This window comes from Carassius carassius, chromosome 11, assembly GCF_963082965.1.
Source record: "Carassius carassius chromosome 11, fCarCar2.1, whole genome shotgun sequence".
NCBI classification, from domain to species: domain Eukaryota; kingdom Metazoa; phylum Chordata; class Actinopteri; order Cypriniformes; family Cyprinidae; genus Carassius; species Carassius carassius.
In genome coordinates this window covers 18,403,971-18,476,059 of record NC_081765.1, presented here as the reverse complement: position 1 = coordinate 18,476,059, position 72,089 = coordinate 18,403,971, and the positions used below count along the sequence as shown (strand labels likewise).

The window sequence follows — 72,089 nt, the reverse complement described above, 5'->3', positions numbered from 1 at the left end:
CGTGCCACTTCCACTTGTGGACAATCCACATGGGGCTCCACCAGCACCCACTCTTCTGGGCCCGCTCTTCGGGGCGGTACTCGCGCCCACACAACAGCCTCACTTTTTGCGGGGACAGACAAAGCAAAACGACACATCACTCTTCCTACCCCTTCCTGTTCCCTGCGGACTTGGCTCATTTGCACCCTTCGACAGTCAGCTACCACACACTCCCACTTGGGCCTCTCTGCAGGTGGTATCTTCGATACGGGCCTAGCCCGAAATAGCTCTTCCCAGCAATCAGCGAGGACATTCATGCCCAACAGGGCTCGATGTGCACCCAGACAATGGTCTTGCACGATAATCACACCTTTCTGGGGGACCATCACTCCGTGAACCTCTAGGTCCGTCAATCGGTAGCCAATATATGGGATGTCGAGGCCGTTTGCGCCCTTCAGAGTAAGCCAGGGGGCCTCCGCCCCTGGTGCCCCTTGTTTCCCAAACACTTCTTCGGATAAACTCTCAGCAAACAACGTCACTTGGGAGCCTGTGTCTACCAGGCATTGAATCTCCTTGCCGCACACTCTCACCTTCGCCACGGGGCTACGCCCAATCATCTGGCTCCTAGAGCCATATCCTCTTCCAGGGTCTTCTCGAGGGGTCCCGGCCACACGACCCACAGTGGCCGGCCGACCTAAAAACCCCCTTCTGACGCCCTGCGGGGCCCACACTGACGGCTATAGTGACCTGGTTTGCCACAGCGGTTGCAGATGGGTCGCCCTTGCTCGTCCCATTCGAAACGGGGCCGGTTAAAGTGGTTCGGGCGCCTGAACGGCTCTCGGCCTCCCTCTGAGTACACTCGGTCTCGGGGCGCCGGCCGTGGTTCCTCCCGCGCCCGTCCTTGGCGCAATTCTCCTACGAGGGCTTTAGACAGTTCAGACATCTGATCACGGACATCTTTCAAAAGTTCAGCCTTCAGTGCTTGCTTCCAGTCAGGGCCTCCGGGTTGTGCTGGTGCTACTTCACTGACAACCGCACACACTGGGGAACCACTCACCTCAGTCTCATCACCTTCCAGGGCCAGTGCCTCTTTCTTCAGATCTTCAAACGTAAGACCCGGGTCCCTTCGAAACTGGATACGTAGGCTCTGTCTCACCGGACCCTCCTTCAACCCCAGAAGAAACTGGTCCCGCAATAGAGTCTCTCCATCTCCCAACCCGTGGTCCCGACGGGTCTGTAGTCGGGCGAATTGCTCTCGCAACCTCAGGGCGAAAGCTCTAATCGGTTGGCGGGGGCCCTGCTTACAATTGAAGAACTGGGAGCGAAGGGCAGCTACGGGGGTGTGGTCACCATACTGTTCAGTGAGGAACTGGAACACGGTTTGGGCGTTGGCTCTAACGGCTTCGGGGGCGGCATGCACCTCTCGCCGCGCTTCTCCATCCAGGGAGTTTAACACAAACTGAAGCCGCTGGGCTGCACTAAGGCCCTGTAGGTCGGCCAAGTACTCTAGTTGAGCCTTCCATTCAGACAATCGTACCTCGGATTCTGTCCCCCCACATTTTTGAATCCAGGGGCTCCCCATAAAAACGGGCATGGCACGGGGTTGGGCTGAAAGCCCCGCGTTGTCGGTCATTGGACGACCTTGGTTACTCAACTCGAGGTGGAAATCCTGCCGACTGCGCCAAATCTGTCACACCCAGGGGCTGGCTATGCTTTAACTAAGCCACACCCCTTCTCAACTTCCACCTCGAGGAGGTCCCCAAACCCGACCCAATGGCCAAACAACACGAGAACAAGTAAGTGATAAAACAATCTTTATTTAAATATTTAAAAATAGCTTAGGGAATAGGGAAAGGGCAATTAAAACTAAACTCTGACTCGGCCCTCCAGATGGGCTATGGCCGGGAAGAGGTCAGGGAGCAAGGGGGCCACGGGGATCCGGGGCGTGGGGCTCGGGCCCCGGCCTGAGTCTTAGGTATCCGTAGCGCCCTCCTTCTTCCTCCTCTTCGCTGAATACAGCTCACGGTAAGTACTGGTTCACACAGTTCGTTCTCGAGGTGCCCACTCTCTTTCTCTTCCTCCACAGGCAACGGCTCTTCGCTGATTACAGCTCACAGTAAGTACTGATTCACCCAGTTCGTTCCTTGGGTGCTCACGCTCTTTCTCTTTCTCCACAGGCAACGGCTGGGACACACAGGCACAGTTAGTTCAGCTTGGTTTTGCTCTCACCTCTTCGCTGATTACAGCTCACAGTAAGTACTGGTTCACACAGTTCGTTCCTTGGGTGCTCACTCGCTTTCTCTTTCTCCACAGGCAGCGGTCGCTTTCTCTTTCTCCACAGGCAGCGGCGTAAGTACAGGTTTCCTCAGTCTCTCCTCGTGTTACCCACTCTCTCTCCTTTTCTCTCCACAGGTATCAACTTGGGCACAATAGCACAGTTAGTTTGCTTCGAATGGCTCTCACCTCTGGGCTGGACACAGCGTACTGTAAGTACAGGGTTCGCTCTATTCCTCCTCGTGTTATTCACTCTCTCTCTCCTTTTCTCTCCACAGGTATCAACTTGGGCACAATAGCACAGTTAGTTTGCTTTGAATGGCTCTCACCTCTGGGCTGGACACAGCGTACTGTAAGTACAGGGTTCGCTCTATTCCTCCTCGTGTTATTCACCTCTCTCTCCTTTTCTCTCCACAGGTATCAACTTGGGCACAATAGCACAGTTAGTTTGCTTTGAATGGCCCTCACCTCTGGGCTGGACACAGCGTACTGTAAGTACAGGGTTCGCTCTATTCCTCCTCGTGTTATTCACTCTCTCTCTCCTTTTCTCTCCACAGGTATCAACTGGGGCACAATAACACAGTTAGTTTGCTTTGAAAGGCTCTCACCTCTGGGCTGGACACAGCGTACTGTAAGTACAGGGTTCGCTCTATTCCTCCTCGTGTTATTCACTTCTCTCTCCTTTTCTCTCCACAGGTATCAACTTGGGCACAATAGCACAGTTAGTTTGCTTTGAATGGCTCTCACCTCTGGGCTGGACACAGCGTACTGTAAGTACAGGGTTCGCTCTATTCCTCCTCGTGTTATTCCCTCTCTCTCCTTTTCTCTCCACAGATATCAACTTGGGCACAATAGCACCGTTAGTTTGCTTTGAATGGCTCTCACCTCTGGGCTGAACACAGCGCACTGTAAGTACAGGTTTCCTCTGTTTCTCCTTGTGTTACTCACTCTCTTTCCTTTCCTCTCCACAGGTATCAACTTAGACACAAAACACAGTTACTCTGCTTTGGATGGCTTTCACCTCTGGGCTGGACACAGCGTACCGTGCTGTCTCCGGAGATCTGAAGCACGCTCACAACATATACTGTACTGAACTAGGCCAGGACCAGCGATCTCCTTGTCCTCCCACGCCGAAGTGCGTGAAGGCGGGGGTTTATCTGACAGGACACACGGCAATACACAGCAGCCCACAGCAATATACAACACCACGTCAAAATTATAGGTTTTCACAGCACGAAGACTCACCCACCACACTCAGTGTACGGAAAGGACACCCGTCTTCCTTCACTTCGCTTGGTTCGGATCTGGCGATGGAATATGCGGCCTAGCTAGTGATGTCGTCGTTGCGACTACTTCAATAAGTATTCCTTCGGCTCTCCCACCACACTATATTAGGGGTAGGGCCACCCTCCTCCTCCTGGAGAGATCTACACAACGCCAGGTCAATATACAGGGCACTTTCGACTGGCTCTTAGTACTCACATCAATGCCACTTCCAATCCCCTTTTTCACGTCGTCTCAGTTCGCCGTATAATCTGTTCACTTCTCAACCTTTAAGGTTCGCGATGTCTTCACAATCATACAATTCCAGCCTGAGGGAGAGAGAGAGTTAGACAGCTACCAGCAGCGTACCAAGACGGGCACAACCCAGTGCTTCACACACACCAAAGAGAGCTTCCCAGACTGTGAAATAACTTGGCCTTAAGTACTGCCTTGTCCAGCGTATCCTCCAATCACCAACCGCTGTCCCTAACTAGGCACAGGTGCATCGAATTCCCTGATTTTCCTTCTTACGGCGCTACCGGAAGTTCCGGTGTTCTGTTTTTCCGGTCCGGGCGGAAACACTTCCGGGCGGAACCAAACTTCCCGAATTTTGGTTCCGCCCCTAAAGATCGTCACCTTGTGACAAAATCATGTCTGGTTCCCACTGTACTGTTGTGATTTCTTCAGGTCAGCCATATTTTGCTGGTGAGAGTTTGAGCTGGTGTCCACTCCGGCACGCTGCTTACTATTGTCTTGGTGAGAAAAAGTTCACAGATTTCATAATCTACCGGAATCATCCACTCTGAAGCAGGTTACATGAGAACTAGCTGCTGTTTTGCTGCTCACAGTTTAAGGTTTGAAGGTATTTGTTGGGTAAATGTTTTCTTTTGCCCAGCTATGAAACATGTTTAAGGACTGTCTGGATTTTTTACTTTATATTGATAGGCTTCTTCAGCTTTGAGGTGTTAGCAGTGTCTTCTTGTGTGGGTAAGAGACTGACTTATGTTAATGTTTATTGTCTTAATCATTGTACGTGGCTATTTAACACTAAGTCGTTAAGACATTAATGCATCTAAACAATCGATTTGGCCAACAGGGAATCCTGGAATACTTTAGCTGTGCTCCAAATCCCAGTAAGCTTACTTGCTGTTTGCTGCCTACGTAGGCAGCTGTATAACCTTCATGTAGTCTCACAAGTTACCAATTTGTTAATTCTACATGGACAACAATTTAATGAACCACCCAAAGAGAGCTTTAAACAGGACAGTTGAGAGAGTTTGTAGTTAGCATGTTGCTAAGCTATCAGCATAATACTCTAACTATAAAATGCATACCACATACAGATAATGTTTATTTACTTATTTCTTATAGATACTTTTAGGTATTGACTAAAATATAAGTATTTATAACAAATAACATTTGTCTGGTTAATTATATTGAATTACTGTCACACTCTGGAATAGCTTAAACCACACCAGAATCAGCTGTTATTTTCTTTTAAAGCATGTGACCCACAAATTTTTGTTATGATTTATTGTGTGGTTGACAGAAGAATATGCAGTCCTCAACAAACTGCAAGCACCATATGGTCAAAAGTGATACTGACTGCCTCCAGATGTGGAAGAGTCTCAATATATTGGATCTGGTTTACATCTGCATTTAGTCTTGTTTTGAATGGATAGGCAGAATCATGTGTGGAAATGGCCTTAGAGTCCTGTTCGGAAATGCCTTTGTCACAGGGATTTGCTGGGTATAGTGTGTGTGTGTGTGGACACAGAAAAGACAATGCATAGATGACACACACATCTGTGTGTTTACGACATCTTCTCAGGAGTTCACAGAGATTAATGAACCTGAAATAACTCCTGTTAGCAGGTGAGAGAGAGGGAATGTGTTTCTAGGTGTGAAGTTGAGAAGAAAAAGAATAGAAAGACAGACGAAGAGATAGAAGAGAGCAATCGTCATTGATTAAATTAATCGGTAGAGCTGAGCTTATTCTCCACTCCTTGTCTCTGTGAGTAGTCTCTGGGAGTTTAACTTTTCTCCCACAAATTTAGTTAAATTTGACAAGAACATCCCTTTTAAGAGAAATTAAATTGGCTATATACATACACTACTGCTCAAAAGTTTAGGGTCGGTAAGGGTTTTTAATGAAAGAATTTACACCAAGAATCACCAGTTACATCAAAAATACAGTAAAAATGTTAATAAAAATAGTAATGATCTAAAATATTACAACAATTTAAATGAAATCTTTTGCATTTTCACATGAATTCCTGATGGCAAAGTTGAATTTTCAGCAGCATTTACTCAAGTCTTCAGTGACTCATGATCCTCTAGAAATTATTCTAATATGTTGATTTGCTGCTCAAGAAACATTTCTTATTATTATTAATGTTAAAAACAGTTGTGCTGCTAATTATGTTTTAGTAAAAACCATGTTGCATTATTTCAAGATTCTTTGATGAATTAAAGAAAAGCATTTATTTGAAATAGAATTGTTTTGTAACAATATACAAGTTTTTACTACCACTAATGTCACAATATTTGAATGCATCTTTTCAAAATAAAAGTATCAATATCTGAAAAAAAAATAGTACTTACCTCAGACATATAGTTACATCTGAAAATATTCTTAAAGCTTAGGTGCTAAATGATATTCAAACTCTCTGGGAAAATCAGCATACAGATTGCTCGCTTACAGTTGTCTCTACATGTTAAGGTGGGATAGGAGAACGTTTGGTTACACTTTATTTTGATAGTCCACTTTAGACATTCTACAAACTGTAAATAACTTTGCAGCTACAGTACATGTCAATTAACTCTCATTAGAACATTTGTAGACTGTTAGGTTAGGGTTAGTAGAATAAGTTGTCATACTTGCAAAGTGACTTATAGTTAGCAGAAAGTCTGTTGAGCAGCAATCAAAATAAAGTGTAAGTTGATATTACACAGTCTACTATAATGACTACTAGTTAACATGTAGTTGCAAAGTTGTTTCAAAATAAAGTGTTACCAATCAAAATTATTCAGTTCAGCCTTATATCATCAATCACTCATCACACACAGGTTTTAGAAGAGTTGGCCAAGCAGAATGGAGTTCCCACAAGGAAATTGCACTTTCAAATCCTCTCCCCCAGTTCAATTTTTATTCTTTCTTCACCCTCTCTCCATCTCTAAAACCTGACCTGGAGCAGAGTGCAGGGATGAAACAAACTCAAATCACTGGCTGGCTTTCACTGTGTCAATGAAATACTCATGTGCTGGAAGAAAGAAAGATAGAAAACAGACTTGATTGACACTTTGGAGTTAATCCCCATATCAACGACTCCTGGAGAGAAGGGATACACTTAGAGCACTGGGGATCAACGACGGGAGTGAAAGAGAGTGAAATCAGGGAAGGAAAGGAGAGAAGACGGGGGAAGGTATCAGAATACATTATGGACACGCACACAGGGATAGACTCATCTGTCCATCTTTATTCACTCTCTCTCCATGTATACCTCTGTCCAGGCTCCAGGGGGCATGGACGCTGCTGTCCTTGCCAGAGGTGCCCCTCGCTGGGCAGAGGATGCAGCAGCAGTGGGGTTGGAGGTCTGGTGGTGTTGCTGGTGTCCTGCTGAACAAAAGGTCTCTATGAGTGAAACACACAACAGCATTTTAATGAGCAACAGTCTGTTAATATTTTAACACTCAGTTAGGTCTCATCCAGCCTCAGGGAACCAGGGAGAGGAAAGAAAGGTGCTTGTAGAGATGGTTAAGGGAAATAAATTGAGCTCTGAGCAGCATGAGATTAGTTTTTGAGGTTTAATCACAGTGCGTGTCCTACGGGATTCAGTTTCTGAGATTGAGCTAATGTGTTTGTCTCATATGTTTCAGTAAATATTGCTAAATTCATTGCGGGATGCTCAGAAATGGAAAATAATTTGAACACATCTACAAAATTAAATTTAGTGTTTGCATGTGAATGAAAGAAAATTAACTGGAATTACATTAAAACTAGACTGGAATTACAAGTAAAACTAGTCGAAAAGAAAGAAGAAGAAAGGTGAAATCCTTGTTTCTGTCTCTAAATGTATTAGTGGAGGAAGTCATTTACTCATCAACCACTCCATGGTAGAGTGAACGTCCACAACCATAATGAATTATTTTTATTTATTTATTCATTTTGCAAAAATTAGTGGCCAAAGTCATAACTGGCATGGACTGAAAAGACTGCGTTTCTGAACATTAGTCAACAAAACAAATTTCAAACATTTGAGATTTATTTGAGAAGATAATGAGCAACATGCTCTCTGTCATGTGTGACTGGTACAGTAAATAATGAAATGTAAATCTGTGGCATAAATGACTTAAATGACAACGTACCAGCATTAGCTGTAAAGTTCTTTCAAAAGTCAAATATTTATCTTGGTCCTGTCTGTAATCCATCCCTTTGGTATTTGTTGTCTTCAGGTTAATGTTGAGACTCTTCTTCTGTCCTCACAGGTCACAACACCGTTAACCAGCAGCTGCTGCAGAAAGGCCTCATGGGAATGCTTTTCCTATACCTGTGCTTCAGGTGTGTGTGTGTGTGTGTGTGTGTGTGTGTTTGTTAACCTTTGACAGAACTGGAGTTCAAATGGGTTAACACTGACTCTTTCACCATGTTTGCAAATAGCTAAAGTGAAGGAGAAGAAAGGAAAGAAAGAGAAAAAAAACAGAAGAAACCAAGGGGACAGACCCTTTGGGCAGACGCTTTTTCCCGTCGTTCAAAGGATCCGCCGGATCAGCCGGAGACTTCAAGTGAAACCTGATAATGTTAGTGGTCAGGGAAACATTTACAGGTGGCACACACATTGCTCTCTATTGTACCCCCTCCCCCCCTTTCTCTGGGACAAAATCTCAAACGCTTTTCTTTCCCTTGGGAAGACTTTGTTCTGAAGTGCTCTGGGCTCAAGCGTGTCTTATAAGCATTTTTATACAGTTTCCTCTCTGTGATGCTCTCAGGTAGTTTCTGAGAAGGCCGATAAACAGACAAACTATTTAACTGGCGAAAGACAAGAGATTTTTAGAATGATCGCAAGTCAAAGCATATGTTCTCCTCTCTCTTTCTCTTCCTCTCGCTAATGAGTGTATTTCTCAGCTCCTCGGCAGATTAGGCGAGCAAAGAAAGAGCGAAGGAAAGAAAAGATCCAATTGAGAGATGGCGAGGTCCGCTGAGCTCAATGGAAGAGAAAAGCGGGCGAGAAAAAGGGGGCGAGAGGTAGAATAGCATGATCTGCAGGGGGCAGACCCTCACTCCAGGACCTTCCTCTCTTTCGGTCGTCTCTTTTTTCCCCCTGTCCTCCTCCGCTCTGCCTTTGGGATTCAAATGCCATCTCATTAGTTTTTATTGGATTGAAATGTTTCTGAGGTCTGTGCTCACGTAGAGTTTGGTGGTGGGATTCGAGAGGCTAAGAGTACGCCGATTAAGTTGTATCCTTTTGCCTTTCTTTCACTCTGCTTTTCATGAGCTCATTCCCATCCCTCCTTCTGCGCCTGCTAATTGTACTGTCGACTCCACGCTTCAATTTGCGGTGAAACTGCTTAGAAGTTAAAATAAAGGAGCCCTTTTCTCTCTCTACACACTTCAGTTCTCTGTTAGTGCTTTTCTGAGTGCAAACTGATGTGTTTGACTCTCATGAGAACGGGGACACGTTTAAAATATTTATTTATGTCCAGCTTATGAATACAATACAAAATTCAGTACATAAACAGTAGATTTGCAGTAGATTGTAATGTTATCACCAAAAAGAGAAACAACATATTCTAACAGCAAGTACCAATAAAATGAGGTTAAAAAATTTAAATTTACATTAGAAAAATTGGATATTTGTTTATTGTAGTCTCATTTGTTTGACTTCCCCAAAATGGTTCTTGTTTTCAATCAGACACAAATATTATATTCATGTAGTTTTTATTATTTTTAGCCAGTTGGTATTCACAAACCTTTATTTTTTTATGTAGTAATGTCCTTCTCTTAAGGTTCTTTGCTAACAGGGTCTGTCTCAGTCTCCTGCTATTGTGTTGTTTCCTGTGCTGGCTCCTGTTATCAGTGGAGATCTGCCTCTGTAGCTTTCTACAGCCTGGGAAAAAAACAAAAAGAGCTACTACACACTACACACACTCACACCTACTCACAAGCACAGTTTTCCAGGCTTACCCCAGTTCAATATATATCAAATTCAATTTTGTATATGTATATTTGTCTAAGACTCATTATAATATGGGTTCTTGGACCTTTAGGAAAATATCTCTTATAAAACTTTAGTTGTTTTTTTTATTACACTCACAGTTTAATTAGTGTAATAAGGTGTTTTTTTTTTTTTTTTTTTTTTTACCCTTTCCTCCTTCAAAAAAAATTAGGAAAAATTAGACATTAAAAAATAATAGCAGATGTTAAAGACATTGTAAATAAATAATTAAAATAATATTGATTGTGCTTTAAATCTATATAAATACACACATATAAAAAACCAGCCCCTCAGACAGAAAAGCGCCTTTAGTTGAAGAAATACCCATATGAAATAATAATATGGTATTGTGAATACTATATTGATCTCTTTGATGTCTTTCCAATATAACTGTCAATATGTGAGCTCATTGTAGGCACGGGCAAGACGTGGATAAAGGCCTTTTTCTTAAAAAGATAACAAACTCACACACAAAGAAAACACCCCTCCCCTGCAAAACTGCCCCTCGACCTGCCCTCTCACCCCCAAATCTATCCTCATTGTCACTAATCCCATCCCAAGATGTTATCAGCTGTGTGTATGTGTGTGTGTGTGTGTGTTATCTGCTGCACTGGTTATCTTAGAATAGGTCAAAACAGCGGAGTGCTGCTACCGGTAACTTTCACCTCAGGTTAAACTCTAGCGTGCTTGTAAACGTGCAGACACACGCGTTTAAACACCCCGGCAAAGTGTTCAGACTCTTTCAAAAAATTACGGCCGATCTCTGCGGCATTCATCCCACCACCATTATAACGTTACCTCTCACTTGTTCACTAAGATTAAACCCTGAGAACTGATTACACTTTTTTGTTCTGTCGTCCACTCACCCTTCTTCTCTTTTCTCTTTTTCTCTGGCTAATAAGGATGACATGACCTAATCTAGGATCAGCACTCTTACCACACTATTTTCTTGACCCCCTCACTCTTCCTTTAGTCTTTCGCCTCCTTTTTTCTCCATCCCCCATCACCTCTTAATCAGCTCACTTTCCCTTGTTCCCTTTCTTTCTTTCTTCTACTCACCCATCCACTTTTCTATACAGTTCGTCTCTAACAATCCCCTCACCATTCAAACACTATAATTGATCAAATGCTAGGCTAACATGTGAATTAGCTAATTGGCCTTTGCTTTTCTGTTTTTTTCTCGTTCTTTGTTACGCCTCAGTCACCCTGTGTCCGCATTAGTTTGAGAAACTGAGCACTCATGAAAGCATGCTAACACTGTGTTTCGATTTTCTGTAATAAATTAACGTATGTCTGGGAGCGACGGTATATCCTGACTCTTGTTATTCATCTCTCATTTTGTTATCTTTCTCCTGTGTAGCGTGTGATTGAAAGCTTGAGCTTTCCTCTCTCTCATGTGAACGAGGGATGACAGAGAACTACATGAGCCTTGGCGGCGGGAGGAAGGAAAATTAGACAAATACGGTGGATAAATACACAGAGCAGGTGTTGAATGAAAACAGTCATTAATATAATGCCATATGCTTGATTTGGCTTATAAATATGTGATTACGCTGCTTCAGTATCTTACATATGTGTCAGATAGAAGCCATATAGTTCAAATCATATACAAACACGAGTTTGGCAATGTGCGTGTGAGTTTAAACAATTTAAAACAATGAAACAAATGCGATGACGTTCATTCAGATCATAGTTTTTCTGAACTGTCAGTTCTAAAAGAATATCTGGGGAAAAAAAATGCCTTTTTCTTCTTGATTTATCTTTGGCACTCCTTTTGACGTTATAACATATTTATGTAAATTCTGAAAATGTCAAACTCTCAGAACATTCAATGTTTATGTCTACATTTGTTTCAGAGTATAAACTTTACACACCCAGAAACAGTTCCTGAGATCTTCTGACAAAAGAGAGATTTCTTAATCTTCAGTTCTAATAGAGCGATATCAGATCAAATGCACATGTGACAGATGAACATATTGTATTGGTTGTAAATATTTGCGAGGTCGTGTCACATGTATGAGAGAATGTGCGCTTTAATAGCGAAATCAGATTCCACACACACAGTTTTCCTGAGGGCTGATATAAGGGCAGGTAGAGTGATATACTTCACTTTGTTGTCATGAAACATAACCCTTCCCCCAGGCCTCACAGATAAACCTCACACACAAGTGTTGTTTTAGGATTACCAGATATATTTTTGCTGTAAAAACAATTATTGGTAACACAATCATTATTAAGTCATCGCCAAACATTATGTACTGCAACTAGATGATTAGTATTTAAGTAGCCTCTTTCCACCTGTTTTGTCAAACAAGAACTTTTATATATTTCACGAAGTATTTCTCATTACTGTGACTTAATATACTACCATTCAAAAGTCAGTAAGACTTTTTAAAGTATTTGAAAGGTCACTTATGCTTACCAAGACCTTATTTATTTGGTCAAAAATGCAGTAAGAACAGCAATATTATGAAATATTGTTCAAATTTAAAGTAACTTTTTAAAACCTTTTTCAAAATATAATTTATTCCTGTAATGTCAACGCTGAATTTAGCAGATACTCCAGTCTTCAGTGTCCCAAGATTTGTAGTTTTGTCTTCAACAGAAAGTACAAATAAACAGCATATCTTAGAATGTTCCACTAATATACTCATTTATCCAGTTATACATACCTATATTTTTCAGAATTGGAAATGGGGCAGCATATGAAGTAGAATTTTTAAATACAAAGCTTCATTGTAAAAAATGTCCAACTATAAAAAAAAAAAAAAAAAAAAAAAAAACCTTCAGTCGCTGCCCTAACTTTTTAGTATGGACTATAATCAGATTGGTTGTACAAGTAGTTTCAACTTAAATTATATTAAACTGACTTAAAAAAAAAAGTTGAATCCCAAATAACTTAAAAATAAATGACAAAAAGTTGATTGTTATGAAGCATATTGTTTTGATGAGTTAAAGGTAATGGAAAAAAACATGTTGCCATGACTTACTGATCAATTTTTTTTTTTTACACTGATTCCAGAAGTGGCTTGAAAATGTTCATTATAATAGACTATATGCACAAAGTGTTCTTTAGAACTTCCACATATAAGTAATCTCGTAAACTTCCGGTGAAATGTTATTTGATATTGTGGTATATATTGGTGGAGACTCATGAGATCCTCACAGAATCATCTACTGCCTTGATATTTTCAAAAACCGAGAAACAAAATAATTGCAACACCATAAATGATGAAAACGGCATTAACATACAGTTCCATGCTATTTAACAACACATAATTTTATATGATAAGAGTACAAGGAGAGTACCACATAATTGTACATTTAAATGCTTACAACTAAACAGTATTGTAACTATTTTAGCTAACTTCAGCTAGCTAATAAAGCTATTTCGTAAACGACATCATAATGGTATTCTTGGTAATCAATAACTTACTTTCATAGTAATAACTGAATGTGTACACAGGGTTGACAACTTTGGTTGCCTAGCTGGAGTGAGATTAGTTACAGTTGTGCAGTAAAATTTACATTAAAGATTCACTTTCCATTCATCAAGATGACGAAAAAATGTGCCAAAAATGTGTCTCCTGCTGGAAAACAAAGACTTTTTAAGATGAAAATGACATGAAATTACCGTTATAACCAGTAGATGGCAGCAGAGGATCACTCATTAGCTCAGTTGCCATTTAAGTTGCATAATTGCAAAATCCTGAAACATTATACGTAGCATACAGTATGACCCTCTTAGACAAACACAACTCTTCTTCAAGTTCCGAATGGATTATGTAGAGAAAATGCTCTCCCCTTATAGCACAGCTGATTATGACATTTGGCTGAAAAAACCTAGGAAACCAGGAAGTAATCATGCATGTAGTCCATTGATTCATTTCTACATTCTGCCAGATAATTATTTCAGGCACACACTCACCCATAGTGGCATGATGGGATTGCAGATGTAGAGAGATGAGCCGAATTTCACATATATAGGCAGTGTGTGGAGTAGATTAGTTCTGGCATATGCATTTTTAAAAGAGCATGCATTGACTGATGCAGCCCACTGTATTTGTTAGTTTAACACTGGTTTAGCAAACTGTGCCACTGATGTTACTGAAATATGTGACTCCAAGGGGCACCGTTCAGTCATTTGTGTTTTATTTATTAAAAAAAGACAAAAAGAATACTAATTGGCTTTAGTGATGTCTCTGGAAAGGTGTTATACAAGAGTGTATGCTTTATAGCGGCAGAAAACTTTGACATATGGTTTGTCAAATAATATATCACAATAGCATAATATGATTTCGATTGAGATATTTAGATATGATGATGTGTTTGGGGTTCCCTGGGGTTTTCCTAATGGCTCTAAATGAACTGTGGGCCGTGTGTATGTCCTTTTTATGTTGAGAGTTTTGTCTCATTCCAGTCATTCCTGTGATTAGCAATGCTAGCCAGGAGCCATGTCGCTACAATGCGTTTCTCATGCGCAGAAAAGTGGCCTATTGCTTTGCCCCTCTATTTCTTCTCTTTTTTTTCTTTCATGCCCTTCTTTGCTTGGCAGGAGGGTCAGAAGAAAGGAGATTCACACTTTCATTCTCTCGTTTTTTTCCTTTCCTCCCCCTCGTTCCTGAGCATTCCTGTCGGTGGGACAACATTCCAGGGCTTTGTTTAGGGTCAGGATGGGCTCAGAGATGTTTAATGATGGGGTTAGCCCTACAACATCTCTCCTTTCTTTTATGAGAGGCGGGGAGAGGGAATCTCAAGTGTGCAATCATATGTTGTTATAACTTAAAGACACAGTTTCTGAAAAGGGATTGTATTACACACAAACACTAGGACATATCAGCAGACTTTAACTGAGGCATCGGTAAAAAAGGCAAAAAGTCTCACACATCAACACACACTCTATTGCCAGAGGGATGCAGGTGTGAAAAACAATAAAGCACAGTAAGAAACAGGGAGGTCTGAGCAGTTTGAGGAACGCTCAGGGTTCAAAACAAGTTACACTTTATCAACAGCATTTTGTCATAGAGTTTTGTCATATTTAGACTAAATATTTAATATTTAAACCTAAACTAAATTCCTCACTAACACTTTAATGTATGAGGCATTTCCAAATAACTCTGGTAAAGTCAATAAATCTGATAACTTTCACATTATATATTTTTTTCACATGATACATGCAAGGATACAATAAGCTTCAGATTTCAGCTTTTAAAGCCCCCTGTATACTCTTTAGTTGCATTGTTGCAAAGTGCGTATATTGATATAGTAACAAATGCTGTTAGACGTTAACCTGTACTGATACCAGGATTATTTCTTTTAAAGGAATGACTTCACCTAAAAGTTAAAACGCATTACAGCAGCAGTCAGTAACTCAAGAATGCAAGATTTTATCAGTAAATTTATAATGTTAGAAAAGATTTGTATTTCAAATAAATGTTCTTTTTTATTCATCAAAGAATCCTGAAAACAAAACAGATGTTGGTTTACACAAAAAATATTAGGCAACACAACCATTTTCAACACTGATGATAGTTAGACATGTTTTGTGAACACTGGCATATTTGAATGATTTCTGAAGGACCATGTGACAGTAAAGATTAAAGTAATGGCTGCTGAAAATTCATAAATTGCAATAATATTTCACAATATTACTGTTTAACTGTGTTTTTGGTTAAATAAATGACTTTGTGACTTTGTGGGCATAAGAGACTTCTTTCAAAAACATTAAGAAATATTTGGTGTGCCATCAATTTGAGACTTGCCCTTTAAATTGTAATTACTATGGTAGTACACACTGCACACAATTATTATACAAAATAGGTGACATTTACAACCAACAACATCTAAACCCCATGTCTGGATCTGCTCTGTTTCTGTTGTGTTCATTACAGCATTAGTTTGGTTCTTATGGCTGACCTTCTTGAAAAAGCCTCGAACACACACACACACACACACACACCAAAAATCAGACTTAGCCTGACCTTAATGTGAAGAGAGTCATTCTTTACAGGTTTTCAGACACACAGTAATAAATTACACACTTAAACACATAGCTCTCGTAGCTTTGCTGTTTGTACTAAGCAGAGAATGTATTTTAGTACACTAAAAGCCCATTGAGTGAGTGAGAAAATGCCTATGTGTTTTTTTCTTTCTGCAATTCCTCAAAGGCACGCAGACTTTCACACAATACCTAACTTCCTGTCGTTGTGGCATTAATGCAGGAGCCCAACACTGCACCAGCAGGGCCCACAATAACAATCAGGCATGCTAAAGACCGCTCTTCTCAGTTCACACACACCACCTGTGTGTGTGTGCGTGTGTGTGACCCTAAAAGCTCTCATTGTAGGTGCAGAAGATTTCTGTGTTTGTCCACTGTACTCATGAAACATGAAAGTTTATCAGCAAGAAATGCTTGAAATTCTCCCAGGTTGTTCATTGCAGACCGGATCACAGATTGCAAACAGTCAGATAATGATACCAAATTGAGAAGTGCCTGAAGTAGATCAATGGATGGTTGCGACCCTCAAATATGGATGAGACGAGATTCAAAGAGAAATATTTAACACAATCAGTAATCAATAAGCACAGAGTTAATGGTATCTGTGTGAACGCTTATGTGGCTCTTTTGCTGATTTTGTTGACTGGACCCGAACTTTGAGGGGAAAATATTGATTGTCTCTGTCTTAAAAGTATTGATGGTTAAGATCAAAGTCTTTACATTTAAAAAGTGAGAGGTGTTTATCAGATATTTATAAGCTTTTTTTTTTTTTATCTATGATGCTTGATAAACTGGTCTATAAGACATTTGTCATCAGACATTTCTCGTGTGATCTTAGTGAATCTCATTGTTTTAGAGCCCTAATGCACTCTGTTCAGCTTGTACTTTACTCTCTTTTTCACACACACACACACACACACACACACACACACACACACACACACACACACACACACACAGACACACACACACAATCTTGCAATACAAAAAAGGCCCTTAAACTTTAAATCTTTATTATAACTACTGAGACCTGTTGTACCGGACCTAAATTATTGTGTAGGGCTGATCTAATAACTCAGCTCTACAGGGAGGTTATTTAATGGTATACTTTGCTGGTCAGCATGAACTTTTCTCCAGTTCTTATTCGCTCATTGTGCAGATTTTAGTGAGACACAAATCTACTGGATGACTGTCCACTGCCCCAAGTGGTTTATGGGATGCAGGTGGGATAATCATGCTTAACACCTACAAACACACACACACACACACACACACACACAGAGAGAGAGAGAGAGAGAGAGAGAGAGAGAGAGAGAGAGAGAGAGAGAGTCTAAATATTCACAAACATTACTAGATAAAAAAAAAGATTTGGATGTATAATTATTTTCTTTATGTGTATATTTTATCTATTTAACTTCTAAGAGAAGTTAATGATAGTTTTGTTTAGTGATAAAATGCTACCCTGCTGGCTGTGTGTTTACTTACCTTAATCTTGAAATCACATTGAGATTGTGCCTCATTCATGAAGTATGAGCAGCATGTCATTTAGTGTAAACTGTTTGTAAAACCATTCTTATGTAAAAAATTACATTCAATTAACATAAACAGAAATGCTGCTCATGTTTCATAGATGAGGCCCACTGAGTTTAAGTGTGGCTCTGGCTTTGGAGAAAAACAAAAAACTAAACATTGGTTAATTTGTGTGACTGACTGGTTGAGTTTAATTAGACAGGTTAGGATTAGCTTTTTGACAAATGAAGGATAACAGTTTAAACATTTAATTATAAACAAAAAAGTCAAAAACACTGTGGGGGTATCATGGCACAGTGCTGGATTAGATGGTGTATTTTTTATATATAAAAAACATTTTAGTCAATGATAGTATGCAAAAAGATTAAAATGTGTAGGAATTTGTGATAATTTTTTTTTTCCCAGAGGTTGAAATTTTGCCCATTTGTAAAAATGATTATCCATTATTAACATTTGAAAACTGTCCTTGTGTAAATCTGACAAGTTTCCAACATTATTTCATTACGTGGTAATACAGGCAACTGTGCAGTCCATACTTTAGCTCCATGTTTTTGGTCATATGATGGATGAATGAAAGCACTTTTATGTAGATGGTAATATCTTTCTACCTCCTGTCCTGTCGGTCGGACAATGATTAGAGAATGGCTTCGTTTGTTCGCTCATAAAGAAAGAAAAAAAGGAACTAAAGGGGAGTGAAGGAGTCCCAAGAAGATGAGGTCAGAGGTCAAAGTTGTTGGGGGGTCAGAGGTAGAAGTTTGCTTCTGTGGCAAGATGAGCTGCACTGAGGTGATTTGACCTTCTGTGACCTTGCTGTCACACTGGACGTTTACTAGAGACGGCACTGGCTATAATGGACTCCAGTCTGAACAAATATGTGTGTGTATGTGTGTGTTGCACTTTCTACTTTCATATTACAGCTAAGAGAGAGACTCAACAGGGTGACTGAAAGAGTAGAAGTGGACCTGACAAGGCAGGATATTAACAAAAACACATTTATGATTTTGGACATGTAGGCCTACATAAACAATTTGCACATATATACATAAACACACACACACACACACATAGACACATCAAATATAAATCGATTTCACCCACCTGTCTGGTTTTTGGAAAGAGAGCGGTAGGGTCTTGTATATGTCAGCCGTGCTGTCATGCAGACTTTGCTGTCCTCTAGTGGAAAAGCAGCATCACACTGTCCTAGTCTTGATTTGTAACCTGGCCTGTTAGCTAGCTAGATTTAAGAGAGAAATACATTTTTGATTGCTTTTAAAAATGTGGAGTGTTTTTAGAGCAGATTGTTATTCGTCATATATGCTTGTTTATATGAAAGCTAACATACAGTAAATGTGTGAGTTTGTGGTGAACAGGATTTTCTCACAACAGACCTCCTAGACTTGTCTGTACTCACTGAGGGCTCCATTTCCTGCCATTGAAACAACAGCCCTGTTCATTTCTGCTGCCAAAAACTCACCACTTATGATTCACTATATTATATATCGTCCTTCGGATGAGACGTTAAACCGAGGTCCTGACTCTCGGTGGTCATTAAAAATCCCAGGATGTCTTTCGAAAAGAGTAGAGGTGTGACCTTGGCATCCTGGCTAAATTCGCCCATCGCCCATTGGCCTCTGACCATCATGGCCTACTAACAATCCCCATATCTGCTGATTGGCTTCATCACTCTGTCTCCTCTCCACCAGTAAGCTGGTGTGTGGTGGGCGTTCTGGCGCACTATGGCTGCTGTCGCATCATCCAGGTGGATGCTGCACACTGGTGGTGGATGAGGAGATACCCCTTGACAATATAAGCGCTTTGAGTGCCTAGAAAAGCGCTATATAAATGTAATGAATTATTATTATTATTATTATTATTATTATTATTATATTAGTGACATCTCATAGATTCGTTTTATTTATTTATTTATAGACTCTGGCCTATATACTTTTTTCATACACAAACTCACATACACTACTATTCAAGGTCATTAAACAACTGAAAACTTAATTGCAGTATTTACAAGCAGTATTTACAAGCAAATTCTGAGTAAAACAAGTGTGTGTGTGTGTTTGTGTGTGTTGTAATGTAAAACATCCAGATTTTTCATTTTTATATATTTAAAAAATGTATTTCTGTAATTTATTTCTGTGATGCAAATCTGAATTGTCTGCCGCCATAACTCCAGTCTTCAGTGCCACATGATCCTTCAGAATTCATTCTTTGCTGATTAGTCGCTCAAGAAACATTTCTTCTTCTTCTTCTTTTTGTAATTACAGTATGTTAAGAACGGTTGTCCTGCTTAATATTTTTGTGGAAACGGTTATAGCATTTCTCAGGATGTTTTAATGAAAATAAAGTACAAATGAACAGCATTAATTTAAAATAGATATCTTTTATAACAATGTTAAAGTCTTACCTGTCACTTTTAACCAATGTAATGCATCCTTGCTGAATAAGTGTCAATAAAAAAAAATTCAATTTTTTTTTTTTGTTTTTCAAACAAGATTTCGGTTTAGGATTTGCTTAAGCAACTGAACTTTGTGCCTAGCTTTAGGCTTGTACAATTACCTCATATAAATTCTCATGATTTTACCATACTGTATGAATTATTAAGACCTGAGCCCTTTATTTTCTATCCCATTCTTCTCTTCTCTGTTCCCTCCTCCACTCAATCTCTCTTTCTCTTTGTCTGATCAAAGAGCCCCAGTTCTGTCAATGTGAGGTGCAGTTTGGGATTAACACACCTCTAGTTCAGGGTTTAATCTAGACTCAGACATGGGAACTCAGTGCACTGGCCATATGTCCCAGTGGGGACACAAAAAGAGGTCTAACCACACCACCGGGCCTCGGCCTTAGACCTAAACACTTTTCAAAATATTCACGATGAAAGGTGCTCCCCGAAACCTCTCTCTTTTTATTTGCTTCCAGCTTTGTCTCAAAAGTTGCTTGTTTATCGAGGGGCTTAAAGATCCTGTTCACCTGTCCTCACTGTTAAAGAGAAAGAAAAAATCCTTTAGTCCCTTTTCTCTTCCTCCGTCTCATTTATCCGTTCGCTCTTTCAAAGATGAAGTGACAGAGTAAACATCGATCACGCAGCAGTGGAGTTTGAGTGTGGCTATTCACCATGTGTGTTTCATAAACAGTGGATTAACCCACTCACACACAGCACCTCGCTCACAGGGTGACGCCCCTGCGGCCGTAATACAATCTGACATTGTTTGTGAACTCCAGCACATTCCTGCCTCTAATTGTCTTTCTGTCTAACTGTCCCCCACCTCCTGCACACTGAAACATTAGCTCATGTCCACGCTTTCATTCTTTGAAGAAGGAAAGTTTGGCAATATGATTAACACAGCTCTTTACAGGGATTTGGAAAATGGGACAAAAGGATAAACTAAAATCTGATACTTTCAGAATGAGTGAAATTAGACAAGCATCGTCCATACTTAATGGGGTATTATGATGCTATTTTAAAAATCATTATTTTGTGTATTTGGTGTAACAGAAAATGTTGACATGCTTTAATGTAAAAAAAAACAAACAAAAAAAAACATTATTTTTCAAATACTGTACATTATTGTCCTCTATACCCCGCCTCTCTCAAATGCATCATTTTCTACAAAGTCCCTCCTTCCGACAAGCACAGTCTGCTCTGATTGGCCAGATGGCCCAGTGCATTGTGATTGGCCGATCACCACAAGCACTTGTTGGAAATTTGTGCTCTGCATTTAATCCATCCAAAGTGCACACACACAGCAGTGAACACACACACACACCGTGAACACACACCCAGAGCAGTGGGCAGCCATTTATGCATGCCTTCTTTCTTAGCGTGATCATTTGGGCGGCATTACGCAAATATTTCTACATAGTGACATAGACATGTGAGGGCGTGTTTGAACAAGCTGTTTTAGGAGGGCCTGGCAGAGTCTTAACTTTGATAAAGAGTATCTCTTTTGATTTGAGACTTTAGTCTTTGCAACTTTACAGATCTTCCTCATGCACCATGGCTTGTAACACTCCAAAGAGAAAGGAAAAACTGAAATCGCATCATATGACCCCTTTAAGTCAGAGGGTTGAAAATAAATCAAATCTATCTAAATCTAGATAAATCTATATTTTTGATAATAAAACATGAATAGAAATAAAAATAGAAAAATAATTGAGGCCTGGCTGTGGGCTTAGTAAGCAGCCTTTTTTTTCCTTTAAGCATAGGCTGTCAGCCTTTATATAAAAAAAAAAGTTGCCGTTTATTTTAAGTGAGTGAAGTGACATTTAGCCAAGTATGGTTACCCATACTCAGAATTAACCCATCCAAAGTGCACACACACAGAGAAGTGGGCAGCCATTTATGCTGCGGCGCCCAGGGAGCCCGGGGAGCAGTTGGGGGTTCAATGCCTTGCTCAAGTGCACCTCAGACATGGTATTGAAGGTGGAGAGAGAACTGTACATGCACTCCCCTCACCTACAATTCCTGCCGGCCCGAGACTCGAACTCACAACCCTTCGATTCGAGTCTGACTCTCTAACCATTAGGCCAAGACTTTTGGTATGATATGTGCAATGCATATTGTACTGATCAGTACTATAGTACCGGACTATGTTTATTGTACCTTATTACCTGCTTAGGCTGCTTTAAATCTCCACAAAATACCTTACTGCAATACTTGCGTGAGTGAATCTCACAAAGCCTGTTTTGATCATGTTTCACCCTGAATTTATACAATGAGGAGTCACATTTTCCATGATACTTTAAGATAGAATGGCTATTATATAACCAGCTATCATGTAACTTCAGAAGATGGAAAAATATCCCAGTCTGGGACTGATCATGCACTGAACTGATCTTTTCAGTGAGATCTTAATAGAGTGTGTGGCTCAGTTTATTGTGGATTGATTTATAAACCTCAAAATAATAAAACAAAATATGGTGACGCTTTAGATTACAGCCGCAATCAACAGGTTAAGTAATCGGAATTTACAGCGTTCCTGCTTGGAACAATAGTGTACCTATACAGTACCTCTGTGTAGTAATAAGGGAACAATCTGCAAAATTTAGGCAATAAAGAGGATATCACCTGGAAAATGACAAATTATACTATAAGTGTATTGAAACTCAGGGGTACCTATTCTAATGTTTTGTGGTATGTATGACCTACTATGCTAAACAACTATTTTACGTTTGCAAGCAATTTACACAGTTTGTTCTTGACTTTCAGTGTTTATTACAGGCTTTCAGTGTGTGTTTGGTGGCATGATAGTTTGGCCGTACTGGTAGTTTATTCATCAGTGGTTAAAAAACATGAACAAAATAAACAAAATCTCAAATTTGTTCTTAAACGTAAGTTATTAAATTTCTCAAAAGCATTTTGGTTTAACTGTAAAAGCTGTATAAGTGTGCAGTTAGCTTTTTTAATGAACTTTTCATGTAGGCTTACGGTTTATAATTTTATTTTTTCTAGATTTCTATTTTAAATAATTCAAATAAATTTTCACCTTTTATTATCTGTTGCCTGTGTTCTTAATTTTGTCATACTGTGTGTTTTTTAAAACTAAATAATAATAAAAAACATTTTGGGTTAATTTAAACAAACAATAACGGAATTAAATTAAACAGCCCGCCATGTTGGGTTAGGAAAAAAATTAGTGGGAAGTCGTGGACTCCCAATCGAAAGGTTGTGAGTTCGAGTCCCGGTCCGGCAGGAATTGTGGGTGGGGGGAGTGCATGTACAGTTCTCTCTCCACTTTCAATACCATGACTGAGGTGCCCTTGAGCAAGGCATTGAATCCCCAACTGCTCCCCGGGCGCCGCAGCATAAATGGCTGCCCACTGCTCCGGGTGTGTGCTCACAGTGTGTGTGTGTGTGTTCACTGCTCTGTGTGTGTGCATTTCGGATGGGTTAAATGCAGAGCACAAATTCTGAGTATGGGTCACCATACTTGGCTGAATGTCACTTCACTTTCAAAATGAGCTTGTGTGTTAAACAACAATCGTTTTTATGAGCAATTTGTTGTAGCTACTTACCCTGTTCTGGGCTTGTATTATTTTAATTTTGTTTGATGACCACATGAAATCCATTTATTTATACATTTATTTTTGCTATTGTGGTGAAGTGAGTGACTCGTTGCCACGTCACCCTCATTACATATATGGCCAATAGGGTTCTGCCCCTTGGGGTATATAGACTCTTTGGATGCTCCCTGGGATACGTCATTGAAAGCCCGCCCCTTTGTCATTCATTCCAAGAGACCGTGGAGGTATGTGTGTTAGCCGTGTAGCCGGTTGTTTTGATGTTAGTATTAAGTGATGTTTCATTGTGCCTTCATCTGTATCTGTTTAGTGTGACACTCGGCCATCGAGGCTGTGCACGTTCTCGTGGCGACACTCACATTGTGGTAAGTTCTAATGTTAGTTTTTAACTTTGTGTAGTTTGTTTGTTTGAGCGACCTGCAATGCGTTTTAGTGTGGCGTGCCTTCGGTCTCCCATTGGTGTGACGTCTCCTCATAGCTGCGTCGGAGTATCAGCTGTTTATTGACTCACTAACATCAAATGACTGTCATATGATTTCCGTGTGCCTGTGATTGTTTGTGTGCGCGCGCCGAAATTGAATCAGGGTGAGTACATTTACGATCGTTTCTTTTAATCTGCAACTGTTTTTAATTAGATAGTTAATGAATATTTGTGTTTAGGAGTTCTCTTTTGCCCGTGTTAAAGCCAGGCTGAGCAGCTACTCTAGCAACTTGCTGTCAGCAATCCATGCTTCATTGAGCCACGTTTGCTGCTTTGTGGAAGCTGAATATCACTGCTGGACTCCACTTTATCTATTGCTCAGGCAATATGTTGTTTATGTTGTATGAATGTGGCTGGTTTTGTTACCAGTCCTTAGCCGCATGATCATCACTGTTAAATACCTGTGATTTATTACATGGAATGATAATTAGCCTACCAAACTGGTCCCATCATTTGTGTAGGTTGGACTGATTGTGTGATTTTTGTGTTGTGACCGTTTGAATGGTTTATATTTATTTTCTTTGTCTTTATTATAGATGACTATTTATCTTATAACTTGATTTTTGTGTTCATTATTTGTCTCATTGTGATTTGGTTTATCTCTAATCATTTCTATATTTATTTCTTTTCTGTATTCTGCAGGAGCTGGGTTTTCCTGGAGGCAGGCTGGTGGTTTTAGCTGCAGGCCTTCACCCTAAGTAGGGGTATAAGTGTGGTGTGACTTTTTTATCACTATTTTGTAGTGGAGTGATTCTTCAAAGTGTGTTTGATTGCCATATGCAGCTATAGCTAGCCTGCTTCTCTGTGGTCTCAGCCCCTGCAGTGATCATATTCTTTTTGTTTTGGTTGCCTTTTTGATTACGAAATGACACAATTGATTGTGTTATTTGTTTAATTGCTTTCTTTAATAAAAATTGCCTGTTTCAATGTGAACTCACGTCTCTTGCCTCTCCTGAGTAAACGGACTTGTGTCCTATTTATTAGATTATTTCCCCGGTAATTCGGGGTGGCGTAGTCACTACTAGACGGCCACGTATTGCTACAAGTGGCGCAGTCGGCAGGATCGCACAGAATATCTGGCAGAGACGTGAGTTGTATATTTTGTTCTAATAATTTAATTTTCTTTTTTTGTGTGTTTGGTGTTTCTTTTTCTTTTCCTTCAGGGAACAAAGCAGCAGACGTGTGCTCAGACGATTGCAGTTTTTGGCTTGACCTCCATTTGTTGTGGGTGCTGAGTTCTGCTAAATTAAGTAGGTACGTGCTATTAGAATGGAGGGAGAATTACAAGAACTAAGAGAGCTTGTAGCTCAGCTTAGAGCTGACAATGAGAAATTGCGACAAGAGAGGGCCTCTGAATTGCAGGGTGTCAATGTGGCGGGACCTAGCACCTCTGCCACAGTTACTGCCCCTATACTTCCAGCGGCGACTGGTAATATTCCAGTTACTGATAGGCTGGTATTTGTACCTAGAGATAGAAGGTGTCCAAAATTTAGTGGGAGGGCTGGGGTAAATATTGATGAATGGGTGGAGGAAGCTAAAGCTTGTATGAGAACCCGTCATTTATCCCCTGCGGATCAGGCCTTCTTTCTCTTTGACCACTTGGAGGGGGAGGCGCGAGAAGAGATCCGATATCGGTCAGAGACAGAGCGAGCGGACCCTGAGAAAATTATTAAGGCATTGCGTGAATTGTATGGATGTTCAGTGTCGTATGTAGCCTTGCAGGAAGCTTTCTTCTCCCGAAGACAACAGGAGGGGGAAACACTCTTGGAGTTTTCCCTCGCCTTGATGAGTCTGCTGGAGAAGGTTAAGCAACAGTCACCGAACGTAATGGCAAATGCTGAAATGTTGTTACGTGATCAGTTCGTTGAATATGTCAATAACAGTATGTTGAGACGTGAGCTTAAACAGCTGGTGCGCCGACAGCCCAATTCTACTTTATTAGAGGTGAGGAGTGAAGCCCTACGATGGGAGCAGGAAGGGATGCCGGGGGGTGTGAGGGCCCGAAGTTTATCCGTTCCAGTGGCACATGGAATTCAGTATGGCGTTCACGGAGATTCATGGGTGGTAGCTCGTAGTTCACCCCAGACGTCTGAGTTGGGTGAGTTAAGGGAAATGCTGAAAGCACAGCAAGAGCAGTTAAATCGCCTCACTCAAAGTTTCGCTCGACTGTCAGGCCCAGAGATGCGTAATCGAGTCCCTCGTAGTGGACCTATAATCTGTAGAAGGTGTCTAAAACCAGGCCATTTTGCCCGAGAGTGTAATGAGGAGCGGGTTCTTCAACGTGCTCCTCATTCCACTGTACCTATTGCTGGAGATAGGCAGTTATCTACTTCCGTGCAGTCGGAAAACTAGTGCCCATCGAGCTGCGGAGTCACAGCTCGATTGGGGACATTACCGGCTCAGTTTTACCGACGGGTTCTGTTGCGGCGTCTAGTTTAATGTCGTCCTGTCCTCATCTTGTTGTTTCCATAGGTGGAGTATCGGTGCCGTGCTTGGTTGACACCGGCTCAATGGTCTCCACCATTACGGAAAGCTTTTTTCAGCGACAATTTGCAACATGGGGACAGGAGCGACTTAAGTCATGTCAGTGGTTACAGCTTCGCGCCGCTAACGGGTTTGCCATTCCTTATATTGGTTACATAGAGCTGGATATTGAGCTCTGTGGCCAAGTCGTTTCCAATTGTGGGGTTCTTGTTGTTAAAGATCCTCCTGGTGGCTTGTGTGATCGGATTCCAGGGATCCTTGGAATGAATGTTTTAAAACGATGCTACCAGGATCTCTTTAGTCAACATGGCCCCGCTCTCTTTAACTTGCCTGATGTGTCTAAAGCTCCGCAACTCGTATCTCAAGCATTACAATATTGTAGTGTTAATGTATCTGGCACAAACCATATAGGTAAGGTCCGTGTACGGGGCCGTAGGCCTTGCCGTATCCCAGGGGGCATGCTTAAATTTGTTCCGGCAACTTGCTCTGATGAATTCTCTGCGGGAACCGTACTCTTTGAGCCTCCTGAATCCGGTTTGCCCGCTGGGTTATTGGCTTCTCCTGCAGTAGTTCGGGTGAGCCAAGGGACAGCTTATATACCTGTTGTTAACGTTGGTGTGACTGATGTAGTGCTCTATCCACGGTCAATTATGGGCACGTTGAGCAGTGTTTATGTGATCAGTTTACCCACAGGTGTTACAGAGGTCCAGCCGGTTGTTGCTCTTGTGGGGTCGCAAAGCGCAGAAGTAGCACCTACTGTGCAGGAGCAGGTGGAGGCCATGGACTTGTCGATTTTGTCAGAGGGAGAGCAGAGTCAGGTGAAGTCTTTACTCCGTAGATTTCAGGCAGTGTTCTCTACTCAGGAGACGGATTTAGGTTGTACAAATTTAATTTCACATGATATCCCCTTGGTGGATGAGACTCCAATTCGGCAGCGTTTCCGGCGCATACCCCCATCGGAGTACGAGGTGGTAAAGGCCCACATAAATCAGTTGCTTGAGGCTGATATCATTCGAGAGAGCTGTAGTCCATATGCCTCACCAATCGTACTGGTTAAAAAGAAAGATGGTGGACTGCGCATGTGTGTTGACTACCGTCAGCTTAACGCCAGGACTAGGAAAGACGCGTTCCCTTTGCCCCGAATAGACGAGTCCCTTGATTCTCTGAGTGGTGCAAAATGTTTTTCGACCCTCGATTTGGCCAGTGGGTATAATCAGGTTCCAGTCACAGAGAAAGATCGGTTTAAGACAGCTTTTTGTACACCCTTTGGACTCTTTGAGTGGAACCGTATGCCATTTGGCTTGTGTAATGCCCCTGGCACCTTTCAGAGGTTAATGGAGCGTCTGTTCGGGGACCAACAGTGTCAATCCTTGCTCTTATACTTGGATGATGTGGTAGTATTTTCCACCTCTGTAGCACAACATCTGGAGCGGTTGGAGGTGGTGTTGAGTAGGTTAGAACGTGAAGGACTTAAGGTCAAGCTAGGTAAGTGTGCGTTTTTCCAAAGAGAGGTGAAGTATTTGGGCCACGTTATATCAGCTGAAGGGGTATCAACAGACCCTGCGAAGATTGATGCGGTAGCTGATTGGCGAATTCCATCTAATGTGGCAGAGTTGCACTCGTTTCTGGGTTTCGCCAGTTACTATCGCCGTTTTGTGGAGGGGTTTGCCAAATTGGCAGCACCCCTACATAAGCTGGTTGCAGTGTGTACTGGTTTGGGATCCAGAAAAAGAGGGGATCAGGGGTTTGCTGGTGCTTGGACTGAACAGTGTCAGCTAAGCTTTGAAGGGTTAAAGAACAGGTTGTCTACTTCCCCCGTGTTGGCATATGCAGACTTCTCCCGGCCCTTTATCTTGGAGGTGGATGCAAGCCATAGTGGGCTTGGTGCCGTCCTCTCCCAAGAGCAGGGGGGTAAGGTACGCCCTATTGCTTATGCCAGCCGCGGCCTGAGGCCCACTGAGCGCAACATGACTAACTATAGTTCCATGAAGTTGGAATTTGTGGCGCTCAAGTGGGCAATGACCGAGAAGTTTAGGGAGTACCTATTGGGTCAGAAGTGCCTTGTCTATACTGACAACAATCCCCTTAGCCACCTGACATCTGCTAAACTGGGAGCTACCGAACAACGTTGGGCGGCCCAGTTGGCCGCGTTTGACTTTGAGGTTCGGTATCGTTCTGGCAGGAGCAACCGAAATGCTGACGCTCTTTCTAGACAGAATTTGGGTTGTCAGGAGATTCGGGAGAGTTTCTTACCGGGGACCATAATTCCAGCTGTGGTAAGGCAGGTGGCAGAGGCCGAACCGGTAGTACAGGTGAATCAAGCAGTAATTGCAGCATTGCCCAGTTTTTCTCTTGAGGATTTGAGTTTGTTACAAGAGGCGGATCCGGATATTCAGAAGGTTTTGGCATTTTGGGAACAGGGTTCTTTTCCCAGCTCTGCGGTGCGCCAGCAGCTCCCAAAGTCTGTTCTAACATTGCTTCAGCAGTGGGACCGTCTTTTAAAAAAGGATGGGGTCCTTTATCGACGTGTGTCACGCCCTGATGGGGGTGAGGAGGTGCTACAGTTGATTTTGCCGGCAGCTTTAAAGCATGAGGTTTTGACTGAGTTGCATCAACATCATGGACACCAGGGTGTTGAACGCACTACTGAATTAGTGCGTCAGCGGTGTTACTGGCCGGGGATGTCGGCAGAAGTGGCACAGTGGTGTCGGGAGTGCGAACGATGCCAGCTGGCTAAAGACGTCCAGCCAACTGCTCGGGGTTTTATGGGTCATGTGTTGGCGTCTAGGCCAAATGAAATCCTAGCTATCGATTTTACCCTGCTTGAGCCCTCCAGTTCTGGACATGAGAATGTGTTGGTGTTAACGGACGTGTTCAGTAAATTTACTCTGGCTGTCCCCACTAGAGATCAGCGAGCTGAGACCGTAGTACAGGCTTTGGTGACCGAGTGGTTTTTCAGGTTTGGGGTTCCAGGTCGTATTCACTCCGACCAGGGCCGGAATTTCGAGTCTGCCCTTATGAAACAACTCTGTAGGTTCTATGGGATCGAAAAATCTCGAACTACACCTTATCATCCGGCAGGCAACGGCCAGTGTGAACGGTTCAATCGAACCCTTCATAACCTTCTTCGCACTCTGCCGACCTCCCGTAAACGGGACTGGGCATCTTGCCTTCCGCAGATCTTGTTCTGTTACAACACCACCCCTCACCAGAGTACAGGTGAGTCTCCATATCTCCTGATGTTTGGTCAGGAGCCTAGACTCCCTGTGGATTTTCTGTTGGGTAGGGTCCAGGAATCTGGAGGGGGTGGGGTCCATGAGTGGATGGTAGAGCATCAAGCTAGGATGCATGTGGCATTTGAAGGGGCACGAGGGCGTTTGAAGGTTGCCGCTGAGCGACGTAAGAGACTGCATGACCAACACGCTCGCGATGCACCACTGAGGGAGGGTCAGCTGATTTATCTCCGGGATCACAGCGTGAGAGGCCGTCATAAAATTCAGGACCTGTGGAGCTCAGTGGTGTATCAGATTGTGAGAGCTCCTATAGATGGAGGGTCTGTATATGCTGTGGCACCTACGGACGACCTGAGTAAGATCCGGCACGTTCATCGTTCGTCAATGAGGACTCGTATCCAACGAGAATCTCCAAGAGTTGTATCTTCTGACAGCCCTTTAGTAGGGACGCCGTCGTCATTGGGGGATGTAGAGGAAGTAGACCTTTGGGTGGCCGTTTCTGACAATTGGCAGGCTGGGTCAGGCCAAACCGTAGCATTACAACCAGCAGCCGTATCTAGGTGCCAGCCACCGGCATCACCGCCGCCGGAAATGGTGGGGCCACCTCCAATAGTGTCTGCTCCCTCTGTAACTGGTGAGTTGGCACCGGATGTTGATTCGAGCCAGGCAGGGGTGTCTATTCCTCAGCCAGTTCAAAGAGAGGGAGATGGTGTTGGAGCAGTACGACGAACGAGACGAGCTACTGCTGGTCAACACCCTAATATTTACCATCTTCCTCGATCAGTGGAGAGTGTGAGGGATGTCCCGTGTGTTCCAGGGTCTATATCCAGCATAACTTCTAGGTTGTTTAGGCCTTGGGACTAATACGTAGTGATTGGTAGTCTATCGTCGGGGCGACGACACAAAAGGGTGGGTAAAATGTGGTGAAGTGAGTGACTCGTTGCCACGTCACCCTCATTACATATATGGCCAATAGGGTTCTGCCCCTTGGGGTATATAGACTCTTTGGATGCTCCCTGGGATACGTCATTGAAAGCCCGCCCCTTTGTCATTCATTCCAAGAGACCGTGGAGGTATGTGTGTTAGCCGTGTAGCCGGTTGTTTTGATGTTAGTATTAAGTGATGTTTCATTGTGCCTTCATCTGTATCTGTTTAGTGTGACACTCGGCCATCGAGGCTGTGCACGTTCTCGTGGCGACACTCACATTGTGGTAAGTTCTAATGTTAGTTTTTAACTTTGTGTAGTTTGTTTGTTTGAGCGACCTGCAATGCGTTTTAGTGTGGCGTGCCTTCGGTCTCCCATTGGTGTGACGTCTCCTCATAGCTGCGTTGGAGTATCAGCTGTTTATTGACTCACTAACATCAAATGACTGTCATATGATTTCCGTGTGCCTGTGATTGTTTGTGTGCGCGCGCCGAAATTGAATCAGGGTGAGTACATTTACGATCGTTTCTTTTAATCTGCAACTGTTTTTAATTAGATAGTTAATGAATATTTGTGTTTAGGAGTTCTCTTTTGCCCGTGTTAAAGCCAGGCTGAGCAGCTACTCTAGCAACTTGCTGTCAGCAATCCATGCTTCATTGAGCCACGTTTGCTGCTTTGTGGAAGCTGAATATCACTGCTGGACTCCACTTTATCTATTGCTCAGGCAATATGTTGTTTATGTTGTATGAATGTGGCTGGTTTTGTTACCAGTCCTTAGCCGCATGATCATCACTGTTAAATACCTGTGATTTATTACATGGAGTGATAATTAGCCTACCAAACTGGTCCCATCATTTGTGTAGGTTGGACTGATTGTGTGATTTTTGTGTTGTGACCGTTTGAATGGTTTATATTTATTTTCTTTGTCTTTATTATAGATGACTATTTATCTTATAACTTGATTTTTGTGTTCATTATTTGTCTCATTGTGATTTGGTTTATCTCTAATCATTTCTATATTTATTTCTTTTCTGTATTCTGCAGGAGCTGGGTTTTCCTGGAGGCAGGCTGGTGGTTTTAGCTGCAGGCCTTCACCCTAAGTAGGGGTATAAGTGTGGTGTGACTTTTTTATCACTATTTTGTAGTGGAGTGATTCTTCAAAGTGTGTTTGATTGCCATATGCAGCTATAGCTAGCCTGCTTCTCTGTGGTCTCAGCCCCTGCAGTGATCATATTCTTTTTGTTTTGGTTGCCTTTTTGATTACGAAATGACACAATTGATTGTGTTATTTGTTTAATTGCTTTCTTTAATAAAAATTGCCTGTTTCAATGTGAACTCACGTCTCTTGCCTCTCCTGAGTAAACGGACTTGTGTCCTATTTATTAGATTATTTCCCCGGTAATTCGGGGTGGCGTAGTCACTACTAGACGGCCACGTATTGCTACACTATGAAAACATATCACTGTATATCCACTGAAATAGAGGTGTTGGATCATGTTGTATTATGTTGAATAATAAATAGCAGGATCTTGTTTCCCTAGATTTGTTGTTCAGTAATCTCCATCATGTATCCTTTAAAAATAGAATATGTACCCTGTGGTTAAAAATGCCTAGGCCTATAATATAATACCACTTTATTATTACAGAAACTGTATCTCATTGCCAAATCGCTCCCAAACATAAGATTGTTGTTTAGCATAGGAACTTAAACATACCACGTCATATTAGAATAGGTACCACTTAATTTCAAAACACTGGTTATGAATAATTTGTAATTTTCCAGGTTGTTTCCCCCTTTTATTTCCCAAACTTTGCTTATTGTTCTCAGCTATAGGCCTACCCACGAAAGAAAAGGAATGCTGTAAATACTTACGAGCTGTAATTTGTGGGATGTAATCTAAACTGTTACCCAAAATATTAAGAATAAAACTAATAAAAGGACACGCTATAGTGTAGATAGTGGCACGCATGAGATCCTCATTTTTTGAATGAGTGTCTGTCTCCATCTAGTGGCTGACCTTAAGTAGCGCACAAAGATGCGGTCGTGGCCTGTTTTCATTTATTTATTTATTGTATATTATGGTTGCTGAAATTCAGAGAAATCATGAATTATTGTAAAAAAAAAAAACGTTTTGTTATATAATAATGTATTTTACATTATAAAATGTCTCTATAAAACAAAGGTCTCCATCTAGTGGCCTAACTGTTATTTTAATATTAAATGATTAATTTATAACAGAATAAATAGTTTTTCTGTTAAATTATACAAAATATTGCCATTATTAAACAGATAATTAAATAATAGATTATCACCATTAAAGTTTTTAGGGGGTTTTATTTGATAATAATAATAATTATTATTATTATTACGGTTATTATTCTCATTATTTGGCCTCTAGATATATATATATATATTAATTTATTTATTTTTATTTTTTTGTGGACAATTTAAAAAGGCTAAAAGGGGAGCGGGGCTTCAAACCACATGCATGAACTGAGCCAGATAGGGTTATGGTGAACCATATACAAAGAAGTATAAATATTAAAGAAACATAATCATTACATTTTTAATTTACTATAGTTCGACAATAATGAGAACAATATACTTACAATAATATGCATTATGTCATTCATATAGAAATCACAACCTTCAACCTTCATATAGAAATGAAAACCAAATTATTTGGCCCTAAAACCAGGCCTAATTTAACCAATCTTCTCCAAAACAGGAGTCAGTCTCATCATCATATCTATCTCTAAGAAGACGTCTCAGGCTGAAATTGTGCTGATCTCCTTTCATCTGTTCGTTTGAGTTCACAGCAGCCATCTTGATTGGAACTGTTGTGACAGGCCTCAGGAAGTGAAGAGTGTGATCGCAAAAGCCCCATGTATGCACTACTGCTTGCACATCTTGAGAGACATAGTTTGAGTGCCCCATGTGACTTTTACACTTCCTCCAAACGATACTTTCTCTCTCTGTGACTGCTGAAACAGGTTTTGAGCAGTTTTTTTTTCTTTCTGGAAAACGACCGGGAACCAGGTACGAGTGTACACTTTAATTATTTTTATGGTAGCAGCAGTGGGTAATGACAGAATGTATGAAATGAACAGCGATGATACAACTAAAGAAATGTTTTCTGGATGCTAGCTGGTTACTGAAGGCTTACTGATGGTTGTCTATGTTTTCTCTGTACGTCTCTCGAAGTTATTTATTACCTCTTTATTGCATAATGGGTAAATGCTGCTTAAAAAAAATTAGCTCCGTAGAGGGTCGGATATTTTACATGCATATCTACATGTTTATGTATGTACATTTAAATACATGTATACGTCATTATATCATACAACAGTATTATTGTCCTTGATATATGACAATATGTCAGGTCGGAAGTTCAAGAAGTTTTGTTTCTAAAACTTCTGATGAAAAGTCTTGATTGTAGGTGAACAAAATCTTTTCCCCCAACTTCCCTGGCAAAATGTCACAACTGATAAGTCGAATGTTTAAAATATGAATATTGTCCTTAAATTATAACTTTGATTGAAAGTCACTTTTCTTATACAGAGGAGATTGCAAACTGTTGCCCACTCTTAAAACCATTGTGAAAAAAGCTACCTGTCATGCATGGCTGAAAGTGGCACCGTTTCCGTTGGGTGTTTTTTGTTTTGTTTTGAAGATTTATTTATTTCCTGTCATGCTAGCATATGCAGATTTCAGATTTCATGGTTAACCAACTATAGATTTTTTTTTCAATAAATATACACATAGTCAGAATCTTTGTGTCGCCTCAGGTGGACAAATAATAATAATCAAATGAAAAGAAAAATAACCATATAATTGGAAAAAAATGAGTATAATTAGTCAGTAATTAGTTAGAATATGCTTAATTTAATATGTGATTTTATATATATATATATATATATATATATATATATATATATATATATATATATATATATATATATATATATATATATATATATATATATATATATATATGCTGTGATATGCTAGTTCAACTTAAATTTAAAAAGAAAAAAAATCTGAAAGTGTCTAAAACCTGATAAATGAATGACTGTTAGTGTGAAATGCACTTTAGAGTTTTCCAAGAGTTGGTTGTTTATTTTGATGTAAACCCTTTGGCAATTGAAGGGAAATTATCAATGTATGAACCTTTTATTCAAGTTTAAGTATATATGCGCATCTTTTTATCCAAGTTTATTTGAGTTTATTCAAGTTTCAAACATATACTTTTATCACAAGATGTGGTAGGTAGCTCATATGCTGTAAAAAAACAAAAAAAACAAAATGAGTTTCTCCACTCTGCTTGATGGTGCAATCACACTGATGGTGAAACATTCACAAGAAACATTTGACACTAAAAGCTGCTTGCAGACAGCAAAATAAAAAATGTAGTATTTGGTTGTATACAGTACATATAAACATTTAAACTTAAAATTGTTACTGTAGTTTAGAAAATGAAGATTTTTCAGGAAGTGAATTCAGTCCATGTCTTGATATACTGAACATATTGAAAAATTATAATGATTTTATCAGTGTGAATTCTCACAGCACAAACAAAAACAGAAACGTGCTGCAAATTCTCACAATACAAACAAAAACAGAAACGTGCTGCAAATTCTCACAATACAAACAAAAACAGAAACGTGCTGCAAATTCTCACAATACAAACAAAAACAGAAACGCGCTGCAAATTCTCACAACACAAAGAAAATCAGAAACGCGCCGCGAATTCTCAACAAAACCAAAAACAGAAATGTGCTGCAAATTCTCACAACACAAGTAAAAGCAGAAACTCACTGCAAATTCTCACAGCACAAAAATAGAAACTCGCCGTAAATTCTCAACACAAACAAAAACAGAAACTCGCTGCAAATTCTCACAACACAAACAAAAACAGCAACGCTCTGCAAATACAGAAATGAGCTACAAATTCTCACAACAAACAAAAAAAATCTCGGTTACGTGCGTAACCCTCATTCCCTGATGGAGGGAACGGAGACGTATTTCGAACAACATATGGGGTCCCACTTGGGAGGCCAATCATCTCTGAGTTTAAAGAGTAACTAAACCCTAAACCATTTTTTTAGTTAATGATCTGTAAGGATGGGGCTTTATTAGTGCTGTTCATTGATTCAAGTAACTTTTTTGACATTTGAGTATAAAGTGTTTTAATTCTACAATATATGGTGTAAAAACGAGTGCTGCCCGCTTCAGGTTGAACGGTGGCTACTGCAGTTGATTTTTCCTATTGGATGTTGCGGTGGCAAGTGACGTAAGCGGTGGCAGGTGACGTAAGCAGTTTCCAGCTCACCCACGTCCCTTGGTACGAGCTACCAAACCCTTGGCATCATAAAACCATCTTGTTCCGTCAAAATCACTGTAGTGAGTCAGGAGTTGGAATTGCGAGTATTGAAAATTTAGCATAGCATTTATATACTTATTTAGATTATTTTGTGTAGCCTATGTAGTTAATTAGCATACCGTAATTCCTCAAATAAAAATGGTAGTCAAATAAACGCCTGGCCTCTTATAGTGGCCGGGGCGCGGTCAACACGGACAAATAAAGGCCGGTCTTAAATAAAGGCCGGGGAAAAAGCAGAGCCAGATAACGAACGTACACGCCCACTGCCGGAGCGGTTCTCGTCCTCGAGTCAAGAACCGGTTGCATCGGTTTTCGGATCACCAGTACACTGAACCGAGAAGCGTTTCTGTCGGACGCGTCCAATTCGAGAACCGAGGAGCTGATGATACTGCGGATGCGTGATTCAGCGAGAAGCAGACTGACACGGAGCGCGTCTGAACCGAACTGATTCTTTTGGTGATTGATTCCGAACTGATTCTGTGCTAATGTTATGATCTCTGTCCTGGAACGCTATCCCTTTTAATTTAAAACGGGTTATTTAAAACAATTACTTATCAAACAGATGGAATTAGAAATAAAGGCCTGCCTCTAATAAAAGCCTGCTTCAAATAAAAGCCTGTTACCTTCTGCAGTTCAGGTAAATAAAGGCCCCGGCTTTTATTTGAGGAATTACGGTAGTTTAACTTGTTAGTGTAACGTTTGTATTGTTAGAAGCATAGTTAGTTAGTAGCATAGTATTGCATCAGTTAGGATAGCTTCAAGTTGGCGTAGATTTATCTGTATTTAGTACAGTGATCAGGATGGTATGTATGTGTAGTGTTGATGGTTGCGACAGCACTGCTGGACTGCATAGTTTTCCAGCAGACTTTAAAATTTAAAACACAGCAACGCCAAGGCTGGATCTGCCTCCTCCAGGGGCAGCGTTTGCAGGTTCACCACCTGGTTTAGGAAGGGAGTGGTGGGAACCTTGGGCACGTAATACCGGGTGGGGTCTCAGGACAACGTGAGAGTAGGCCGGCCCGAACACAAGGCACTCTTCATTTACTGAAAATGCTTGGAGGTCCCCGACCCTCTTGATGGAAGTGAGCGCGACCAGGAGCGATGTCTTGAGAGACGGGAACTTAAGCTCGACTGAATCCAGTGGCTCAAAGGGACCCCTCTGAAGTCCTGCCAGAGCAATAGAGAGGTCCCAGGAGGGAATCAGGGATGTCTTAGGAGGATTTAACCTTCTGGCACCCCTCAGTAACCTAACGATCAGGTCATGCCCCCCCAGGGACCGGCCGTCCACTGCATCGTGATGGGCTCTAATGGCAGCCAGATACACATACACAGCCTACGCTCCAACCTTTCTTGCAGGAAAGAAAGCATGACTCTGACCGGGCATCTCTGGGGGTCTTCTCGGTGAGAAGAACGCCAGTTCGTGAACAGACTCCACTTCAGAGCATAGGCCTGCCTTTTAGAGGGGGCTCTGGCCTAAGTGATAGTGTCTACCACCGTTGGTGGCAGATCACTTAGGTCTGCCGCATACCGGCTAGAAGCCACACGTGGAGGTTCCAAAGATCTGGACGCGGGTGCCAAATGGTGCCCAACCCCTGAGATAGGAGGTCCCTCCTCAGGGGGATGCGCCAGGGCTGTCACGAGGAGCATGAGTTCTGAAAACCAGGTCCAGGTGGGCTAGTAAGGCGCAACCAACAGGACCTGTTCCTCATCCTCCCTGACCTTGCACAGCATCTGTGCGAGCAGGCTCACTGGGGGAAATGCATATGCCGTAAAACTAGATGCACTGCCAGCAACTCCAGACAGTTGATGTGCCAAAGCAGTCGAGGTCCTGCCCAGGACCCTGAAGCTGCCTGCCCGTTGCATGTTGCAACTAAATAAATATAACACAAATTAATACAGAAACATGTTGCAAATTCTCACAACACAAACAAAAACAAAAATGCGACACAACCAAATACAGCAACACACTAAAAAATAATCACAACACAAACAAAAACAGGAATGCGCTGCAAATTCTCAACGCAACTAAATATAGATACATGTTGCAAAGTCTCACAACACAAACAAAAACAAATATGTAACACAACCAAATACAGAAACGCATGCAAATACTCACAACACAAACAAAATCAGAAATGCGCTGCAAATTCTCTACACAACCAAATACAGCAACGCACTGCAAATTCTCACAAACACATATAAAAATTAAAACACACTACAAATTCTCACAAATTCTCTCTGTTTTCTGTTGTTTTGTGAGTATTTGCAGCACGTATGATGTAAAATTGCTGAAGATGTTTTCTTAATTTGCAAGTGTTTTTTCTATTTGCATGTGTTTTTACATTTGCTGCGCATTGAGCTCTGTCGGCCACTGTATAGACCTATATTTTAGTTTATTTCTTAAATATTAAAACAGTTTTTTACTTTTATGTATGTTCTAAACTTATATATTCATCTACCTAGAGAATGTATTTATGTAAAATTTACATATCGGCTTATAGGTAACATATATAGGACAATATATGGCATAATATTATAATATTTCTGTGTGGGTATATCTCTGTAACTATAAGGTTTTCAGACAAAAGTTCAATTACCAAAATGTATGTTTTCTGTAGCTCTGGTTTTGAATGTTGGTTTTAAACTCCTAGTTCAAAATTATTTTGAATTACGATAATTTATTTTCTGTGAATTCTGTTCTCAAAGTTAAAATAAGCACACAATCACACTGGAACACATTTTGAAAAAAATCAAACATAAAATGAAGACAATTAAATATATATATATATATATATATATATATATATTTGGATATTTGTCGTAAATGTCAGGTTGGATCGAGTTGTCATATTCTGTTATTTGTTGTTATTTGCTTGTATATAAGTGTATTTATATGCAGTTTATTAATTTTAATTTTGATTGGCTAAAACAATGATTTGATTATTATGCATTTGTGTGTGTGTGTGTGTGTGTGTGTGTGTGACTCACACATAGTTCATATTTTAAGTCAATAGAAAATGACAAATGACAGACCTTATATTATTGCAATATTTCTTTATTTATTTTTTTCACAGCGATGCAGAAGCAGCCAGCAATGGTGCTTCCTGGAGCTGTTCAGATGAGGATCAAGAGCTCTCAAAGCAGTACTGGAGAGAGACTCAGCCAGACAAAGTCTATGGTCCTACCAGACCCTGGCACACTACAAACGCCTGTGAGCATGAGCACAATCACACGGGTCCAGTACCAATTAAATGATTTTATGCCCCTCCATCGATGCTGGAAATTTATGCTGCATTAGTGTGGTTAACTGCATTACATGCAGCACCTTATTTGCAGCTTCCTGTTGCAATGGCTGTTTTTAGAAACACAGAAGCAGAACAGCAGAGGGCAGACCAGTACTACTGCACAGGGTCGGTTTGCTTTTACAGCCAGGGAGTGTGAAGATGTAGCCATTTTTATCAATCGAAAAAACTACAACATTAAACATAAATTAGATCTGTTTTACTTGTTACTTTTGTCATAGTCTGTGTGTTGTTGTGATACTTTTAAAAAACAACTTTACACCAAATGTGTATCAGAATTATGATGGAATATGAAATATGCATGGAATGATATTAAATATTAGATTAAAAATAAGTAAATCTTGCACAAACATGCAAGTGTAAAATGAAGAAAGCAAACCATAAACTGTAGGAGAAACCAAATAATCTGATAGGATATGATCTGTACTTAGAATGTTGCATGTAAATTTATCTAAAAACACATACAAAATAAATAAATAAATAAAATATTATATATTACAGAATTTATATTCCAAAAGATTGTGTTTTTAACATGTTTCTTAATTTAATTCAGGCAACAAAATATTTTTTGGGTGAGAGATACTATTTAGCAACACATGCTCTTTGTTTAGATCAACCGTCACCGGAGGAACCAGTCTCAGCATAATGTTGGTGTTTCTGATGGGCTGCAGGTATGATCTATCGTACCTCCATTACCATCACATAAAATTGGGTTTTTAAATGTGAGAGTCAGATGAGCCTGCAGTGACAGATTTACACTCACAAAAGTTTATAATATAATAATTATTTTGAAGAACAGAAATCTGAGCTGTGTAAACAGTGTTTAGTATTTCATTACACAATAAATGGGAAGCCTGGTTTCAAAACTCCTTTTTGTTTTTTAAACCAGTAAATTAACCAGTAAAATAAATGAAAATGCGGCAGACAGACAATCTTCAAACCTTTTTAGAGCTACTGTAGTTTTTAAATTCCTGAAGACTAAATACTTTTGTGTTTGTGTGCTGTATCATGTGTCATATCACGTTACAGACCATTTTAAAAGGAGAATATTTGTACAAAGCCAAAATTGCTGAAGGAGGAAAGAAATTACGGTTTGTTTATCTATCTAGAATCATTCAATCTATCAATATCAATCTGTCTGTCTTTATGTCTGTCTGAGTTTTTAAAAAATGATTTTCACAGAAAAAACTGGACTTCAACCTGGGTTGTTCTTTGCTCCAATCAACTATTGTTCTTTAAAGAGAGCAAACAAGAAGCCGTGGCAAATTTGGTGAGACCGCAACACATATTTGCACACACCCACAAACCAAGCAACTGCACCTGTATTTAGGTAAAAAAATAAAAAAATAAAAAAAATCTGTCGACAGATAAACCCTACCTTTATAATACAAGAAATAAATGTGTAAAATCATGAAACTGAAACATAAAATAAACAGCAGAACTGAATTACTAGCTACATATGTGCATTAAGCAGCATACAGTAACTGTTAGCTACTGGGTGGGGATGCATGATTTCCATATTTGTCTCACTACTTAAACACTGCTGAAAAATAAATATTTACCCTTCATGCACGGGACCATATTATTATTCTGCGGATTTGAGCAGCATGTGGCCGTGATAGAGACATGAGGTTCGGGTGAGAAGAGGTTTGCTACCTTCACAGGCTTGCCATGCTTGTAAATGGTATGTCAAGGCCATCGATGGGCTCAACTCATATTAGTGTCAACATCACTCATGGTCAAGTTGCCTTAAAGCCCTCGAGCCCTCCGCCCTTTCTGAGGCCAATACACAGAGATTATCAGGATGAAGTTAAGTATTTTTGCCACCTCATTAAAACCGTAAGACTGTATGAAATGCCCTTTTACTGATGTGGAGATATTTTATGTCAGCCTCCCAGACTGCAAAGCATTTTAAATATAAATGTGAAAATCTCCTGACAAATGTGATCTATTATTATATAGTATTTGATTTATTAGGTGATATGTCTTGTATCAAAATAGTGTGTTTGTCAATTGTTTATTATTTCACAGAGACACGTAAGCCTGGTGTTTCTGTTTAGTATCTTGGCAAACGTGTTCGTGTCATTGTACTTTCTCCACAGAAACCAGGAGGTAAATCAGATGGTGTGGATCTGTGTGGGGCTGTAATCGAGTGGACAACAGAGAAATCCAGCCGAAAGAACGTGATTCAGGTAGGACAGTGGGACGGATTGAGCCAAAGTACATCCTTTCATCTGTTTATCATCCTTTAGAACAGGAAAAACTATGCAGAAACTAATAATTGCACTGGAATCTTGTTATATAATGTAGATTGTCTAAATCTTGATAGTGAAGATTGGACGGAAGTGCTATCGGTCTCAATCTTCAGTCACATGGTCTCACCTCTATAACAACGCGAGCATCCTGCTTCATCTCTAATAATATGCCTTTCCTTTTTTAGCTAAGACTTTGTAAGATCATAGCTTAACCAAGTTTCTTGTTACATTTATGAGGTTTCAAGGGATTGAAATATCTACAGAAAAAAAACCAGGACTGTCGGAGCTGGTGTCATACAGTACATCTTAAAAGAGAAAATATACTCTGTCTTTTATCTGCACACAATGACTGGATGTATCTTTCAGGATTCAGAGTTCTTTAACATCCAAAAGCATTTCTGTCCAGTCATTGTTGCCTTGAAGGCTTTTCATTAGGATTTATGTAAAGCAAGATAATCTTTCGGCTGGTGTTTTGGGTAATCCAAACACATATCAATAAATTGATAGCTGAGTTAGCTCACATAATGAGGCAAAGCGAGGATAAAAAGATGATTTCCGATCTCATCGCACACTTAGAATATCTTATCGCTGCCACTGTACTCACTGTCCAGTATTTTGCCCAGAAATCTTATTTTTTATTTCTTTTCTTTTTTCTACAGGAGAGATTAAAAAGGCATTAAACAGTAATCTTAAATAATCCCAAACTCTCACACAGAAAAAGTGCTTGTAATGACGGGACCGAGCCATTTCGTAGTCTGCCACCGCTGTCTGTCAACCTCAACTGGGATTAGAAATTAGTGTGGAGGCCGGTTAATTCAGCAGCGTGGAGAGCTAGATTTACAATCTGTGAGGCATTCAGCCAAGGTCTCGAAGATCTGCTCGGCTTAGGGCAAGACAAAACACTTGTGTCGGATGAGCGATAGTTGTGATTAAGGAAGTTCACGTTCTTTCGTTGGAGGTTTTGATCAGTTTCTTAAGCATCTGGAGTTGACTTTTATTCCTTTTTGCGCTTCTGTCACTGCTGATATTAACCTTACATGCTGGCACAGATCCTTATATATCTACTAATACCAGGATTACAGCATTTATCAGTTGAAATTTAGCAGTTCTAATTCACTATCACAATGTTGGAGGTGCTGGATTTGGCATTTTTGCAAATGAACATATTTAAAATGGCCATAAATTTGGAAATTGTAGACATGTGCAAAAGGCTAGTATATAACTTTTGCTAATAGTGTACACTACCATTCAAAAGTTTGGAGTCTGTAAGATTTTCTTTTTATTTAATTTTTTTATGTGTTTTTATGTTTTTGAAATAAGTCTCTAATGCTCACCAAGGCTTTGTTTACTTGATCACATATACAATAAAACAAGTTATTTGTGAAATATAATTGCAATTTATAATAGCTGTTTTTCTATTTTATTATATTTTAAAATGTAGTTTATTCCTGTGATGGGAAAGCTGAATTTTCAGCATCTTTACTCCAGACTTCAGTGTCACATGATCCTTCAGAAATCATTCTAATATGAGGATTTTCTGCTCAATATAAATTTCTTATTATTATTATTGAAAAAAATTTTTTTTTTTTACAGGATTCTCTGATTATATATATAAACTGAAAAAAATGGAATCATTATGAATGTCTTAACTGTCACCTTTGATCATTTTAATATATCCTTGCAGATTTTTTTTTTTTTTTAATCCTACTGACCCCAAACTTTTGAATGGTAATATATCAGCAATCTTTCATTCTGTTGTAATGCGTGACAAAGCACGTAACATTTATGTCAAGTGGTTATTAAAAATCAAGATGCACTTATTCTTTTCTTGAACTAAGAGTCTCCTTCACTAGAAATTCTCATCGCGCTGTTGTTCAGTGGTTTGACTCACACAGCCTTTCTGGTTCATTTAAAAGGGTTATGAACCCAGGGAGCCATATGCATTCATCACTTTCAAAGCTCCCACAAAACTAAATCTGTTTTCCTATGCACAGATGAAACTCTAGAGCTGCCGAGAACACCACATTTGTAAAAAAAAATATATATATATATATCATCAGATTTATCACAAACAAAATCATGGTAGATTTTTGTTATTTTTTATGTTTCTATTTAGCTTTCATTAATTTAAGTGTAAGTGTAAATTTTTTCATCTATTATATTATTTCAATTACCAATTTTTTATTTTTATTTTTTTACATTACAGCATTGGTTCCAAACGTGGATGACTTTCTTTCTGCTGTGGAAAACAAAGGAACAAATTATTTATTTATTTATTTATTTATTTTTGTCTATACAGATAAAGTAAATGTGGTTCAGTGTTGTTTCTATTCGATTAAAGCCTGTGTTTGTTTTTGGACCCCATTGACTGTTTTTTAAAAACATTATTTAATTATATTATTTTGTTTTCTGCAGCTAAAAAGAAAGTCATACAGGTTTTGAACTGCATAAGGGAGGGAGTAAATGATGACAGAATTTTAGTTTTGAGGTAAATTAATGCATTACATCTTACCTGTGAGAAATACAGAAATACAGATTATTTCCCTTGTTCTAAACAACCCATGGAAAAGTATTATCTTCTAAAACATTTATCCTGAAAACCAAAGAACTTTCCTGCTCAGCCTATCAATTTTCAATACAGCAGAAAAAAAAAAGTCAGACAGTGGAAGTCCATGTCTCATTGTATCTACGTTTGCATCACCTGCATGAAAAAGAATATCAAATTCAGCAATCCTGTTACACAAAAGCGAGTGCACTAAGCCTTTACAACTGTCTCGTATTATTGACAATAGGTGCCTGGCATGAGTGTTTGAGAATCAAGAGGAAACATCTGAGACTGATTGAAATTTCATATGTGGTGTCAAGCTGGAGAGACAGCAGGGCTAAAACTCAAACTGTTGCACTGTCCTTTCACCTGTCGTTTTACATTTTCCTTTTGTGTGTATCACAAACTACTACAATAAACTGTAAGTGGATAATATTAAGGTTTTAAAGCATGCAGTGTAACTTTGAACATGAGTTAAAGGGGGAATCCTTGACTGAGATCAGCCGGACAGGGCAAAAATAAATGAACAAATAAATCCTTCCTCAAAAAGGGGACAGAGAATAAGCAGCAATTATGAACCAATTTGGAATGAGTTCAGTTGAGGTGATTGCAATGTTCATAGGCTCTGTCATAAATAACATTTCATGGTTCATGTCCATATGCCATCTCCTGTCTCCTGTCCATGGAAGTGAAGATATTTTTGGCCAGGCTCTGTCAGATCTTGTGTCTCATGTAAGCGGCACCATTTGGGTGTGTTTTGCAGATTATGACAGACTGACAGGTCTACAATGAGCAGGAGAGATCTGGCGTTTCAAATGGCTTGCCTTGAAGGACCATAAGTATTGTGCTCTTGAATGGACACTTTACAGAATTGAGCTAATGAAGTGATGTATTGTCTGATTAGAGCATGTTGTTTAGATTGTCACTCATTGTGGTACATGTAAACAGCCTTAACAGCTTGTTACTGCAGTCGGACACTTAATGCTGGACAAAATATATTTGATCCAAATGACATTGCAGGCTAAAGGTGTAGTGTATTTAACTCTTTGTGAGCAATGTTAGGACAATGCACTTGCAAGGATCGGTCTTTGAAAGTTAGTTAAGGTTGACATTGTTTTTTTGTCTCCAGGTGATTGAAATGTGAAGAGATATGAATGACTTTTTCAATTAATTTTCAAGTCAAATCTACTCGTTTAATGCACTTGTCACTCACTATGTATGTATCAATTTATTTCTAAACATTTCCACTGCATCTCAAATGTTTATTAGCTTTCTGTGAATATTTGATGTATCATAAATAAATATTATATAATATGTTAGGTCTTTTTCCATAATTTTGACAAAATTAATAAATTGTGTGCTTATTTTGATATTGAAGTGAGTTAATTTAGTTTGTTTGAAGTTGTTTGAAATAGTTGAGTTATCATAGATTGTAGTTTTTTTATGTTATCTGAGACAAGGGTAAAACACACCAAAGACATTTTAAAAATAGCAACAAATAATTGATGCAGGCATGATACAGTTTCCAGGATACTTTTAATGTCACCTTTTAAGGTGACATTTGTTTCAATAAAGAGCCACACCTGGTATTTTCGGAGTCCAGTAGAATATAGACACTTAGATATGAAATATGTTACAGTACCTCTAAGTTTGCGATCATGCAATCTTTTTCTTAAGACCACTTTGCAAGAGAGCCGAGGGAGAGGTATTTGCTTGCCCTCAAAGCTGCTTACTTTGTGTTGAGCATTCATTTCAGTATTCATAACAAAACAATATACTTTATATTCGGTAATAGTCATGGGGCGATGGATTTGAGGTTCAGACAGCAGATTACAAAGGAGATTAGAGCAGCAAAATAACATGTGATGTACATTGTCTCAGGACAAATAGAAAAAAAGAAAAATAAATTCACATTATGTTTTTTTTTTTGTTTTTTTTTTTTTGTTTTGTTTAAGAAGCACTTGTTCAACCCAACCTACAAAACCACTGCTGGAGGAAGCACAATGTGTGACAGTACTTTTGATTTAAAAGGCCTTGTGACATCTTCCCAGTGACAACTAGCTCTGGTTGCTACTGTATTATGTATCATTATTATGCTATTTCTAACTTTGACTTTCAGTTCAGCTGTTCATTTGTGGAAGTTTTTCTATTTGCCTGTTACAACTAACAATTTTAATCAAATCGACTGATGGTTCAATTCTTTATGGGAATTGCTGGCTCATTTAAAATTGCAATCTGGTAAATGTAGGTTACAGAAACAGTATTTTCTGCTTGTGAAACATTTTACAAAGATTTTGTTTCTGTCATTGTTATTATTAATATTTTTAATCTGGCCTATGCAGTCTGAGCCATTGAATTAAAGATTGTGCATGAGAAAGCATCAGGGGAACGCAGTGCATCTTCCTCCATTTCCTCTGATTTTGCTTTTGTTTTCTCTGGGAAGCCAGTAGCTCTCTTAACCCAGACCCATCTCGGGAGTTGTGTAAAATTGGAGATAATTAACCTTCCTATCTAAAGCGCTTCAAAGTTGAGTTGTGTCTTTATGTAGCTTTCAAATTAATGTTTAATTTAACAGCAAAACACAAATGTTCAGTCACAAATGGCATTCTGGTCTTTGTACCGCTCTGCATAATTAAACATTAATGAAGAGTCAAAATGAGAGCGCAGATATTCAAATTCCCTCCTCGTTAAACAGTGTGATTAAAAGAATAGTGCTTTTATGTTATACTCTTTCTTATTTACACTCATGCAACACAAAACTTTCCACCAGTTCCTGATTTCCAATCAGCTCCTCTGCCACTTTTCCTGACCAATAATATTCTCTCAAAACTTTTCTGTGTATTTTTTTTATTTTTTATTTTTTTTAAAAACATTGCAGAGAGATTGTGTAACAGGCTATCCAGGGCTATTTACACTGCAGTAAGAGACACTAAGGGTTAACCAATCACCAATGTTAAATACAGGACAGTAATAATTTGTTAGAGAAATATTACACTGTAAAGGTCCTATTAAGTCACTTCAACTTATATTTAATTCAAAAAGTCTGATGCATAAAGTGAATGGACACTGCATTTCCTTAAAAAAGAAGAACATATACTGTATGCAGCTATTTCTATACAAAATAAGTGAGAGTTAGGAGATATTAGGAGAAGAAAGAATATGCTTTTAGATGAAAATCATTAATCCCAGTACAGCAACAGGTAAACTGTGCAAGGTTTTTTTTGTGAAAGCTGTCAATAAGAGCATTAACTGTGCATAGAATATATATGTGCACACTACTAATATTGGAATTACATCTGTGAGCTTCATTTCCATGGACATCACCACATGTAGAGATGAAACAGAACATAAATTATTAGAGCTTGATTCTGGGGAGATGTTGGGGAATATAGCAATGGGTAGTTGGAAAGATGATTTTATTAAAAAAAAAAATTTCAGAAACAGAAAGGACAAAACGTATGACTCATCAGTCTGCGCTTTCAGATAATCTTCATGAAATCAAACACCAATGTGACGTTTGGTTTTGAAACAGCTTGATTTGCAGGATGAGCTATTTTGAAAGACCTAGTTCGATTCAGTTTAACTTAATCAAACTTTGGTGTTGCATTTATTAAGGCTGGTTTAGCTTTGAAATACCATTTGAATTATTTGAAACATTGCGTGCTGAGTTGTGAAACATTATCACTGCGCTTTCTTCTGAATCAAAGCCAAACGGCAGTACGTCCTACGGTTCATTTGATGTTCAATGTCTGAAAAGAATGAGAAAAAAGAATGTTGTCACATGCATAAAATATGTCGACTCTGCATAAAAAGGGACTGATATCGCACAAGCGACATGCATTGTACAACAGCAAACCCAAGAAGAGATATGAAACTGTCATTTGAAAGTTTTTGATGACCTGCAGCACAAATATCCTTTATTAAAGTTGATCCGTTTCACCCGTTCAAACCGCCAATGAGGACTCCAACAAGTCCACCTCACTACAAACTATTACTGTCATGTCCACAAGCACCCTCCAGGAAAGAAGAAGCTTCAGAACAAACATGCTCGCTTGGATGTTCGACTCTAAAGAATAGAGGGATTGCAAACACACAAGAGTGGTGCCCCTAACCATTCCCTCTGTATTCATTCCATCCCCAAAGAGACTGCTTGATTCCCCCTGCCACCCTCTCTCAAAGTCATAAAAGTCTGTTTTAAATGGGCAAAAACTTTGGATGTCTATGTGGAGTGACTGTAATGGGGGAGGAGAAATATATTCTGTTATCCATCCTGGTATTTTTAGAAACTGACCACTCTAAAATGATTTTAGGTTTTAGAAATATTTTAGAGTCAGCTCTCTTTAAAATAACAAGTGTCTGTCCTGTGCAACAGTATTTGACAATTCTGACCTTAGCGTTGGTGTTTGCTTGCATTTGTCTGGGAAAAGCACGTATTCTATGCGACTGTGCCATGTGATGCTATGCCAGTCTCGAGAAATAAGTCTAATGTTTGGTCAGGTATCAAACTAGCTTGTCAAAAGACTTCGTGCATCTGAGATTTCTCACTTCCAATCTTTTTGTATTTTTGTTTATGTAACTGTATCCCAGAGATCTACCATCTTCACACAATGTTTATTATTGACTTTGCAATAGTATTTTTTACTGACTTGGTGCTCAAGAAACATTTCACATCTCTTATTATACTCAATTTTGAATATAATGTTGCTGCTCATTATTTTTGTGGAGACATATAGTATACACACACACACATAATAATATATATATATACATACATACATACAGTACAGACCAAAAGTTTGGAAACATTACTATTTTCAATGTTTTTTAAAGAAGTTTCTTCTGCTCATCAAGCCTGCGTTTATTTGATCAAAAATACAGAAAAAAAGGTAATATTGTGATATATTATTACAATTTAAAATAATTGTTCTTAAATTTATTATACTTTAAATTATCATTTATTTCTGTGATGAAAAGCTGAAATTTTTTGGATCATTATCACATGATCCTTTAGAAATCATTCTAATATGATGATTCATTATCAAAGTTGGAAACAGTTCTGCTGCTTAATATTTTTTCAGAACATGTGATACTTTTTTAGGATACTTTGATTTTTTTAAATAAATGCAGTTATTTTTAACCTTTTATTCATCAAATTTATTATACAGCAGAACTGTTTCCAACACTCATAATAAATCAGAATATTAGAATGATTTCTAAATGATCATGTGATAGACTGGATGTTACATGTGACACTGAAGGCTGGAGTAATGATGCTGAAAATTCAGCTTTGCATCACAGGAATACATATTTTTTTAAGTATATTCAAATAGAGAACTATTATTTTAAGTTGTAATAACATTTCACAATATTACTGTTTTTTCTGTATTTTTGATCAAATAAACGCAGGCTTGATGAGCAGAAGAAACTTCTTTCAAAAACATTAAAAATAGTAATGTTTCCAAACTTTTGGTCTGTACTGTATATATATATATATATATATATATATATATATATATATATATATATATATATATATTGTAACATTATAAATATCTTTACATTCTCTTTTGATCAATTTAATGTATCCTTGCTGAATAAAAGTATTAAGCTTTACATAAAACACTTCTTCAGTTAAAGTTATAGGGACAAAGTATAAGAAGAAGCAATAAAAGATCATACTATTTTATTATATTCAGTTCTGGAATCGTGATGCAGTACAGTTTATTAGTACATAGGTCTGTTATTGGCATGGGACTGTTCACACAAAGCTTGCTAACTGTATTTGTTTGAATGCCACTTTTTAAACTTTCATTTCAACCCTCTTTTACAAACAGATAACCACCCCAAATGGTCACGAGTTTCTGCTGCAGGCAGATCACTTTCCAACCATCTCTAAATGGCATGATGCCATCAAAAAAACGGTGGACGGTCTGGTAAGTTAATTGCTAAAACACAAAATAGCTATTTATAAATTTGTACATTAATATGTACTCAATGGGGAATTGAATTATGGGTCTTACTTATGCTATATATGAAGACCATTTATTTTTAAAATATGACTGTATTTAGGTAAATAAATAGTTAAATACACCAATGCTTTAATAGCTAAACATTTAACAATGGGATAAATACTTCAAATAGCAATATTTTTTTGGATGTTATTCCTGCATCTAAGTGATGAATATTTTATCTGATGTTGTGGTGTAGTCGAGTGGAGCTGGAGGCCAGAGCTGTGGTAGAGCGGCCGTACACAGGTCCAACAGCATAGAATGCTTGCCCCGACCAACCTGTGAACCCGCCAAACCTAAACCAAAAGAGACCAAATCTGAAAACAGACGCTCCATCAGTGAGTAACGTGTGTGTGTGTGTGTGTGTGTGAAAGAGAGAGAGTGATAATAAGGTGATAGTGTGACCTGTGTGGTCCTGTGGCTCAGTGGAAGAGCATTGCGTTAGCAGCACAAAAGTTTGTGGGTTCAGTTCCAAGGGAACACACATACTGCTAAAAAAAAAAAAAAAAAGTATAGCCTGAATGCATTGTAAGTCACTTTTGGATAGAAGCGTCTGCTAAATACATAAATAAATGTATAACAATGATAACTGGCAATCAATACAGAGAGTTCAGAAACAGTGCTGCACCTCCCTTCACCACTGTTTAATATCTGTTCACAGACTTTTTAGATCATGCTTTACCCCAAAATCAAAAGGAAAAAAATACAATATTATATTTTATTTTGATTAGTTAAGTAAAATAAAACCTATTTAAGAATCATTATGATTTTTTCTTTTTTTCCGCATTCTTTTCATGACTGTTATATATAAAAATATATTTGTTTTGAAGTTCTGTTAATTTATATTTTAATGTTATATTTCAGAAATAAGAATCTAATGAGAATATTAGAAATAAATAAATAAATAAATCTGAATCTGTATAAATGTGCTTAATTTGATATGAATCAATACTTTATGTTAATATATAATGTATATTGTAATGGTACAAAAATTGACTTTATAGATAAAATCGGTCACACTTTATTGTAAGGTACAGTTATCACTATTAACTAACTATTAACTATGACTTTTGCCTCAATAAACTCCTGATTACTGCTTATTAGTAGTTAGTAAGGTAGTTGTTATGTTTAGGTATGGGGAAGGATTAAGGGATATAGAATATGATCAGGCAGAATATGTGCTTTATTAGTACTAATAAACTGCCAGTATTAAGGTTAAAACATAATTTCTGTTTTAATATTGGGATGAAATGTGACCTGGACATATTTATATGCTTTGTAGTTTATTGTTTTCCTCTGTGCGGCTGTGGTCACATTCGGAACAGGAAGCCCAGCAGCACCTTGACCACATGCAGTTTGGTTACTGCGAGACATCGTTACAGCGAGAACATCCGTGTTTGCAATAACACGATTACTGTAAAATACAGACACGTTAGATCATCTCATTACATCATTCTGCCGTCTGTCAATCATTATTATAAATTACAAGCTACTTGACACTCTCCAAACGCTTCTGTCATTGGTAATTGGAGCATTTTCTGCCCCGAATAAGTATCAAAGAGAATTAATTTACTACTGTACTAAATACTGGGCATTAGCTCCGAGCTCTCACTCATCACATACTAATCACTGGACTTGTGAAGATGTTGTTATATTGACACTAATATTGGCCAGAATCAATCAAGAAATGCTGTGAAATGAGATCTTCTCGTACACTGGAGAATATTTCAACAGAAGTAGTGTTTCTAGTGTGCTTTTTAACAGTGTGGAGAAAGGAAACAGTCTTATTTGCATGAGGAGGACTTGCACAAAGACAGCCTCAAAAGAATGTGGTGAGTGTTCAGTGACAGCATTGTTCCTGTGTCTCCTCTGATCCCCCGCACAGTGTTCAAGCTGAATTACAGCGCCTCAGACAGCGCAGACAAGAATGGAGTTAAGAACAGACTGAAGAAGTTCATCTCCAGACGGCCCTCCATGAAAACGCTACAGGAGAAAGGCCTTATTAAAGGTGAAGTATGCTCCAAACAATAGACTGTAAAAACAAATGCTGTTTTTAATAACAAAAACAAAAAAGGTTCATACAGTCAAAATGTAAACAACTTTACAAATCTGTAAAAAAATAAAAAATACAAAAATAATATATATATATATATATATATATATATATGTATATATATATATATATATATATATATATGTATATATATATATATATATATATATGTATATATATATATATATATATATATATATATATGAATGATAGAATGTAAAAATTACAGTCATTTTTTATACAAAGTAATTCTCATCGCTGACTGTCAGATTTAAAAAATCTCATGTTCTTTACAACTTTGCCCAGTTGTAGCCCAGTTTATCGTCATAATTACATGCTACATAATTACAGGTTACATATTACGTGATGACATATGAATGTGCAATCTTAGGACATTAGTTTATTTTGGCTCTGCATGTTTCCATATTAAACACAACTGTGACCCAGTAAAAAAAGAAAAAAAAAAGAAAGACATTTCTTTATACATTATACCAGTTCAACAAGCAATCCCTGACGCCAATTCTTAAAGACTGTAACAAATGTATTCCATTCATGGCATACACCAAATATAACATTAAAGGATATTTTAAGCATACTTGGAACCCTCGGATGAAGGTAATGATGTATAATTTCCTCTGGTGTCAAAAAAAGACCCTTTAATGTAGTATCTGTGGGGGTAAATGGGAGATCAAAGAGGACAATATGAATAAAACTACTGTGGGATTAACAGAGTAGCGCAGGTGGCCCCTAACACAACTATCGCTGGCAGAGCTCCAAGGCGAGCTAAACCGCTAAACATCCATCTCAAAATTAGGATCGTTTCATACTGTACCGACGCTTTTAAAAGTAATTTATTTAGAAATGCCCCTCCTTCTTATATTACTCTGGGAAACCTTCTGAATGTGCATTTGTAAGCAAAGGTGGCTTGCTTGCAGTCATTTATGCATTTAGCACATCGCCTCTTCCCCCCGCTCCTTGCGGCTGCTGAAATGAGAGCAGGACATCTTTGATGTTCCAGAAGCCTCTGGGACAGCTCGCTTGGTCCTATATGCACTCAAAAAGCCAAATGATGAGGACACTTGCACCTCTGCTTTGGCTCATTATGGAGTGTTCTGATCTTTTGTGGACAGTCTTTGAAATATGACTGCCTCAAAACATTTCACTATGTATTTCGGCTGTGAATTTTATGGGTCACACGTTACATTATAGTTCTTATAATTATGTGTCTTTAAATAAGCAGCTTGTAATTACTTATTGCTATTATCTACATATGTCAATCATTTAAATAAATACATAAATAAATTACATGATATGCTCATTTATTAATCACAGATATCTTGTAGATATTTGTTAGAAAAAGCCCCCAAATTAAAGACATTATTGTGGCAGACTAGTAGATTTAAGAGACAAAACAAAAAGTCAACATATTGTTTATTTCCATATAGTTAACCTAAACATAGTTTTTCAGCCTCATGCCATGAGATGCACAAATGTAAGATGCTTTATTAAGTATTTATTTATAATTAATTGTACTAAATTGACAGCTCTCCTATCAATAGTCATAATGATACTTGTTATTGTTATCACTACAGTATAGCTGCTATTAATACTGTTTATAAATATTGTTATATTAGTAATATTAATAATATTTTAATATGCTGTGTAAAGTTAAATACATTATTTTTCATATTTTTTGTGATAAAAAAGCACATTATTATTATTATAGTATTATTATTAATAATAATAATGTTATATTATTATTATTAATATTAATATAATAAATCATTCTTATATTGCAAGTAATAATAATTGCATTAATTATATTATTCATAGTTAATTATGATTGATAATTATGATTGATACTTTATTTTATTTTATATACCGATTCCTAATTTAGCTTTATATACTCCATATTCTCAATTACATGTTTTTTCACAGACCGAGTTTTTGGATGTCACATGCTGACCCTGTGCGAGAGAGAAAGGACCACAGTGCCCAAATTTGTAAAGCTGTGTGTAGAGGAAGTAGAAAAACGAGGTATGGCTCTTTTTTAAAGAAATGATTGTGATTTTAACACATGCCTTGTTGACTGACTGACAAATGTCTTTACCCCGTCCTCACAGGCCTGGAGGCTGATGGGTTGTACAGGGTGAGTGGCAATTTGGCCATTATCCAGAAACTACGCTTTCTAGTTGACCAAGGTAAGTTCAATTCAGTAATTATCTATCATCAGTGGATGGTTTAAGGCCAACAGCTGAATCAGTATTTATCTAAATGACACATTATCATTTTTGTTTTAAAGGCTTAGCTGAAAGGTATAAAGCGGTTCGTTTGTATTAGGCGCCACAAATTGTTTGATAAGGATTTTCAATGTGGTTTGATATGCAGTGAAATGCAAGCAGGACAATGTGTTTGGCTCTCGAGGGGCGTATTAGCGTTGACATAATGATTAGCATTTTTTAATTTCCTCATCAAACGACTGTTGTTCTAATTCTCTCTGTTGGCTTCTCTGACTGTGTCTCTCTTTCCCCAGAGGAGGAGCTTAACTTGGGCGACAGCCAATGGGAGGACATCCATGTCATCACTGGAGCGCTAAAGATGTTTTTCCGTGAACTGCCAGAGCCCCTGTTTCCCTTTCGCTTTTTTGACTTGTTTGTGGAAGCCATTAGTAAGTACTGAAATCGGTATGAGCAAATCAGTGTTTTTGCTGTAAATATTAGGGATCAGAACCTTAAAATGTATTACAAGGAATGATTAATGACCTTTGCCAGAGATGTGAGACTTCAAAATGCTCAAGTATTCCACAGCAACATCAAGTTATTTCCATTCATGGTTTACAGCTTAGTTTGACCCAGTCCTCCTAAATGTAATTTAAGCTGCTGATGGCTAAACCGCTTGCCACTCTTGGGTTGAGTCATGCTATTTGGGATTGACCCTTTTAGAAGCATTCTTGCAGATCTGTCAGCCAAAAGGGGTCGCTCTTCATTCAAACTCCCTGTTTGGGGAATGGGGGAATTTCTCAGGCCAGAGGGCAAAGTCAGGGCCTGTGGTCCAGACAGAAACTGTCACCAGATCGGCCTTAGTGTCACGTGTAACCTCCCTCCAGGAGCACAGAGCAAACTCTGGGCCTCATCTTGAGCGTCCAACTGACGCCAGTGTGTTTCTCTTGGGCAATCTACCTTCTGAAAGGCATGCACCTTCTGGAATATATGCATGTACCTTTGTGCTTAAACCAATATTTGTCAGGCACTTTTGTTTTATGACTTGTTCGGTTTCTGAAGCCCTGTTAGTTTAAAAACAAACACTTTCAGATTAGTGGCCGTGTGAACTACATAGAGGTGATAAACTATGTACTAAGCCTTTTACGTTCATGTAAATAGAGAGTAAGTTTAAAGCGAACAGGCAGTGCAGGACATTGTAGGCACAATTGCAGCTTTGTGGACCTAAACATTGTGAACAGGAATGACGGAAGATTAATTTGGAGTAGAAGTTTTCAAACCTTTTAATCCCAAGAACCCAGACTTACAATAAAGTTACAATAAATTGTATACTTTTATGAATACTTTTATTCTTATGTACTTTTATTAACTTTTGTAAAGCTGAACCAAAATGACAGACCTTCATAAAATCTCTATTTTAATTATATATTTTTAAACATTCTATTCATCAAATAATCACAACAAAAGTGTCTCATGTATTCCACAAAATAATAAGAATAATAATAATATTTCAACATTGATAATAATAAGAAATATCATAAAATCAGCATATTAAAATGATTTCTAAGGTGCATGTGACACTGACGACTGGAGTAATGCTGAAAATTCATTTTTGCCATCACAGGAATAAATTACACTTAAAATTGTATTAAAAAGAAAACTATTATTTTAAATCATAGTAATACTTCACATTAATATCTGTTATTATTCTTACTGTACAAATACAAATAAATGAATAAATGGTGGCCTTAGTGAGCATAAGAGAGTTATTTTAAAAATATTGTAAAATAAAATCTAATAATCTAATTTATACTGGGAGAATGTAAGTAAGCATTATAAAGGCAAAACATCGTTTGAAAAAAAAAGACCTTAACCTTGTCATTTTACTAGTGCCAAAACAAATAATAAAAATATATTTTGGGAAATAATTGTATAACGTTGTGTCAAACAATACATTTAAATGCAAATAGAAACTCTTTCAATTCAGTTCAAATTTGTGAAAAAGTATTTCACAATAATTTTTCACAAATCTTTTTCTCTCAAAATTTAAATGAATAACTTCCTAGTGCCCCCTTGTGGCCCCATGGGGGTCAGCAGACCCCAGTTTAAAAATTCCTTATCACCAATCAGAACTGTAGAAATCATGATTGTTTCCACACAGGTTTACAGAACTTCCCTGTCAATGTTTTGATAATGTGACAAAGTCACTATATCTATGCTTTTTAGAGAAAATCAACCTAAAAATGCCATGCTTGTTTCATTTTAATGTTAATAAGATTACTCACGCAACTTTAAGAAAATGTTATTTTCACTATTTTGTTCAAAATCAATGAATAATTCATATTCTCAGTCTTGAGATATGGACCAAAAGGCCAGTGCGCTCACTTTAATAAGCGCAGGGATATCAACATGAACAAAGCACCTCAGTATTTCCCCACTGGAAGGAGATATGCGTGAGACAGAATGGGAACAGGCCTGGGGTGATGTTGTAAATGGCTAATAAATATTTACTCGCACTGCATGTAGGCCAGAGTACCACAAACTGCTTGTATTCAGTTAATCAGTAGATGAGCCTGATCACTTACAGATAGTGTTTAGAAAACGAATTATTACTGTAAAAGGCCCCTAATAGTAGGAGGTATAATTAGTTCAACCTGCAACACATCTCACCAAAACGGAGGTATGTTGCTGGTGTAACATAGTGCTGTACTACTGTCTTTGTCATTCCATTCCATTCTTAATGAACCAAAAGTTATATACTGTAGACTTACTGTAATCCCTTTCTTGAATCATTATTTGATGAAGCTCCTAAGATATTTTTTACCAAAAAAAATAAATAAATAAATAATAATAAATATGTGTTCTATTCTACACAGGGCAGTAATTTAGGCCATGTGTAGACTTGGGAAATGTAAGTGGTTGGAGCAAAGTCTTGATTTCTAGTATGTAGGTTACTAAGCTCCTCCCCCTTCTATTATATTGACATGGTTTAATGAATCTTGAAGGTCATCTTACAATTCATTTACTGAAACTGCCCAACTACTGTTTTATTGATTTCACTAGACCACTTACTAGCATTTTCAGTGAATCCAGCTGAACCTTGAGTTGCTCAGGTCTTCTGTATTGCTCCATCACTGTAAAAAGAGGACAGCTCCTCTAACCATTGCTGCCCTTTAAATGGGTGGTATTAACTAAAGGTCTCTGGAACAGTACTTTGGACAAGAATCTATTCTATTAGGACAGCTGCCCCATCACACACTGCTTCTGGAAATCTTTGTGGAACTCAAAGTAATTTAAGCTAGCTGGAAATTTTGGCAAATGATTAATATGTCATCTCAAGACTTCAACCAACATTTAAACGACCTCTTCGCTCACAATTTGTGAGATGCTCTGAGCACATTTCATCTTCTCGTAATCTGTATGTTTATTCAAAATACTCGCTCCCGCAAATCAACATTTGGCCTAATTTTCCATTCTTTCTCTCTGCGCCTAGTGTGGATGTGGCAGGCACCAGCTCTTGGCTCATGATGGACTAAATCTATTATTCATATTGCCTGGTATCTTAGCGACATTGTCCTGCCACCTGTCCAATAGACAAGCTCGCCTTGTTGTACAAAGCGAAGACATACTTGTTGACAAATGGAGGCTTTGTTCTACGGGCCCACACACACAATCCAGTGTTTGTGTAGTAATCTGGAAAGTTCATTCTGATGGACTGTAAGATTGTAAGATTGCCTACTTGAATTTTTTCCTACTTGAGTGTTTTCATGAAAAACGTGCCACAGTGGTATTGTACAATGTGCTGAAATAATACCAATCAGAGCTGCGTCAGACAGTACATCAGTCATAACATAATTGTTTGTCTATTCTGATGTTCTGATCTTTCAGATGACAGTGACTTCAGACTGTGAATCACAAGCCATTCTATGCAGCTTTCTTCATCTGTGCAGCGTGGCCTCATTGCCATGCAAAGCTAGCATGCAGAAAAATTTTCAAATGCATAAATCTCTTTCCAGTCTATATATTTCATCAAGAAGTTTTTCATGTTTAATAAATTACAGCACCGATCCTCTAAGACTTTGTTATTCATAAAGCAATGTATTCAATTGGGATACATTTAAAATCTTAATCATAACCTGCAGGACTATTTGCAGTGTGCTAATATTTGCCTTGATGGGGCTTAAAGAAGCCCGCAGACAAAGCTCGCAGATGGGCTTATCCTGAGAAGCAAAGCTGTATTGCAGTAAAGATGGTCTCATTGTTTGTAATTGGATTATATTCACAGATTTTTGTAACCAAAAGTGCATCTATTCTTTACTGTACATCAGCTCTTTTCACAAAACAATTATTATCTCAATCGTAGGGATGTTTCATCTGAAAAAAAAAAAAAAAAAAAAAAAAAAAAGTTTCATCTGAAGTATAATGTCAGAAACTGACATCACGCTTTGTCATTTTACCACAGAAATATACATTTACCAGGAACTACTAATGATATCTAAAAAGAAAATTAAAAAAGAAGACGATTTTGAAAATAATACAAAATATTTGTTTTCCAAAATGGTGCCTCCCAAATAATCTATCAGTATTAATGTATGGTTTTAGTTCTGAATTGTAATAATGCAAAATTTTATGGGAAAAATGTAGTACAGATTTAAAAATAAAAAAATAAATGTTGTTATATATAACAATAAAAAAAATTCATGCACCATTTGTGTCATTTAATATAATTTTCATTACTAAAATATAAACAAACTAACAATTAAATATTTGAGATTTATATTATATTATATTATATTATATTATATTATATTATATTATATTATATTATATTATATTATATTATATTATATTATATTATGAGTTTTTAAACAGAGGTTAGCATTCCTGTGTTTTCACAATGGCTTCGCAAAAATAATTTTTTAATGCACGCATTATGGATTTTTGTCCACTAAATGCCTTTGTCAAAACATTCCCTTTATTTTAAGAGCAATACCCTTTGGTCAGATTATTGTAAGAATAATGCTTACCATAGTGAATTCATGCTGAATTAGGGTATAGGCATTTTGAACGAGTTTTATATTAATGACACTGTCCCCACCATCTGTCCAAAATACAGGACAAGGGACCATCTCCAATATGCTAGCCACCAAAGGCAAAGTAATTAATGACAGCAATAATGCCAGCAATAATGACTAGATTAAATATTTTACAGGCCGACTGCCATGCAGTCAAAGCCAAAAGAAATCTAACGGCCTCCACTGAGATAATGCTTGAAGAGAAAGTCATAAAAAAAGATATTGGTTGAATAAAGTAAATGACAAAATGTTGATGAAAGCTGTAGTGGAGAATTCTACGTAGTTCATACTGTTTCACTGATTATGTGGCCTGTGACATTAAAAGTGTTTTAGGGCATCGTTTGCACAAGTTTAAGCCCTAAAGTTTTTAACTCCCTTAAAAATCACAAAAACATTGTCCTTCTGCTAGTGGTACCTAGAGGAGTGGGTCAGAGATTCACTCTCTGTCCTAGAACATGGTCTCAGTCTGTGCTCAATTGACAGACCTGGCATCTGACAGGGGCATCTGCTCGCAGAGCCTATGCCAGCGCGGTGTATACACGGCGACATCTGCTCCATTAGTGCCCAGGGGGCATCCTGGGCAGTACAGTAGACTGGGGGCATAACTACTGCCAGCTCCCTTCCATGGCACATCCCATGAATAGCATGGTGTAGCCACAGTAGGAATAACCGGTGATGTTTTCTTAGAGGGAGGAAGACAGGCAAGATTTTGCTCTGTTCATGATTTATAAACAAACATCTGATTTACAACAATACAAATTTGTTTTTATTATGATAGCTAATCAATACAGTTGTACTAGGTATCATTTTATGATGCATATTGGACCTTTTTTGGTTTTCAAACCAGAGAACACTGCAACACCAGCACTCTCCAATAATTTCTAATTTTCCCACTCCCACCCAGTTTGGAGAGAACTACAGACCAGTTTCCCTTCTTACTTTAATTGCAAAAACACTTGAACGAGCGGTGTTCAACCAAGTCTCTGCCTTTCTCACATAGAACAACCTTCTTGACAGCAACCAATCTGGCTTCAGAAGTGGACATTCAATTTAGACGGCCTTGCTTTCAGTTGTTGAAGCCCTAAGACTGGCAAGAGTGGAATCCAAATCTTCAATACTTATCTTGCTTGATCTGTCCGCTGCTTTTGACATGATTAACCACCAGATCCTCCTATCAACCCTACTGGCAAAGCGCATCCCAGGAACCACACTCCAGTGGTTTGAGTTTTACCTATCAGATAGGTCCTTCAAAGTATCTTTGAGAGGTTCTATCAAACCTTTACAATTAATCCAGAATGGGGAAGATGCATTTTTAATGAGCCGAAAAGAATGCATTTCACCTCTGTTTATCAATTTGCACTGGCTTCCAATAGCTGCTTGCATAAAATTCAAGGCATTGATGTTTGCCTACAAAACCATCACTGGCTCTCCAACACTTTACCTAAATTCATTACTTTAGACTTATATGCAAGTGAACGGTCGCTTGATTGTGCCTTCCAAAAGAAGCACAAAGTCACTTTTACAGACTTTTAAATGAAACGTTCCCTCCTGGTGGAATGACCTCCCCAACTCAATCCAAGCAGTTTCTTTAAATGACCATCTAATTCTAGCACTCTCTATTCTATTTCTATTCTTTAAAAAAAAAAAGCTTTCTAATTTTTTTTTGTATTCTATCTGTTTTCTTTTCATTTATTATACAATTAACAAAAGCAAAACAGACCTCTAACACTAGCTTGCTCTATTCTTTTTTCAATTCTTTTTTCTTTTTATTTATTATGTTTAAATTCTGTTTTCTTTTTATTTATTATATTATTTAAAAAGTCATTGCAATGTGTACTGCGTTAAGCTAACTGAGATTTGTTATAGCACTTGTATATCATTGCTCTTTTGTTGATTGTGATTGTTTTCATTGTCCTCATTTGTAAGTCGCTTTGGATAAAAGCATCTGCTACATGACTAAATGTAATGTAATATATATATATATATATATATATATATACATATATATATATATATATATATATACATATATATAATATAATATATAAATCTGACTTCCTACTTCACCAAAGTGTACAGTACTGAATGCTTTGCATAAACATGAAGCAGACCAAATGCTGTCAGTTTGAATGTGCATATAGGCATCTCTAATATGCTGTTTTACAATTTCATATAGGGTAAAGAGAGAGAAAAAAATAGTTATGCTGTCCAAAATCTTTTTTAGCATGCAGTTTATTATATGTACCAAAAAAGTTTCAATATGCATCATAAAATGCATAAAAGTGCTGTCAAATGATTAATCGCGATTAATCACATCCAAAATAAAAGTTTTTGTGTGTATAATATATGTGTGTGTACTGTATATATTTATTATGTATATTTAAATACACAAACATACATGTATATATTTAAGATTTTTTTGTTTATATTTAAAATATATACTTATATATAATATAAATTATATATTAATATAAATATATATTTACATGTAAATATTTTTTTTAATATATACATGCATGTTTGTGTGTTTATATATACAAAATATTTCTACTTCAGGTAAATGCTCATCAAAGAATGCTGGAAAAACACTTATTATGGCTGGAAAAAATGGTCTTAGGGAGAAATAAGAAAGAAAAAAAAAGAAAAAGAAAGAAGGGCCAAATCAGCATATTAAAATGATTTCTGCACGATCATGTGACACTGAACACTGGAGTAATGGCTGCTGAAAATTCAGCTTTGGCATCACAGGGATAAACCACATAGAAAGCAGTTATTTTATATTGTATTAATGTTTCATAATTATAAAATTCATCTTACTGTTTGTAGTGTATCCTTAGCAAAGCAATGCATTCTTGGAATGCATAAGAAAAAGCTAATTGACTTCAAACTCTTGAATGGTTGTTTATATTTGGCTGGAATTGGTAGCTGTATAATCTTGAAGGTCTGTTAATACCCTTTTAAACAAATCCGTTACAGTGAAATTTGAGCTAAGGGAGTTTGGAGTGCACACAGGTGGCCCTGTGAAAGCTCCATTTCAACATTTACTCAGGTTCCATAATGATATTGGTAAAAAGCATTGATTAAATTATTAAAATACCCCCAATCTTCCAAATTAAAGCCTTATAAACTATAAATGACCATTTTACTTATTTTACCATACAAGCTTCTTTACATTAACAGTTTTTGAAATAATACAATCAGCTACATACTATATCCATCATAATGGGTTTAGGGAACTTCAAAGAGTTAAAGGTCAGGTATTGATACTGATGTAGAACAGTCAGCGCACAGGTTGATGCCTCTCAGGAGTTTGCTGTGAGGACATCAGCCATCTGATGTGTAAAGAGCAGCGGGGTCAAGAGATCACCATTTACAGCTTGTGTTACAGCATAACAGCTTTTAATGGATGTGGACTATTATGGACCATTAGCACCACTCGCATGTGCTTTCACATAGGAAAATCAGACTGAAAAAGTTTAGCATTATGGGGATGTTTATGCTTTGATTTTACAGACAGACAGACTTATTATTCTAGAACGTCTTTAATTTCATCCATTTAATAGTGAGATACTTTATAAAGTGATTGCACAAAATTAGAACGATTTTGCTGAGAAGTGTAATGATGTCAGATAACCGTGCAATTGTACTAAATGTGTTTGCATAACTGCATAAAGGTTATAGCTGCATAAGCACAGACTAAATGCTGATTGCTTATTTTGGCATCTTAAAACGGGATTATGTTGTATGCAAGTTTTTAAAGAAATTAAAACTATCATAATTAACAATTAAAGGATATCAAAAGTAGGATGGAAATATTAGATAAATGGAGCAATCTGCTCGATTACATATCAGCGTTTTGATAAGTCAGCAGTTTGCAATGGGACACATTTTGAATGTTGTCTTCTCGAGCATGTCTCTATAATTAATAGAGAAAGGGGTAATGTTCCAGTATTAACGAAGATTTTGATGTTAGATGAGCTATGATAATGAAAAAGTGATGGAAAACACATTAACTTTTCTCTGAACCTAGATGTTCAAATGAAGGAGCAATATCCAAATCAAAACATTTCATCATCTCTTCCCTGCCAACAGAAATTAGGGAGCCCACACAGAAGGGTCAAGCCTTGAAGAAACTGATCCATCAAGTCCCCAAACCCAATCACAACACCATGAAAGTGCTCTTCCACCACCTGAGGAGGTAAGTCTCTATCCATACACATAACCAGGAACATAACACCAACAATTAGGTCCCACAAGACATTTTGAGGTCCCTTGAATCATTTAGGTGGGCGGTGGGAGGATAACGTCTACATTGATCATGTTCTTGCTTCATTTGTATCTGTCAGCTTCAGAGAGGGTGCAAACTTTTCACAAACCTCTGTGATCTGAAACCTTGCGCTCTGTTCACTAATGATCAACGAAAAAGACCTTGTGTTTGAAAACATTAGATGAGCTCTCATTAGGCATTTACTTTTTTACTTTTCCTGTCTATGTTGTGAAATTGGACAGAACTGACATTTATATGACTATCTAGCATCTACCCTTACGAAAGGAAAGTATATTTACCAATATATTTCTTAAAATATATGGTAATATATTATTTTCCCTTTTTATTTTCTAATATATTATATATTTGAATACATTTAATAATATATTAATGACACATATATTATATAATATATTGCAAAATATACAAATGATTGCCGCTTTCAATATATTGCAATATATTGGAAAAAATAAATATATATAAGAATATATGCCTAATATATTACATGATATTTTCCAATATACTGCAATATATTTTTGTTTCATAAGGGTAATGATATCAACCTAACTAGGATTTCTAGTTTGTAGTTGCATTTAGTTGCATATGGCTTAGCTTTCTTCAAAAAACTGTTCAGACGTTGTTTTTCTCTCTCCAATTCTTCTGTGATGTTGTTTTCTTGAAAGTCAAGTACAGAATATATATATATATATATATATTAGAGCTACACTGAAGGAAAAACTTAAGTGTAGGTACAAAAGCTTTACAGTTATGCAAAACTATCCCTGTGAGAACCAAGTAAACGTTCACACAGCTTTGCACTGCTAGCTGACCTTGACAGCACTGAACCAGACTAGACTATAATTAATATTACTTCTCATTTCCACTTATGTTTTTACTAATGTTAGCATAACAAGATCATAGACTGCCACATATTAAATGGTAGTTTTTTTAGAGTAAACCAACAACTAATGCATAATCTGAAAACCTTTAACAGAAAAGTTCACAATAAAGAGGATGCAACATGAACAGAGGACTCAATATGAACCATAATGTGTGTGTTTCCGTTTGTCAATGCTCAAGTCCTTGTCCATGGTAGCGTTACTGGCACAGCCAGAAGACCATATGGCTAGTCTCCATCTCCCAGGAGGGGTGTTCTATCCCACTTTACCCTTCTGCACATTTACCACCCTGCACAGGAGGGCCACAGGACTCATCTCAGATTGATGAGCACCCCCTCCTCCCTTCCCCCAATGGAACATGCCCTTTGGCACTAGTGCTAAAGTCTGTTGGGTTGCCCATGCCAGGTCTCCCAATCAGAAAATACTAATGTGTGACTAAGAGAGACACTCATTGAAGAGTCGATTTCTAGACAGGAACACAATATTCTGAGAGTCTGATGTGCTAAAGAAAACTTGGTTTGCATTCCATACTATAGCTTGAGAAGATTTTAATTTATCTGGGGTGAACACAAACCTGCTGCCTCCTGTCCTACATTATAGATCATGAGATTTACAAAAACAGTACATTTGCCACAGCCAAAGAAATACAGCAGTGCTTTCCAACTTTTTATTATTATTATTAATAATAATAAAAAGATAATAATAAAAAATACACAATAATAATAATAATAATAAAATAATAATAATAATAAAAAATACACAATTACCATGTTTGGTTAACGTTGACGTCACACAGATTATTGATATGTGGGAAGTCGTGGCCTAATGGTTAGAGAGTCAGACTCCCAATCGAAAGGTTGTGAGTTCGAGTCCCGGGCCGGCAGGAATTGTGGGTGGGGGGAGTGCATGTACAGTTCTCTCTCCACCTTCAATACCATGACTTAGGTGCCCTTGAGCAAGGCATTGAACCCCCAACTGCTCCCCGGGCGCCGCAGCATAAATGGCTGCCCACTGCTCCGGGTGTGTGCTCACAGTGTGTGTGTTCACTGCTCTGTGTGTGTGCATTTCGGATGGGTTAAATGCAGAGCACAAATTCTGAGTATGGGTCACCATACTTGGCTGAATGTCATGTCACTTTCACTTTTTTTTTTTCACTTTTAACCACCACAACTCCAAGTACCCTTTCATCCATTTATAGGTTATTTAAATATTATTATTTATTTAATTTTATTAACGTTTTTATTTTTTTATTTTATTTTTAAAGAATTGTTCTGAATATTGTTTAACATTGATTATTATTCTTTTAGCATTGAACACTGATATTGATATGACATACAGTATGTGCACATATATTTTACCGTCATTGTGAATCTACACAAACTGCCCCTAAAACCTGCTTAATTACCACCATCGTTAGGAATCACTGGCACCATTTCTAAGTCTGTAGTCAAATCTAAACACAGGCATGATGGCAAAACATTGTCATAAATTCACTGAATGGTGGCATTAGAAAATCCATTAATCTTTTATTCTGCTTACCAAAAAGCTGTTACAGTGGAACTTGTGGTGACACTGAAAATCCCTGTAGTGCCACCAAGTCCTTCTCCACAGCGATGTTCCCGCTGCTCCTTTCTCTCACTATTAGAGCAATAAACGGAGAGAGAGCTTCAAATCCAAAGCGCAGTGCTTTGCTTTGTGGGTACCACTCCCTGGTCAAGTGATGTGGTTCTGTTTATTTTATAATCTCACTTAAGACAGACTTGTTTCTATCTACTGCTTTCCCTCTCTAAATATCAGGATGACTTTCCCATGAATAAAGGCAAGGAATTTGTGGTAACAATGCATTAGGTTAGATATTGTTATATTTGTTTCTTAAGACAAATGTAGTCATTTTGCAGTCCATAGTGAGAAGAAGATAGAATAATGAGGTTAAATGCCTTGCAGCTTATAATACACAATTACCATGTTTGGTTAACGTTGACGTCACACAGATTATTGATATGCGTAAACTCCATATCTACTCACATGTCACTTTTTGCCTGTGCACTTCCTGTCCTTCTCCTCTAAAACAGGTATGTTTAACTGAAGCAGCTCTCTGAACTCCTGCTGTCATGCCTGTGTAGGTTACATTTTGTGCTGACTTCGCTCATCTAAAGTGGTGAAAGTCAAAAGCTCTTTGTTGTGGGCACTTTCTGTGCCCGCATGGAACCAATATTCCTTTTTTTTTTTTTGGTCTGTGGAGCCTGGATTCAATAACCAGTTGTGTGCTTGCATTGTGATGATGTGGTCAAGGCAACCAGATTTTCTCAACAGTACAATTGCTCAGTAGTGCTATTTATGTCATTTTTTTTGTGGGAGGTTTTGTCACCACTGCTCATATTTCCAATTTACCACAAGTGATTTAAAAGGCCACAGGTTTTGTTTTTTGTTAGTTATTCAAGGTTCCGTTTGTCTTTGTGCTGGAAAAGAAACCTGGAGAAACCTCTGATCAGGAAATCCAAGAATTACACATTTCTTCTCATCTGTTTTTTGGTGTATCTCAAATTAGATGGAAGAAAACTGCCGTAGTGCGAACTTTGATATCCACAACAGTATGTGCAGCAGTTTATGACCTTATATGGTGCAGACAGAAAATTATAATAATAATAATAAATTCTGAATACCCAAACTACATATATCGTAAGTTGAAAATCAAAGTCAAGCTCAAGCTCCTCTGATAATAGCGAGCCTTTCTTTTATAGGCTCAGTCAAGGCAGTCATCTTATAACACGAAAATAACACAGTTTAAAGCTTGGAGCGATTCTGAAACCCCCACCCCACCTCAATTTATTATTCGTCCCGTGATTCTTCAGGAGCCAGTTAGGCTGACCCAATTAGCACTGGCCTCCTAGGCGGGGAATGACGGCATTGTGCACTATCCTCCATTTCCTGTCATGCCCCGCTTGCAAACGAGATGCTAATTAATAACCATTGGCATGTTGAGCTGTACACGTCGGCTTATGTACGGGATATCAATGATTTGTCAGATTCAACCAAGCGTAACGCAGTCACCTCCGGTCAAGCTGCCCACAGCCTGGCCCTTACCCAGGCACCAGAGCTTCTTCACTAGGCTCCAAGTCAGCTGATGGTTTAATGAGCGCATTTTGCCATAAATACACAGATACTGAGGACCAGATTGCATCTTTATCTTTTCCAAATCAACAAATTTCTTTACTGAAAGTGTTCATTTAGGGAAGGTGTACAACAAATACATTCTCTTACAAATCTGAGGATAAGTATTAGCATCATTTTAACTCATAATTTTAAAATGATAATGAAAAATATTTATATAAAATCTATATATATACATATATACAATGTAATCATATATACCTCTATATCTATTTGCATTTCATTCATATTATTATTTTTTTATTTCTGTATTTATTTATTGGGAAAAATGTTTCAAGCACCACTCAGCACTGTCACTTTAGATGATATTGTTTTAATAAAACGTTTTCATTTGCATATTATAAAATATTGTAATTATATAATCTTTTATAAAATATTCTAAATATATACAGCGTTATCATATATATTATTTTAGGCCAAGCATTTGATTTAAAATTTTAAAAGATATAAAAATAACAACAAAACGTGGTGTGCTGTAAAATAATGAAACCAAACAGGAGACCATTTGTGCCGTCTCGGTCCCTGTGAAGTTGAGAGCATCAAAAATGAACATAAACTCTGTTGCCTCATAGATATGAGAAATATATATATTGCACCTGAAATGTTTTAATAATGAACCAATTCAAATAGACAAGAAACATTCTCAGATTATGTTATTCATATGAAACGTGTAGGATATATTGCGCGTCCACCACACAGCATTATTTGTCACACAGCACGTGACATAATTAGTTTAAAAGCATATATATATATATATATATATATATGTGTGTGTGTGTGTGTGTGTGTGTTTTACATGTGTTTTATATGTGCATTTTTGTAATCTCCTTCCAGAGATTTTTGTATTGCACTTCTTCCTAATATTTGCCACTACTGTAATAGAAAATGATAATGACTGTAATTAAGCCTCTATCATGACTTTAATCGATCCTGCATTACTTATAGCAGAGATGAATGTGAAGGTGGGGGGTGTTGGGGTCATGTAAATAGTGGTGTCATAGTGGCATAATTACCAAAAAAACACTAAAAGGTTCGACAAAAAGCTTCATATTTAATGTTTTGAAAAATCTCTTCGGAAATGAAGTCTCTCTCCTTAAGATCATTAGCAGACCATTAGCAATGGCAGCAATGGATCCTTACATCATAGTGCGCTAATTAGGTTAAAATGCTCATGGCAGGACAAGCGTCTAGCTGTGATGTACAGGGGAAACGAAATGGCCGAGGTTAATTATACACATTAATGGGGCATTATTAAGAACGCTTGGCCTGCCTCTTAAGTTGTGTTTCTCAGCTGAAATGGCTTCCCAATGTTCCAATAACACACATGCAGAGGGACGTCACATGTAACGCGATCATTACCTCGTTTGGAGCCGAACATGTCTTGCTGTGGAAGTCCGAGCGGGAGTGTTTTGACAGCAACACAGGGATTATAGATTGTTGAGTAGTGTTGCATAATTGTAGACCATTATTTTGATAGATGTGACCATAAACGTAGATGGCACAGGACGTTGGTTACAGTATGGTACAATATACGTGAGTGCAGTAAACCCAACACACTCCTAATCAGTACCTTTCACAACTGGGCCACTGTAAAACCATACAAAGTGTGATTCTGCTTTCCACCTCTTAGTCAGGATCCCATTGACAACTTGGAAGGAAGCCCTCCACCACAATCCCTCCCTCCCTTTCTAGGCCTCAACCCATAACAGAGCCAGAGGGCTCCAATCTGGCTCCTTCTAAGAGGCTCCAATACCCCAGTATTGATTGTCTCTCTACCACAGCCAAACTAAAGCTCAGAGAGATTCCACTAAAAGTGTGCTTAGATGCCTACAAAGACCAGGCAAAAGTCCTCAAACACACCCTGTCGATGGTCCGTCACCGAAAATCTGAGTAGGTTTTTATGGCTGGAAGCGTGCACACTTTAATGATTACTTGTATGCCATAGTTACTTCTTCCATTAGGGATCTTCTCAAGACAACCTTTTTTTTATTGTATTGCATCAATGATCTGGTGTTTTTCTGTTGTACAGAGTCTTGACGAAGTCACAGAAAAACTTGATGTCGACTCAGGGCATCAGCATTGTGTTTGGACCGACGCTCATGTGGCCCGAGTTTGAATCCGGAAACATGGAAGTCAATATGGTGTACCAGAATCAAATAGTGGAGTCCATTCTCATTGAATGCGTGGAGATCTTTGGAAAAGAGTGAGCAATGAAGAAGAGGGAAAAAAAGATGTGTGTGTGTGCTGGCTGAATGTAAAACTCATGTAAAATTAATTCTTGCCTCTGATGTTTTCATATTTACAAAAAAAGGTTAACATAAAAAAAGTCACATTTATAATGTTATATATAAACTTAGAATTTTATTTTTGTATAATGCAATTATTAAGTTGTATCATACCTCAAAACATAATTTTAAATGGGTTTTGTACACTGATATTTTGTGACAGATAATTTTAGTTTGAAATAAATTTGGTGCAAGCTATTTTTTTTAACATTTATTGGAAGAAGCCTGAGATACCAAACTGGATCTTGCAATTATTTTTCTGGGAGCAAATACTTGCAGTCTGTTGCAACAGGTATTTACTTTGTATTGTATTGTGATCTTTGTAAAGTGATTCTGTTTCTGAAAAAAAGTAAAAAAAAAAAAAAAAAAAAAAAAAAAAAAACATTTATTTCATGGCAACATTCTGCATTGTTTTCTGTTCTTCTTCCTGCAGCCTACTTCATAAACTGTCACTCTATGGGCCCTTTGCATTGTCAGATAACGTACAGAGTGATCACATCGGTTTCTAATCAAGTCCTCTCCAATTCTCAAACAGCAGTCTCTTTTTATTTGCTTCCCGCAAGCCAGTGCTGAGACTGTCTGCATGGAATGTGTTTTTAATTCCATCCCAGAGATAAGAGAGAGTCTGTAATTAAGTATAGAGCCATCCCTCTTTGTAGCATTTTCCCTGCATCAGATCCCTCATGGCTTGGTATCTCAAGCAGTAATGATGAATGTGTACTGGAGGAACAGGAGGGCGACATAAACCAGATTTGCGGCTTGTGCGTCTCTCTAAATCTCGACTGAAAATAATGCAGTGAAATGGGATGCAGCTTCTGGTGACCTCTCTGGCATAGCTGTGCTTCACTCAGGGACCTTAACAAGTTTGGCAGCCATCAAGACTTTCATTGTAGAAACCTTTGAAAAGATACACACTTAGTCTTTTTTTTTTTTTTAACCACAAAAAGTTTACAGAGAGCTTGGATCTTGTATTGAATGTGATAGCTTAGTAAGTTCCTCATTCAGTTTTGACACCTAAAAAAAATCCACATGCCAGAACAGGCTCACTGGTGTCAATGCTAGAAAAGAAAATCCAGAAAAAGAATAAAAAATAAGGAAATGCAGTGCAGATGCAGAAGTATTACATTATTTACTCACTCTCTCTCTCTCTCTCTCTCTCTCTCTCTCCCTATATATATATATATATATATATATATATATATATAGTACAGACCAAAAGTTTGGACACACCTTCTCATTCAAAGAGTTTTCATTATTTTCATGACTATGAAAATTGTAGAGTCACACTGAAGGCATCAAAACTATGAATAAACACATGTGGAATTCTATACATAACAAAAAAGTGTGAAACAACTGAAAATATGTCGTATTCTAGGTTCTTCAAAGTAGCCACCTTTTGCTTTGATTACTGCTTTGCACACTCTTGGCATTCTCTTGATGAGCTTCAAGAGGTAGTCACCTGAAATGGTCTTCCAACAGTCTTGAAGGAGTTCCCCGAGAGATGCTTAGCACTTGTTGGCCCTTTTGCCTTCTGTCTGTGGTCCAGCTCACCCCTAAACCATCTCGATTGGGTTCAGGTCCGGTGACTGTGGAGGCCAGGTCATCTGGCGCAGCACCCCATCACTCTCCTTCTTGGTCAAATAGCCTTTGATGCCTTCAGTGTGACTCTACAATTTCCATAGTCATGAAAATAAAGAAAACTCTTTGAATGAGAAGGTGTGTCCAAACTTTTGGTCTGTACTGTAAATGGTAAATATGGTAAATGGACTGCATTTATATAGCGCTTTCAACAGACCACATGGCCATCCAAAGCGCTTTACAATTTGCCTCACATTCACCCATTCACACACACTCAATCACACACCGACTGCGGTGTCAGCCATTCAAGGCGCCATCCAGCTCGTCGGGAGCAGTCTTGCTCAAGGACACCTCGACACTTGATCAGGTGGAGCCGGGGATCGAACCACCAACCTTCCGGTTTGTAGACAACCTACATGAACCAGATAAACCTCTAATGCAGATAAAGCTTCACCTTAAATCTATCGTGTGATTCACGCTGCTCTACTGAGAATGAAATGGTCTAATGAATGACATTTGAATGACAAATACTGAAATAGTTTTTTAATAATTATATCTTTTAATTTTATATATAATATAATATAATATGATATAATATATAATATATAATATAATATAAATCAAGTACAGACATTC

At 38.1% G+C, this 72,089-nt stretch overlaps 1 protein-coding gene across 1 annotated transcript; it reads left to right on the top strand.

The window, feature by feature from the left end:
• The first annotated feature begins 33,263 nt into the window (after nucleotides 1–33,263).
• On the top strand, nucleotides 33,264–70,238 carry LOC132152944 (rho GTPase-activating protein 15-like). The gene is made up of 14 exons (XM_059561964.1): nucleotides 33,264–33,452; nucleotides 38,871–39,007; nucleotides 39,710–39,769; nucleotides 40,128–40,189; nucleotides 40,281–40,368; nucleotides 41,201–41,290; nucleotides 49,733–49,831; nucleotides 50,106–50,244; nucleotides 51,792–51,914; nucleotides 53,898–53,996; nucleotides 54,083–54,160; nucleotides 54,493–54,627; nucleotides 63,346–63,451; nucleotides 69,620–70,238. The coding sequence occupies exons 2-14, from the start codon at nucleotides 38,873–38,875 to the stop codon at nucleotides 69,795–69,797; spliced, it is 1,392 nt and encodes a 463-aa protein (XP_059417947.1). The 5' UTR covers nucleotides 33,264–33,452; nucleotides 38,871–38,872; the 3' UTR covers nucleotides 69,798–70,238.
• Nucleotides 70,239–72,089: the final 1,851 nt, after the last annotated feature.

Bases quoted from the DNA above. Each gene is read 5' to 3' on its own strand.
- LOC132152944 (XM_059561964.1), top strand. From the start codon at position 38,873: ATGCAGAAGCAGCCAGCAATGGTGCTTCCTGGAGCTGTTCAGATGAGG. The intron at 41,291-49,732 runs GTAGGACAGTGG...TTTTACAAACAG, and splicing joins GCCGAAAGAACGTGATTCAG to ATAACCACCCCAAATGGTCA. The intron at 50,245-51,791 runs GTGAGTAACGTG...TCCCCCGCACAG, and splicing joins TGAAAACAGACGCTCCATCA to TGTTCAAGCTGAATTACAGC.